Source organism: Rhamphochromis longiceps, linkage group LG14, assembly GCF_057381845.1.
Source record: "Rhamphochromis longiceps isolate RC_006_pf linkage group LG14, R_longiceps_female_GT1.1, whole genome shotgun sequence".
Lineage (NCBI taxonomy): Eukaryota > Metazoa > Chordata > Actinopteri > Cichliformes > Cichlidae > Rhamphochromis > Rhamphochromis longiceps.
In genome coordinates, this window is record NC_140570.1 from 1,143,789 (window position 1) to 1,215,877 (window position 72,089).

General features: G+C 43.3%; 2 protein-coding genes and 2 long non-coding RNA genes across 6 annotated transcripts in view; 2 read left to right on the plus strand and 2 right to left on the minus strand.

Moving 5' to 3' along the window:
- The first annotated feature begins 6,879 nt into the window (after positions 1-6,879).
- On the plus strand, positions 6,880-10,151 carry LOC146653359 (uncharacterized). Its single transcript, XR_014907338.1, has 3 exons — positions 6,880-7,238; positions 7,324-7,404; positions 7,893-10,151. It is a non-coding gene; the product is annotated as an uncharacterized LOC146653359 (long non-coding RNA).
- Positions 10,152-16,109: 5,958 nt separating this feature from the next.
- On the minus strand, positions 16,110-33,425 carry LOC146653360 (uncharacterized). Of its 2 annotated transcripts, none has more exons than XM_085380910.1 (11): positions 33,070-33,425; positions 30,900-31,018; positions 30,266-30,290; positions 29,933-29,979; positions 29,656-29,803; positions 29,259-29,562; positions 26,737-26,842; positions 22,057-22,203; positions 21,564-21,624; positions 20,832-21,013; positions 16,110-18,236 (listed from the first exon to the last, which is right to left on the minus strand). In XM_085380910.1, exons 1-11 carry the CDS (start codon positions 33,203-33,205, stop codon positions 18,213-18,215), a joined length of 1,299 nt encoding a protein of 432 aa, XP_085237036.1. In that variant the 5' UTR covers positions 33,206-33,425; the 3' UTR covers positions 16,110-18,212. The 2 variants fall into 2 exon arrangements, with proteins under 2 accessions (XP_085237036.1, XP_085237037.1); XM_085380911.1 differs by having other exon boundaries at positions 16,111-18,236; positions 20,832-20,995.
- A 25,564-nt stretch (positions 33,426-58,989) lies between these two features.
- Positions 58,990-61,556, minus strand: LOC146653361 (uncharacterized). Its single transcript, XM_085380437.1, has 3 exons — positions 61,491-61,556; positions 60,645-60,800; positions 58,990-60,223 (listed from the first exon to the last, which is right to left on the minus strand). The coding sequence occupies exons 2-3, from the start codon at positions 60,768-60,770 to the stop codon at positions 59,990-59,992; spliced, it is 360 nt and encodes a 119-aa protein (XP_085236563.1). The 5' UTR covers positions 60,771-60,800; positions 61,491-61,556; the 3' UTR covers positions 58,990-59,989.
- A 2,106-nt stretch (positions 61,557-63,662) lies between these two features.
- Positions 63,663-72,089, plus strand: part of LOC146653362 (uncharacterized) — a 282,044-nt gene continuing 273,617 nt past the window's right edge. The window contains exons 1-3 of one of the 2 annotated variants that reach the window (XR_014907218.1): positions 63,663-64,523; positions 64,744-64,913; positions 65,287-65,433. This is a non-coding gene — a long non-coding RNA (uncharacterized LOC146653362). The remainder of the gene's footprint in view (positions 64,524-64,743; positions 64,914-65,286; positions 65,434-72,089) is intronic. The other variant, XR_014907219.1, reaches the window with a different exon arrangement.

Consider the following 72,089-nt stretch of genomic DNA (forward strand, 5'->3'; position numbering starts at 1 on the left):
ATCAGGCTTCATCCTTAAAGGGCCATGCCTGTAACAATATGTAGACAAGTATATTTCTCCTTTTATCAAGAAGCAAAGACGAAAAGGGAAAAAAGAAACAGAGCAGGTTCAGTGGTTGAATCATCTGTCCCCACCAATGCCAAAACCAAATCTACGCCCTTGGGTTTGGCAGTATATATATATATAACGAAGTCTGTCAGGGCAACCAAGGCAAGAAGTCCACTGAAATGAAAAAATAGCCATCAATAAACATACCAGAGTCAAAGTGATCTCGCTCCCCAGTCATCTCAAACAACTTCCTGTCATAAAGCGTTTCACCTGTTTGCATCCGTCTTTTAAATTACTGCCATCTTGTGGCTGCAGTTGGCTATTGTCTCTGGAAGCAGGGTTAACTCTGTGTGACTACAAGCCATTGGTACCAGTTAATTTCATGTGATTGTCAATGTTCCACTATTAATAGCTTGATGTTGCAAAGCTGTGAGGCCAGAGGCTTTTTCTGGTTGTCTGCATCTCCGTATTGTGGATAAACCTCTAGTGTTTTGATTGATGAGAGATGAGCACAATGGAGAAGCTGCTGGTGATACTGCTTTCACTGATCTGAGGTCAGTTATCATCTACCACACTGTGTAGAAACAGCTATCAGCTTAACAATGATAAACTGCAGAGGATTCATTTACTTGCTTATAGGTAAGATGGGTTTAACAAAAGATGTTGTTAATACACTGTCTTCGTTTTTCATTGATGTTTTATTCAACATATGAATCGAATCGTGGCGATCGTGGCTCAAGAGTTGGGAGTTCGCCTTATAATCGGAAGGTTGCCGGTTCGAGCCCCGGCTTGGACAGACTCGGTCGTTTTGTCCTTGGGCAAGACACTTCACCCGTTGCCTACTGGTGGTGGTCAGAGGGCCCGGTGGCGCCAGTGTCCGGCAGCCTCGCCTCTGTCAGTGCGCCCCAGGGTGGCTGTGGCTACAATGTAGCTGCCATCACCAGTGTGTGAATGGGTGGATGACTGGATGTGTAAAAGCGCTTTGGGGTCCTTAGGGACTAGAAAAGCGCTATATAAATACAGGCCATTTACCATTTTATAACATATGGTGATATTGTAGATATTTTATGCATAATAATTCCTTTAACCTTTAACACTTTCCATGAAATCTGCCAATTAAACACTTTTACGTGTAGTGAGTGTTTTCACAGTGTGTGTGCGTGTTTATTGGAATTTTTAATAAAATTCCTCCATCACTCATTATTGTGAGGTAAGGGTAAAGCCTTTTATAATAACCGTAAAAGTAATAATAGTTCACAGTTCTACAGCGAGGAAGGTGAAGACATCAGCATCGCCTCTGCTTGCCTTTCTCTAAGTCACCATATGCCACAACGTTACTGTAAAATTGTACCATCAATTTAATGTTATAATTTGTTCCCATGACTCTAATGAAGGGTAATGAAAATGAAAATGAGTGAAAGATTTATAGGCTCTGTTTTGAGTTTTGTTCAAAAAAGAGTGACTTCATATAAGGAAACATATATATCACATGTGCAGCACACCTTAGACTAGTTTTTTAATTAAGCAGCAAGAAAGAACAAAGTCAGGCTGCATCAAGACACGAGGAGTAGACCCCAATTCACTATCTCCCTCTCTGCTCCTCCCTCTCTCTCTCTTCCTCCCTCTCTGCTCCTCCCTCTCTCTCTGTTCCTCCCTCTCTGTTCCTCTCTCTTTGTTCCTCTCTCTCTCTTCCTCTCTCTCCCTCTCTGCTCCTCTCTCTCCCTCTCTCGTCCTCTCTCTCTGTTCCTCCCTCTCTGTTCCTCTCTCTCTTCTCTCTCTCTCTCCCTCTCTGTTCCTCTCTCTCCCTCTCTGCTCCTCTCTCCCTCTCTGTTCCTCTCTCTCTCCCTCTCTGCTCCTCTCTCTCTCTTCCTCTCTCTCTCTCTTCCTCTCTCTCTGTTCCTCTCTCTCTCTCTTCCTCTCTCTCTGTTCCTCTCTCTCTCTGTTCCTCTCTCTCTCCCTCTCTGCTCCTCTCTCTCTCTTCCTCTCTCTCTCTGTTCCTCTCTCTCTCCCTCTCTGTTCCTCTCTCTCTCCCTCTCTGTTCCTCTCTCTCCCTCTCTGCTCCTCTCTCTCTCTTCCTCTCTCTCTCTCTTCCTCTCTCTCTGTTCCTCTCTCTCTCTCTCTGCTCCTCTCTCTCTCTTCCTCTCTCTCTCTCTTCCTCTCTCTCTGTTCCTCTCTCTCTCCCTCTCTGTTCCTCTCTCTCTCTTCCTCCCTCTCTGTTCCTCTCTCTCTCTTCCTCTCTCTCTCTCTGCTCCTCTCTCTCTCCGCTCCTCTCTCTCCCTCTCTGCTCCTCTCTCTCTCCTCTCTCTGTTCCTCTCTCTCTCCCTCTCTGTTCCTCCCTCTCTCTCCCTCTCTGCTCCTCTCTCTTCCTCTCTCCCTGTTCCTCTCTCTCCCCCTCTTAATTGTAAACGGCACCAAATTGTATTCAAACTGAGCCACACTTATGGAGCTCCACAGTTCTGTTCCTGGTGTTTTGGTTGACATCTCCTGATGTTCCCATGTCACAGAAACAGCCTCTGTGTTTTGCCTTATATGCATCCACAGCTGTGCCACCAGTTTACTCACATGGACTCTACTAACCAATCAGAAGCTTCTTCAGCTCAGAATGGAATCGTCTGCAGTTTTCTTATTAATTAACAATAAACTTAGTGTACATGTACTCCTAAATTTGATCAAAGTGATAAAAATAGAAGCTCTGTCTCTCTTTATTCTGACATTTAACTAATTCAAAAGATATTTCAATATTTATTTATCCAAAACAAAACAAGTTTACTCTAAATTGATGTTGTACAGTAAAACAATGTTCTTGTGTTTTCCATAAAGTGTAAATATCTGGTTTAAACTGTGAATATCCTGCTGTGTATTGAAGTTCCTCTTGTTTTGCATAGAAATATACTGAACAACATACAAAGCATAATATATAAAATACTACCAGAGTTTTTTCTTTGAAAGAAGCTCCTTATGTCCATTCTTGTATATCAGTGCGTTACTGAAACCGATTTATTTAGTCATGGAGGGTAACAACTGAAAATATGAAATAAACACACGTGTAAGCTAAGACTCTCTAAAGAAACAGCATTGTTGTTGTTCAGCTTTTCATTTCGCCATTTGTTGATTAACTCAAAGAGCAAGTAAGGTAATATATCAATCTTTCGTGATACACCGTCATATTTACATTATTTGTACGGTACGAATGATTTGCTTTGCTACCTGGTCGAACTTCAGTTCTCCTCTGTCTGCCTGGCTCCGTTTCTCTAACAGCGCACTCACAGGCAGCAGCTGCCCCGCCCCCTCGCTCAGTTGCTTAGTGCCTGAGCTCGGATCATACCAATATCAGGGGGGATTCACGCACAGTCGTAAATTCCCACAGTGTGCACTATGTGCTTCGAATATTGTGTGTAGTTTTTGTTTTATACAGTTGTCAGCCAGGTATCTAACTATGAAAAAATTACACTCCAAAAGACCCCGGGCTTCTGACAAAACAACCCGGGCTTAAGCCCAGTAAGCCATACCCCCCCCCCCCTCCGCCACTGGATTGAACTATGATGAACGTGCTCCCGTTCGAGTCCACTTTAGTGGCAAGATCGTTCCAAGCATGTACGAGCAGTGTCTGTCACTACCCGATCCGTACCGGAAACCCGATCGGTACCCCGAATGCGCGAAAGGTTTCTACTTCCGGTCAGAGTATCTGTTAAGATGTTAAGAATAACAAGTATATCTTAAAATGTTTGCAATAATGAAGCATTTCAGTACAATGTAGACAAAAACGAAAAATAAAAAGAAAGTTACGGATCAGGACTCTCCGATCCTTACTGCGCATGTGTAAAGTCTGACCGTACAAATCGTGTCTACCCTGTCACTACCCGATCCGTACCGGAAACCCGATTGGTACCCCGCATGCGCAAATCTTACGTCACTTCCTCTCTTTGCGACATTCAATATATTTGAATGATACGGTTAGCGCCCAGTTAGCTCCTAGCATTTCTCAACAGCTCTGCCTTCTTTTCGACTGCCCGGGACATTTAAACAATGGATAATCCGTATACAAAGAAATTCATGCTTTTCTCCTCAACAGAGAGTGTCCCCCGATTGAGCAACAGCGCCGTAAAATAAGAAGAATGGCGCCTAATTACAGAGTTAATAATGCAGACTTTGTAATATCTCACGTGTAGATTCATCAGCCAGATGAAGTGTTTACTGACAATTGACAGTGATAGCGCACATCATTATCACTATTCCAACAATCCTCTCCTCACAGACGAGCATAAACACACTCGACTATCGCTAAATCAGATTTAACACACGTTTGTAATGACGCTAATTCAGTTTATAATAGGGTTTATTCGCTCGGTCAGCAGGTGGCGGTATCCTCGTACACTGGGGAGTACACTGCCATTAAACGAACAGAAGAAGAAGAAAACATCTGCACATGCGCAGTACGGATCGGGTAGACCCGATTTGTACGGTCAGACTTTACACATGCGCAGTAAGGATCGGGGAGTCCTGATCCGTAACTATCTTTTTATTTTTCATTTTTGTCTACATTGTACTGAAATGCTTCATTATTGCAAACATTTTAAGATATACTTGTTATTCTTAACATCTTAACAGATACTCTGGGCTGTAACTATCGTAAAACACTACGACCGGAAGTAGAAACCTTTCGTGCATGCGGGGTACCGATCGGGTTTCCGGTACGGATCGGGTAGTGACATACCCGATCCGTACCGCGCATGTGCAGATGTTTTCTTCTTCTTCTGTTCGTTTAATGGCAGTTTACTCCCCAGTGTACGAGGATACCGCCACCTGCTGACCGAGCGAATAAACCCTATTATAAACTGAATTAGCGTCATTACAAACGTGTGTTAAATTTGATTTAGCGATAGTCGAGTGTGTTTATGCTCGTCTGTGAGGAGAGGATTGTTGGAATAGTGATGATGATGTGCGCTATCACTGTCAATTGTCAGTAAACACTTCATCTGGCTGATGAATCTACACGTGAGATATTACAAAGTCTGCATTATTAACTCTGTAATTAGGCGCCATTCTTCTTATTTTACGGCGCTGTTGCTCAATCGGGAGACACTCTCTGTTGAGGAGAAAAGCATGAATTTCTTTGTATACGGATTATCCATTGTTTAAATGTCCCGGGCAGTCGAAAAGAAGGCAGAGCTGTTGAGAAATGCTAGGAGCTAACTGGGCGCTAACCGTATCATTCAAATATATTGAATGTCGCAATGTTGGCAAAGAGAGGAAGTGACGTAAGATTTGCGCATGCGGGGTACCGATCGGGTTTCCGGTACGGATCGGGTAGTGACAAGCAGGAAAAGATTTAAGTTGTGGCTGAACTGTCCCAGGCATCTTTGTTGCCCAATAGTGATGGGATTTCCGGCTCTTTTTAGAGATCCGGCTCTTTCGGTTCGGCTCACTAAAAAGAGCCTCCAACCTGGCTCTTCGGGTTGTTTTGTTGCTTTAATTAATTTATTATTAACAATAATACAAAATTATGCACAAAAGGAATTACTAATGTAAAAAAAAGTGGTTTTATTTATATATGTTTATATATAAATATATGCGGTGGCCCCTAGAGACAAAACACGTACAAACTCCAAAACACATTTCTAGCATGAACTGAACTTCCAAAGCAGAGCTACTAGATCACTTAAATTTGTTATGAGTGGCTGTGTGCAGACAGGAATAGGACCCAAGGTGCAGACTCCGGAGACAGTCGTGAACTCAAAACAGCTTTAATGTAAAACTCAAAATATAACATAACTGATAAAAATCAAACTACTTAAACCGGAGGACTGACAGAACACACAGCTAGGTAAACGGTAGATCACAACACAGACACAGAGAAACACAGGGCTCAAATACACAGAGGAAGCAATCAGGGAATGGGTAATGTAGAATATTTAGCTGATTTAGAGTTTAGAAATGTGTTAAAATATAATGTAGAACTGTTGTAGAGACACTGACACTGCCCTCACTATAATAAAGGTTGATTGTAGGAGTAGATTGTAGACCTCCCCCACTGAGTGGAAATTCCCCAGAGGATGTTTGGGGTGGGGGTCTCAACATTTGTAACTGGATAACTGTGGTCTGGAAGGGAGAGGGGTTTTATGACCTCTAGGGAGTCACCTACACCCACAGTGTTTTAACTGTCACGCACACACATCCACACGCATATTCACTCATGTGCACTCACACATACACACAGGTATGCATACACAGGCACACACGAGCACTCACATAGACACAGACACAGAGTTTGCAGCACACCGTAGGGGGTTTTATGATGGGATCACCTCTATAAAGCTGGCTGTAACTAACAAAGGGGTGAAGATTTGGAGAGGGACACCGGCCTCGTCTTCCCTTCTAGAAGTGCATGCTTAGATGAAGATGAATAAAGATGAATAAAGGTTTTGTGAAATGACTACTGAGTTCCAGTGCCGTCTCTGGAAGTTTCGACTAATAAAAGAACCGGGGTAAAACTGATTTCTCAACAGTAACAGGAGGGAAACACAGCTGGGGCAAATCAGGCCTAACGAGACAAGGGGAAGCAAAACCAGACACATTAACATCAGACATGGACTTTCAAAGTAAAACAGGAAACCCATAACACAGACTGAACAAAAGACACAGACTCACATGCAGGCACTACAAAAGAGGGAACAGAGACGTGGGACCAGGGCAGACACCGACACTGACTGGACACGGGGATATAGCAACTAAGGATACACAGAGACGCCAACTAGACAAGGGGATACAGCTGACAGGGGAGACAGAGCAACTAGAGAAGACAGAGACATAAACCATAAGACAGATGTAGCCCAGATGAAAAATATCATACTTATTCTCTTTATATTAACTGTCCACATCAACAAGCGTCGTATTTCCTATGACCATTGAATGCACCTCTCAGTTCACCCCACGTGAGGGCACCTAGCTCAGCAACCAATCAGAGCCTACCCAGGCCGCATTGACCCTGTCAGCCAGGAAGTGAGGTGGAGGTGCATGGTGTCCCGGGTTTTTCTTATCTCAGCAAGAGGAGTGGAGGCATCTGCTACTCAAACCGAGAAATCCACGGACAAAAGAGAGGAAAACTCAGGATTGAGAGGAAGGAAAGCCAGCCTACTTACCTGCTGGAAGTCCGGAGTCGAGTGGCTGGATGAAGGAGAGAGGCAACGTCGGTAAGACGAGTGTTGTTCTGATGGAAAAAAAACTTGTAGAGACTTACCGTCGCGATCATGCTAATGCTAGCTCGGTGTCTCACAGGCTAACCACTCACTTTTCATCCGGAGAGCTGCTGCAATTCCAACGCCAGTGTGTGTTGGGCTTTTGTGAAACAGAGCAACGGTGAGCAACATGTTCTTAGCTGCTCTAAAGCTAAATTTTGTCAGTTCACTGTGAGGTTAAAGTAATCTAGAGGGTAATTTTTAGTGCATTTCTCTCTCACGAATAGGCCTATAGCATGGAGAAATTAAGCACACTGCTTTAATGCCTCTGAACTGAACTCATATGTATATTTTGTTGCTTATTTGCACATAGTTCTGAATTTGTTATGGTGTATTGTATTTTGAGTGTCAATGGTTACTTACCATAAGTATTGTTTAATTAATGTTTACATGAATAGAGAAATATTTGAGCAACTTAGATGTTTAGTTCTCATATTTGATATGCTTGAAAATTGAATGTTGTACAACAGAACTGTGAGATTTGATAAGATTTAAGATGTTGATGCAATGAATATGAGGTGATGCAATATTTTGATTTTGTATTTTAACCTTAAACAATGCATCTGAAACAGACTGATTAGAATGTACATTTTATGACCTGGATTATAGGTCAGGTTTTTTGGAGAGGACGGAAAAGTCCAAGGACCAGGACGATATTCTGGTTGTGATAGATGGCGAGCCAACCACTTTGAGGACGATCTACCCCAAAGAAGATACACACCACACACTCATACATTCCAGTTACATTCACAAGGACCTTTGAAGTTGGCTATCGCCAGCTTAACTCTAAATTCTTAAAGGGCCCCAACGAGTACTTTTATTTTGTTGAGTGTGCACACTATTTATTTTATTTTATACTTTATCTGTACAAATTGGACAAATATCAGTTATACTTTGTAACAATACAAGAGTGGCTACTCAAAAGTTAACATTGTGTCCAGGTCATTATTGCTGCTCAATACTTTGGCTCCATACGAATTTGGTGTCTTCTGATTCTGGCCAGGGTCTTATTACGAGCCCAAGTAATTATTGCGCTGTAATTCACCTTTATACCTTAAAGTTGGTTACATAGAACTCAAAGAAACCAAAGACTGGAAATAATAAATAATAAACTCAACAACCCTGGGTCAACGACCCAGGCATCCTAACAAAATTACACAATTGAAAGCATGTGTGTATTGTTTGTGTATTTATACACAGGCACTCATATATATTCAAATAATTTTAAAAAATATGTTCATTTACCTGTTACTACCACACACCAAATCCGGTCGTTGGTACTTGCTGGCTTGTGTAGCCACGAGGTAACAAAAGCTCAACACTGCCCCCTAGCATCCTGGAGCACTTCTGTTGTCTTTTGTACGTTTTGAGTTTTTATGTGATTTGAAGTTTGTATGTGCTTTGTCTGTAGGGGCCACCGTAAATATACTTTTATTTATTCACTCCACATAAAATAAATCATATAATACAAAAACCAACTAGTCACATTTCAACTTTTAATTATTAAAATTTTTAGCTTTTTCCTTTTACAAATTTAACGTGAAACAACACAAAACACAGCAAATCACAACACAATTAAATATAAATTAAAATATAAAACAAAAAAAAGATGCATATTCTCTGTCATATGAACCTGCATGAATAAACTTTCTGAATCCTTTATCATCTGCAACTGAAAATAGTTGTAGATGATTACTATACCTTTCTAATGTGACGTTGTTGTCCCTGCTCTCTCTCTCTCTCCCTCCCGCTCTGTTCCTGTGCTACTGAGTGTAACTACCGCCCCTCCCCCCTCTGCCCAGCGTAAAGCACAAGGCTCGTGTGGACTGAAGCGGGAAAAAGGGTCAGAGAAAGGAAAAAAAAAACTCACGTGACGGCTCGCGATAAGGAGCCGGCTCGTGTCGTACACGTCAAAGACCCGGCTCTAAGAGCCATTTTGTTCGCGAACGACCCATCACTATTGCCCAACTACTACAAATGGGCAACGGAAAGCTACGTGACCGTGACCGCTCATTGTAGCGGAGTGCAATATAATGAGCGGTGTGTATTATTGTAGGGTCTGCCTTACATTATAAAGCGCCTTGAGGCGACTGTTGTTGTGATTTGGCGCTGTGTAAATAAAATTGAATTGAATTGAGTGGTAGATACAAAGACTGTACTGCCCTATATTGTACCATAATTTTCTTTTTAATAATTGAGTCTTGAATTGAATGTTTTTAACAGGCAAAAAATACTTTAATAAGTAAATGTTCAATTTTTTTCGTTTTTCTTTTTTTGCTGAAAATTGGTCCGAACCGTGAGATTTTTGATCCGTTGCGCCACTAATTGCCACCAACTGCAAAATATTTTCATGATCGTAAAATGCCTCAATTAAAACATTTGGTATGTTTTGTGTTACAATGCAGATTAATTAGATTTGTATTCTTTTTGGACCCGCTGCGTTGGGTCCATCTTCTTAGTGCTGCTTCCCCAGCAAATGATAGCGTAGAAGAGCTTCACACATGACTGTTGAAACATCAGCAGGAGTTTATTGCAGATTTATTCCTATAGAGTGTGTCTGTGTTCTTGGGGTTTAACACTCATGCTCGAGGAGACCTATAACAGCAACCAGCCAAACTGTCTAACAATGTCTGAAAAGACTTAAAAGGTAATATGTGCAGCAACAGTGGCAGCAGCAGGGATTAAAGTAATAGATGATAATTAATTAATTAATTCTAGATTAATAGAATAATAGATTATTCATGGCTGGGGAAAAAAGGACCAATGGTGTGACAGGATCTCATGAGGAGCCAAGAGGTATCATAATATCAGACGAAGCACATTTGTCATGATTAATGAATAAAGTTGCATACCGAAACGTGCTGCATTCCTCTCATTTCAAACTTTGTAAACTTTGTCTTGTAGCTTTTTGGTTGCTCCTCCTATGCGTCTTGTTTTATTTTAAATCCCCCCTCCCTTAGGCATCCCCTGGAACCCATCGTTTCATGCCACAGTGATACCAGCTGTGCGTGATTCTCTCAGGCTAAGTCTGCCAGAATGTTGAAACACGGGAGGTGTGCATATAGAGCTCAGAATGTCTGCGTGTAATGCTATACGTCTGCTAATGCAGTCGCACTCATTCAGAACCATGCCATTAAAAAAGTCTGCCCTTGTAAGATGTAAGCCAAGTTCTTCACACGAAGGACATTCAAAGCATTTTGAATCCACCTGAGCACACTGATGATACATCTAAAAATCTGAGTCCATGTCCTTTTTAATTTGATAATTACGCCTTAACCAGCCACTTTATTAGTTACACTTAGTTACACTACTACAGAAATGCCAGCATGTTGTAAGATTTCCTCGAGGATGTTCGCAGTACTGAAACACTCACTGTGTTTGGCATTAACAGCTATGCCACGTTCCAAGTCACTGAAATCCTCTTGGTTGAGTCAGTACTATGTTATGGAATATTAAAGCTGAAAAATGGTATCTGTCATCATTAGTTTATCAGCAAAGTGAGAGTTTGTTTCTGTTGAGTACTGAGCCACACTTTGTTGGTTTGAATCAATGTTTCCTGATATATTGGTAATAAGTTCTGAGAGCTACCGCAGACGGACGGCTGTAGCAGCTGTGACGACACCACTGACTCTGAACAGTCACTCACTGAAAATGAAGCACAAACGTCTGTGATGGTGAGGTTTGTGCTTCATTTTCGATAAAGTTTCAGCTCTGATATTACCTTAGGTGGTGGGTAATGAAGTACAACTCAACAAACATCAGCAAACACACAAACTGTGTGCTGTTTGTCTCACAGTGTGTTGCAGCTAAAGTGCAGCTGCTGGATTTCACAGGGAGAGAAAAGAAAGAGCGCTAGCTTCACTCAGAGATGGAGAAAGATGAGAACGACGGGCAGACTAACTGCTGTCACTCACAGGTCAGTGCAGGATAAACAGGTTAGTTTGCTGCACTGTGATTGGTTTAAAGTAAAGAACAGTGACTGCTGCACAGTGGCTGTGTTTCGTGGTCACAGTTAGCTCACAGTGTAGCACAGATTCATTCACTGAATTCCACCTTCACACCAACTTCATCCAGTCTAACGTAAAGGCGGCATAAACAGTGTAGAGTCAGTGCAGGAAACATCTGGTTGAATCCAGGTGTGTTAGCAGCTCCGCTGATCACAGCCTGTACACTAAGAAAATCTACTGGAAATGAATGTGAGTTTGATTCTTTTCCCCACACTGAACCATTACAACCAGTTTAGTTTAGTTTAGTTTCCCCCACTTTAACCTCTGACGGTGCACATTTCCCTGTTTACAGTCCCCAACTATAATGTAGGCATAAGAAAATAGAGCTGCTTTCTATTCACTTCTTTTTTTCAGATTCAAGATGAGAATATTTAGAGTTTAATAAAGTTTGTATTAACATCTACTGATATTATTTTAATATTATGCTAATATAGCACAAGGTTCAGTTAGCTTTGCACAGAAACAGAAACATCCTCCAAAGAGCTTTTCAGAGCCTGTACGTTTTTACTTTTACTGGAGTAAAGAAGTTGATTCTGTACTTCAACTTTTACAGTAATATTTTTTAATAGTAGTATTTGTACTTCTGCTTGAGTACAGAATGTCTGTACTTTTACCAACTCTGGATATTAGTCAGATCAGCACACACACACTGGTCCAGTCCAGTTTAACGACTCGAGGTTGGAGCAGAGGTGCTACTTGCCACCATCGGCTCCTCGGAGCCCCAGGCCAGTACGGAGGCCCCCGAGAGCTGGCAAGCTTTAAACTGGAGCAATGATTTGTGCAAAGTTTGCCATAACAATCAAAGACGCCTGACCTCTTTAATGGGGCCCCACCCGACTCCACCCGAATCCCCCCACTCATATTGCAACTGATATTTATGATTCTGTTCAAACTAACCCAGTGACGGATGCCAGTCAATAAAAATGAAGAGCAGTTATCCTTCTGGAAGTGAAAAAAACAAAAAAATGGTGAAGAAAAAAAGCAAGACACTGAAGTCTAATACTAAATAACTTCATATTACCAGTCTGTAACATCACAGTCATCAGCATCATATTATTTCTCTGATGTGATGTTTGACATTAGTGCAGCCAGCAGACTGGAAGAATGTAGAAACATGCAAAGAAACTTGGACGTGTGCTGCGATGTGACTTTTATTATATATTTTCCACGACTGCAAGTCCAGCAGGTATGGCTGGTTTCCAGTAACATACATCATCTGACGGTGAGTGCAAGGATCCATGGAGAATTTATATTTCAATGCACCAATTATGCATGTGCCCAGGAAGTGGACTTCAGGCAGAAGTATAACAGCAAGGACCTGGTTCCCAGCCCGTATCAGTCTCTACATGTATGCATTACAAAGATGTAAATTATTGTGGTGTGTGTGTAGTGTGTGTATATTTCACTACATTTTATAAGATAAGATAAGATAAGATAAGATAACCTTTATTAGTCCCACACGTGGGAAATTTGTTTTGTCACAGCAGGAAGTGGACAGTGCAAAAGTTATGAGGCAAAAATTAGAATACAATAAGAATAAATACAGTACACAGCTGTACAGAATAGAATAAAATAATATACTATATACAGTAGAATAAAATAGAATAAAAATATACAATAAGATAAAAATAGAATACGAATGCTATATACAACTGAGTAAAAATACAACAATGCCAGAAAAGATTATTGCACTTAGTGTTATTGCACATGTGTGGATGTGTGTGTTTGTTCAGTTAAAGTCTTTGTTGTGGAGTCTGACAGCAGTGGGGAGGAAAGACCTGCGAAATCTCTCCGTCCCACACCGTGGGTGCCGCAGTCTCCCACTGAAGGAGCTGCTCAGTGCTGTCACAGTCTGCTGCATGGGGTGGGAGACGTTGTCCAACAGGGATGACAGCTTAGCCGCCGTTCTCCTGTCACTCACCACCTCCACTGGGTCCAGAGGGCATCCTAGAACAGAGCTGGCCCTTCGGATCACCCTGTTCAGTCTCTTCCTGTCCCCAGCAGAGATGCTGCCGCCCCAGCAGACCACACCATAAAAGATAGCAGAAGCCACCACAGAGTCATAGAAGGTCTTCAGGAGTGGGCCCTCCACTCCAAACGACCTGAGTCTCCGCAGCAGGTACAGCCTGCTCTGCCCTTTCCTGTAGAGGGCGTCTGAGTTATGAGTCCAGTCCAGTCTATTGTTCAGATGAACACCAAGGTACCTGTAGCTGTCCACAGCCTCAATGTCCATACCTTGGATGTTCAGTGGTTGCAGTGGAGAATGCTTGTGCCTGCGGAAGTCTACCACCAGTTCCTTGGTTTTACTGGCGTTGATCTGGAGGTAGTTCAGCTGGCACCAGTCCACAAAGTCTTGGGTCAGACCTCTGTACTCCTTGTCGTCCCCATCAGTGATGAGGCCGACTATTGCAGAGTCATCAGAGAACTTCTGCAGGAAGCACTGGGTGGAATTGTGGGAGAAGTCTGCAGTGTAGATGGTGAAGAGGAACGGAGCCAGAACCGTTCCCTGTGGGGCCCCCGTACTGCAGACGACCCTGTCCGACACACAGCCCTGAGTCCTCACATACTGTGGTCGGTCGGTGAGGTAGTCCAGGATCCAGGTAGTGAGGTGATGGTCCACTCCAGAGTTCACCAGCTTGTCCTTTAGAACCGAGGGAAGAATGGTGTTGAAGGCACTGGAGAAATCAAAGAACATGATTCTCACAGTGCTTCCAGCGGTCTCCAGGTGAGCGAGGGAACGATGTAGGAGGTGAATGACGGCATCATCCGCTCCAATGCCAGGCTGGTAGGCAAACTGAAGTGGGTCCAGTGATGAGCTTATTAGGCGCCGAAGCTGAGCCAGGACCAACCGCTCCAGGGTCTTCATCAGGTGGGATGTCAGAGCCACCGGCCTGTAGCTGTTGAGGTCCTTGGGGCGTGAAGTCTTTGGCACTGGTACAACACAGGAGGTTTTCCAGAGCTGTGGGACTCTTCCCAACCTCAGGCTCAGGTTGAAGAGGTGCTCCATCACCCCACACAGTTGGTCCGCAACCTGGGTGGTTGAGAGAGACAGGCTGGAGCCTTGTGTTGAGTGTGTATTGGATGCTGTTGTTGGGGGTGGGGGGGAGTGAGCAGGGTGAATAGAGGAGGTGTGAAGTGTCTGAGGTGGAGCAGCAGCAGTGGGGGTGGGTGAGTCTGCAGCCGATGTTGCAGACTGCCTCATGGCTGAGTCAAATCTGTTGAAGAAATGATTCAGTTCATTTGCCCATCTCACATCCCTCCCAGGCAGAGAGTTCTGCTGTTTGTGGCCTGAGATGGTTCTGAGGCCTCTCCAGACTTCACCAACGTTGTTTTGTTGAAGCTGGTTCTCCATCTTCTGCCTGTAGCTCTCCTTCCCATTCCTTATCAGTCCCCTCAACTCTCTCTGCACCCTTTTCAACTCCTCTTTGTCTTTGGATTTGAAGGCCCTCCTCTTCTGCTTGAGGACAGCTTTAATTTCTGGGGTAATCCAAGGTTTGTTGTTGGAGAAACACCGTACAGTCCTGGTAGGTACAGTGTTATCCACACAGAAATTAATATAGTCAGTAATGCATGAAGTAAGGCTGTCGATGTCCTCTCCATGGTCGTCACAGATCACCTCCCACACAGTCGACTCAAAACAGTCCTTAAGAGCCTCCTCGCTCTCCTCTGACCATCTCTGCACTGTGCGGGTGGCTGGTGGCACCCTGCGCACTAAGGGCTCATACACAGGGACAAGGTGCACCAGGTTGTGGTCAGATTTGCCCAGTGGAGGGAGAGGTGATGAACTGTATGCCTCTTCAGCATTGGCATACAGTAAGTCCAGTGTTTACCTGGACCTGTGGTGTAGACCACAGATAGACTGTCTTTGCAGTTTAATTGGCGTGTTTGGAGCACTGAAACCTCCAACTTGCTTACTGCTATGTGAGTGATGTCTCATTGTACTGCCCAGCTGCTTGTTATTGTCTAACCCATAACTATTTTTATATAAGGCCTTCTATGGAAATCTGAGCTTCGGGTCGAAACACTGAGTCGCTGTAAATTCTGTGCCACCATAAAGGAGACTTTGAAGAGCCACGGGCAAGTACTGAGTGACCAGGGATTAATGCAGGGGTCCATCCAGGTGATGTGACTGGAATAAACTGTATCGCATGTATTACAGCACCTCACAACCCCATTTGCAACAAAAGACAAAGTCATGAGCACCATCTAGTGGTGCAAAAGGGCATTTCCCCTCAGCTTAGATCCCTCTCCCCGTCACATCTTTGAACTGAGATGAAGGTTATCAGGTTATTTCTCATTTTTGACCTCAGCAGTGACCGAGGTGGAAAAATGCCAAATGTTAGACTGCTCCTGGTTGGCTGGCTCTGCCTTAAACTGAAAGGGAACAATTGACAGTTCTCATTATAGAGTAGTCAGTAACTTTGTTTGTTGCTGGAGACACAGGAGGACACATAAGACGAGGGTCTGCTGGTGTGTGTGTGAGGAGGCTTCTTGTTAGATCAAAGTTGTCAGGTTTAACATCAAGACGCTGATGGTAAAACAGTCAGCTCTAGGCTGAACTAACTAGACTTTACTCACACTAGCTACATCCATTTTTATCTACGGTCTGCTTCAAAATCATTTCATCAGTGACTCATACGAGAACTCGAGCAGTGGGAACAGAATCTGGATGTTTGCGTAATCAGAAGTTGGGCAAGGGGAGATGACTACAGAGAGTTTGTGTGTGAACCTGTCCTCTGAGGATCGTTTGATTCCAGTAAACGGTTTCAGCAGATGTGATCTCGTAAACATGATTTATTGTCAGAGCCTGACACTGAGAAATGCTCACGGCTTCTGCTTTCTAGCCTCTGGCTAAGCAGCGTCAAACAAGCACGACAAACGTTTGAAACCCTTCCGGATGCATGAATGAACCTGACAGCGTGAAGTTTACTCAACCCAAACTTTATTGACCTTTTTAAAAAGCAAAAGCATGTTCACACAAGTGTAAAACGTGCAGGAACAGCTCTACCTGATGATTCACCAACTCATTATGACTCGTGTGAAAACAACCCAAAGGTCAAATTGTTGGCACCACTCCATATAAGACAACAAACGAACAAACACATGTTAACCACAGGTGTACACTGGAGCTCACGTCCACAAACAAAAGACAGAATGCTTACATAACACAAACACACATAGAGCCCCTAGTTGAGCCCATTTAATCCCCATGTCTTATATAATATCCCATAATAACAGCAGTACAAATCCCATACAATAAAGGAAAGTGTTTTTTAAAACTAGGATGTCATTTGTTTTTAATACATAAGCCGAGTGGTTTAAAATTAGCACCTGAAATACACTGTTTCTCATTCATGATGCAGGTGGACTCCCTGCCTGCTCAGGACTGTGTTGTATATACATATACAGATATGTTCATATATTTGGTCTGGTCAGTTTCTTTGTATGGCTCAAACTCACATGTACAGAGTCAAAGAGTCAAAACATATTAAACAAAATTGGGGAAAAAAGTCAGTATTAAAACAGACCTGAACAAACAAGGAACATGAAAAATAAAACCCCAAACAAATAAGTAAATATTAATTTTATGTCACATTTATGTTGTCGGCACTATTGGAAAACTAAAAGGATAACTAACGTGCTAACAACGAGCTGTCTTACATACATGCTGACATTCTTCTCCAAATACATCAAACAAAAAGCAATAAGTGACTGGAACACCAAACGTAGCTGGCAGATGGACTTTGACTTTGTTAACGTTTTCACCACAGCTTAAAGTAAGTGCTGGCATTAAGAGTCATTATTTTCAGCTTTGTGGTGAGTTATGCAGGAATATCAATAGGAATTTAAAAATAATGGGACACTTCTGGTAAATATCCATCAGCCAATATACTGGTGCATTCCCAATATTTATCATTTTCCAGCACAGGCACACTGGTTTGCAGAGCGGCCCACGTTCCTCCATCAGTCTTTACTCCTCTATAACCAGTGTACCATCTGCTGCAGTGACCGAGCTAACTACACATGCACATATGGAAACACATCAGACATTTAAAGACTCATACAGGAGCTTTCATGTCATTTATGAACATGACTACACTTTATTTGATCATTTTGTTTTTCTTTTCACTGCCGTGGTTTCATTTTTCAAACATCGAAACAAGAATGAAGTAATACTCGTACATTTCTGTGTTTAACCAGATTACTAATCAGTGACAACTGTTCACAGACACAGAGATGATATTTGACAGAAAAGAAAGTTATACATGCACAAGAGATCGAGGGACTCCTCGTCCCCCGGCACTACTTAATGTCCTCCGGTATCAGAGCCTCTTAACCTCTTAACGTCCACCACGTCGCCGGCACCCGTCGAGACTTAGAGCTGGGTTTTGTTTTTAGCCACATGCTAAACAGCCATATTTTCAGAAACTAGAAGATGTTACATTTTGAATGAAGTGTTTCACACGTGCACAGCAGTGTTTGTGTGGCTGGATGTTAACCAAACCCAAACCTAAGGCTTGACTGGTGGATTCAAGAGGTTAAAGATCCAACATGGCTTGTTCTAGGTAACAATGTCACAGCTCTCCTCAAAGAGCTCTGAGACATTAACAGCTTAAAGAGATTGGATCAGCTGGACACCCTAACTGAGGACAAGTTGTTACTCCAATGTAACAAACAATGGAAGTTTCATAGAAACCAGCTAATGAGAACCTAACATTTCTGTGCAGGTTACAGTAAACACCTGATTGCAAGTCAGGCATTTTTGCCAAACACAGAATGTCAGATGTTTCTGTAACAGGCCTGAACACATGCTTGGAGAGAAAAACACACACCAGTAATTACAGCCTCTCTAAGACAAAGACAAGCCTGAATGTACTCGAAACGTTACCGTCGGGGTCTCTGAAACGCCCTGCCAGGCAGATCAGCCGGTTCTGGGCTGCCCCCTCTGAGGAAGAAGGACAGTCGGGTTAATCGTTTCAAATTCACTCAAATTCAAATTTGTAAAAACAAAAAAATCTGAACAGAAAATTGTAGTTCAGCAGGAGATGTAGACCCAGAGCATTCTGAACCATGTTGTTCAGTTTTAAAGCACTGAAGACGAACTGTGTACTGTAGCTTGGAATCCTCATTAACTGGACCTGTCACTTTTGTACTTTTAGTCTATATGAAACACGGACAGCACTGAAGTCAAGAAGTTCCCTTCAGCTGCCTCTCCAATCTGTACTTAATGTCTTGTTTTGTCAGCAGTGCCACACTTCCATGGATTCTTTTGTTTACAGCTTTTATGTGTGTAATCGATTCAGTGCTCGGGAATATACAGGGAGTGCAGAATTATTAGGCAAATGAGTATTTTGTCCACATCATCCTCTTCATGCATGTTGTCTTACTCCAAGCTGTATAGGCTCGAAAGCCTACTACCAATTAAGCATATTAGGTGATGTGCATCTCTGTAATGAGAAGGGGTGTGGTCTAATGACATCAACACCCTATATCAGGTGTGCATAATTATTAGGCAACGTCCTTTCCTTTGGCAAAATGGGTCAAAAGAAGGACTTGACAGGCTCAGAAAAGTCAAAAATAGTGAGATATCTTGCAGAGGGATGCAGCAGTCTCAAAATTGCAAAGCTTCTGAAGCGTGATCATCAAACAATCAAGCGTTTCATTCAAAATAGTCAACAGGGTCGCAAGAAGCGTGTGGAAAAACCAAGGCGCAAAATAACTGCCCATGAACTGAGAAAAGTCAAGCGTGCAGCTGCCAAGATGCCACTTGCCACCAGTTTGGCCATATTTCAGAGCTGCAACATCACTGCAGTGCCCAAAAGCACAAGGTGTGCAATACTCAGAGACATGGCCAAGGTAAGAAAGGCTGAAAGACGACCACCACTGAACAAGACACACAAGCTGAAACGTCAAGACTGGGCCAAGAAATATCTCAGGACTGGTTTTTCTAAGGTTTTATGGACTGATGAAATGAGAGTGAGTCTTGATGGGCCAGATGGATGGGCCCGTGGCTGGATTGGTAAAGGGCAGAGAGCTCCAGTCCCACTCAGACGCCAGCAAGGTGGAGGTGGAGTACTGGTTTGGGCTGGTATCATCAAAGATGAGCTTGTGGGGCCTTTTCGGGTTGAGGATGGAGTCAAGCTCAACTCCCAGTCCTACTGCCAGTTTCTGGAAGACACCTTCTTCAAGCAGTGGAACAGGAAGAAGTCTGCATCCTTCAAGACAAACATGATTTTCATGCAGGACAATGCTCCATCACACGCGTCCAAGTACTCCACAGCGTGGCTGCAAGAAAGGGTATAAAAGAAGAAAAACTAATGACATGGCCTCCTTGTTCACCTGATCTGAACCCCATTGAGAACCTGTGGTCCATCATCAAATGTGAGATTTACAAGGAGGGAAAACAGTACACCTCTCTGAACAGTGTCTGGGAGGCTGTGGTTGCTGCTGCACGCAATGTTGATGGTGAACAGATCAAAACACTGACAGAATCCATGGATGGCAGGCTTTTGAGTGTCCTTGGAAAGAAAGGTGGCTATATTGGTCGCTGATTTGTTTTTGTTTTGTTTTTGAATGTCAGAAATGTATATTTGTGAATGTGGAGATGTTATATTGGTGTCACTGGTAAAAATAAATAATTGAAATGGGTATATATTTGTTTTTTGTTAAGTTGCCTAATAATTATGCACAGTAATAGTCACCTGCACACACAGATATCCCCCTAAAATAGCTAAAACTAAAAACAAACTAAAAACTACTTCCAAAAACATTCAGCTTTGAGTTTTTTGGGTTCATTGAGAACATGGTTGTTGTTCAATAATAAAATTATTCCTCAAAAATACAACTTGCCTAATAATTCTGCACTCCCTGTATTTGTTAAAACATGTCCTACTAACACCGCTGAACGAAGCGCCGAATGTGCATGAATTCTTTTGGTGACGTGGCAAACACACGAACGCTCTGCTACTTGATTCTAACCTGTTGCCAAGTCTCTTTTACACTGCTGCAAATGCACCAATAAAATCACTAACATCAGTTTCACGTTGGCACTTTTCATGTCTCTCATTATGTTTTGCTCCACATGGTGGCTGGTCAGCAGTCCCACACTGCCGTGAAGGATGGACTGAAGTCTAACATTGTTGTTGCAGGAACATAAATACTGATGTTTCTTACACTCCTTCAGTCAGCTGTTGAGTCTGCTTGTTTTCATTCTGCCAAACTTGGAAGCATGAGTGGATAATTGCCTATTTACAGTTGATGATAAAATCATTAGTCTCTCCTGTCAAGTGTGAGACTTACGAACTGATTAGCATCAGTGGGGCCAATGATTCGGTGTGAAGTCCACGCAGAAGCTCAGATTCATCCTGGGTCGTTATTTCTTTATACTCTTACAATTTAGTGCTGCCTTACAAAACAGCTTGTCTTGAAATACGTGAGGACTATTTAAGTGTGTAAATGTCACCTGGCTCGAGAGGTCAGAAGAAACAATGTATGAATAGTGCTGCAGCAATGTGTGTTTCATGGTTACTGCGAGACTCACCATGACATGAAGGTAGCTGCACATCTGCAGCACACACTCCAGAGTCTCCATCATTTGCTCTCGGCGGAGTGTGCGGAGCTTGCTGTGACCGAGGGATTCGTTGCTTTCCACCTCACAGATGGTGGCCTTCAGAGCAATGGAAGCACACTGTACCACACTCATCCCTGCAGAAACACAGAGGGCTGCAGGATAATGGTGCTTCTAAGCATAACTGCAATCAGTTGCAGACAAAAACAGGAAGTGCAGCTTTCAGGTTTTTAGTCACTGTGACTGAAGTTTTGTTGTCTTCTGTTCTCGCGTGCTTTGCTCTTTACACTCATTTGTGTTAAAGATGAAAAAAGGAAACCTTGTTCTATTCTAGTTGATGACAGTTGGCTAGTCAGTCATGGCTAACCATGCTGTAATGACTAAAGCCATTAAATAAACAAGAGGTCACTGTTTGTGGATTTTAAGCACTGCCAGATGTCTTTCTTTGGCTTTGTTCTACAGCACATGAGAGGAAGCCACAAAGAAAGTGCTGCTGTTTAAAGACGGACATGTTGCTGGCACACTAACATAGAAGATCGTGCAATGACAAAGGCGTCTTTGGCATCAAAGCTCTTACTTTTCTCTCTCTTAGTTCTGTGTTGTCTTCTTATATAACCATGTTCTGCATTTATCGTCTCATTATGTTTTTGAAACAGTGATGCACGAATAAAATGATCTGAAAGCTTTAAAGATTTGAGGACTTACCAGAGTTATCAGTAGCTTCGACGTCCACATATATGCCATCCATCATTGCACGCATTAGAACCTGTTAGAAAACATTTGAATACATCTGGATTGAATACAGTAGATAAGAAGCAAAGGTTGATCAGCCCAAACTTGACGCCATGCATCAAAGTACAGCCAGAGCTTACATTACAGCACCACTCTGGAATTCAGTGAGCCCTTTAGCCTGAGCCCTCTGTCATACATGTTTGTACTGTGAGGACAGACTTTAGAAAAATAAAAATACGGCAACTTTTTAAATATCTTTAACAATTTGCACAGTGAACTACACAACCTTAATTTTTCATCACAGCTGTTTTCTAAGCCTCGTCTCTGACAGTAACTTGTAATGCTTCTTGACTTGCTTGTAAACTGTGCAGAAAGATGGGACACAAAAGCAAAAGCCCAACAGCAGACGTACTGTCACACAGTCAGGTTCTTTCTCTATACAAGCAGAAATGATAACGGCTCTGACCTCCAGGACTCTGATGTAGCCGCTCTCAGCGCTGAGGTGGAGGCATGATTTTCCTGCGTTGTTCGTCTCATTGACGTTGGCTCCCAGATAGATCAGATCGGCCACCATCAGGTGGTGGTTGTGTTTTGATGCATAGAGAAGAGGAGTCTGAACAGAGAGCAAAGGAAAGCATGAAGCTATGAACTGAACATGTTGGTGCAGAACGCACTCAAGTCTTTGAATAGTTACCATGAATGTGGCTGCAAAACAATATCTAGGAACAAGACGTTGTGCAAACTGATGGAAGACTTAGTGGTTACCTGTTAATTACATACTGATGGGTAACACCTGATATGGACCTTAACATGTGCAATAACACACAGATAGAACAGTGAAGCTGAATACGTGCAGCTCTGTACGCAGGAGGTGAGAGGAGCGTCACAGGGAGTCATGGTGGTGGTGGTGGTGGTGGTGGGGGGGGGGGGGGGGGTGTCAATCATTCTCCACTTAAACCAACGGCAAAAATAAAAAGTATACGAAAGCTTTTTGAAATACAGCGATGAGTCACATATGTGCCTGAAGAATCCACACGTTCTCACTTCCAGAGTGTAACATTTTACGCTAGGTATCGCCGATATGTTACGCTTCTGCGCACCCAACACTTCCCTAGATTACCAGATCGGAAAAATGAGGAAACATGAGAACCATTTGGAATGAATCTACACATGTACGTTCGTTTTAGTTCAATCGTTTGGGAAAACAGTATGTAACGTGAAAGTGCTGGTTACGTTTAGGGATAAGGTTATGGTTAGTGCTGGAAGACGTGGCTGGAGCGTGCGTTACTGCGGGAGCGTCATTCTCCTGGATTTCACCCGGCGCGTAGCATAAGAACATGGGCGGTCAGAGTGCACTATACAGGTCATCGGATGTTCAAGATGGGCTTTACGTCTACCAACAACTGCTCACACTGCCAAACCAATTCACCGGACAATTATATCCACGCTCTTTGGTTCTGTCCACCAGTTCAGAAGTTTTGGCGCGAGATATGTGAAGACTTATCGAAGTGTCTGAAATGTAACATTCCAACTTCCCCCTTAGTGTGTTTGTTGGGCAGCTTAGATAATGTCACTTCAGAAAAGAATATAGCCCATATGGTTTTCACTGCCCTATGCATAGCCAAGAAAACAGTCCTCATGAACTGGAAAAATAAAAATAATCTTAATTCTAACCAATATAGAAATGATCTATTAGATTACATTAGTCTTGATACAGCCTCTGCCACCACATCAGATCAATTGCTCTGGGCTCCTTTGATCAGCTCCATCACCTAGTGGGGGTGGGGGGTCATAGTTTGGTCCCGCCTTCACTGTTGTGATTGGTGTGGGGGTAGGGACAGGCTTAGGGCGTCGGGGGGTTCCCCGGAGGCATCTTCCTTGGGGGGCTCAACCCGGGGTAGCGGTCATGTCCGGTTAGGGGCTCTGTTGGCTCTCCGGTGACTGTTTCCTCGCGGCTGCGTGTAGCGGGGCTAGGGGAGGGTCTGTGCTGACGGACGTGGGTTACTGACCTGGTAGCCTGTCTGCCCCTGGGTGGGTCCGGGATGGGCGTGAGGTTCTGGGGGCGCTCCGTCTCTGGGCTGGGACCCGGACCGGGCCTCGGGGGCTTGGGTCCTGGTTGGTGTGTTGCCGGGGTTGTGGGCGGGTGGGTGCATGGGGGCCCAGCCCTGGAGCAGGGTGCCGCCGGTGCGTCGAGCCACCTGGGGGGCTCTTCAACTGGTGGGGGAGATTGTCACACCTTGCAGGAGCTTTCCTCTCCTCAGGAGCTGCCTCTGCAGGAGGGGGAGATACAGGAGAGGTGGAGGAAGATCTCAGCCTGGGTGTTTATTGTCTTATGTAGTCTGGAAGAAGAGTGGATGGTGGGGTGGGTGCAGTTTTCTCTGTGGTGGGGTTGGGTGGACTGTCCCGGGCTCTGTGGGGCCGGGAGGCGCTGCTGCACTGGGCCCCGGTCTGGATGGGCCTGGGCCCCCTTTCCCTGGCGGGTCGCGGAGTATGGGGGTGCCTACTGGGGTCAGCAGGGGAGCTGGCCCCAGGGAGGGGTTACCTGCCCCTCCCTTCCTTCCCTCCCCATCTCCAGCTGCCTCCCCCTTCCCGCTCCACCACAACCACCCACACATGCAGGGCCTTGGAGTAGGGGTGTGTCACCAGGGTGCAGAGGAGGCTACCCCCCCCCCCCCCCCCCCTCTGTCCCCTTCTGGCTGCCTCTGCCTCAATTTTATCCCACAACTTAGACATTCACATTACTCACACTCTCATTACACATACATATAGGATCTTGGGGGTGGGCACGATACACGGACTCCAAATTACCATCAGGGTGTACACCCCACCCCTGGCGTCGTTGCCCACCTCTCAATGTTAAATACACTTAGACATTGAGGGCTAGCAGGAGGGACTATGCGCTTACCTGCTGCTCTCTGGCAGGTAGCTCCATGCCCTCCTGGGTTTTAAATGCACCTTAGAACACACATGCATCAACACTACAATGAGCAGGTGGAGGGAGGTTTGGAGTCTTCTCTCACCCCCATTCTCTGCGACCTGCTGGAGCGGGGGGGCTAGGAGGAGGAGTTGGCCGTCCGACTGCGGTCTGGAGTGTGGGGCCTCCCTGCTGCTGCGGAGTCGGGGCGGTCTGCCTCCCCCCACCGCAGGGAAAAGGTAACACCACCTGGGTCTGGGTGCAGTTCCCCCTCCAGGGGCAAAGGTACCTGGACCCGGTTTGTAGAGTACGCTTGGGGAGTGTGATCGTGTGTACAGCGTCTCTTTATGTCTGTCTCCACGTTGGTTGAGTGTGGAGTAAGTGCATATGAGAGCATGAGGGAGGGAATGGATGTTTGTATCTGTGTGTGCCTGTATGTCTGTGTCTATATGTCAGGTTGGGTATCAGACGCCACCTCTCTGGGGACATCTCAGGCCCTCCAAGGTTTGGAGGCCTATCTCCCCCTACCCCCTACCCCCTCCCTCAGACATCGGTGCGTTGGTGGTTCTTTGTGTCCGGGGATGGGCGTCCAGGTACACGCCGGCTCACTCCTTGGCGGCCGCTTATCGGGGCCTGGAGCCTGGGGCTCGCTCGGGCCACTTCGGAGGTGGGGTGCCCCCGGCCTCTCGGCCTGGGGCTCGGTCATTCAGGCACGGCTGGCTGCCGGCGGAGCTCACGGGCGCGTCACTGCAACTCCCCCTGGCTTCTGCTCCGCGGCTGCTGAGTGAGCCCTCATCTGGGACTCTCCTCAGCTCTTTCCGGGACAGTGGCGCGGCTGCCCCTCTGTTGGTCTTCCTTGGTCTCTTGTGTTCTGGGGGCCTCTGGATGTCTGGAGTTTTGATCTCCTCCATACCTGCTTCATGCCCTGGAGGACGGGGCTGTGGCCCCCCCACACCCTCTAGCAGATCATTACATGAAGGAACCTTTTAAAAAAACAAGCGCGTCCATGCTCACAGGTGTGCACACGGGTGATCACACCCACAAACTACACCCTTTTTGGCTCCTACCTCAAAGCACACTGTGTTCTGTTGATCTTATGTGCTGCACAATAATGTTTAACATTTAGTATTTACTGTCATATTCCCATATATCATTGTGATGTTGTTTATTCTATTACTCTTGTTCTCTTCTGCTTGTTTTCTTTTTTCTTTCTCAGCAGGTGATCCAGGTGATTGATATATGCATTTTTTTTATTTTTTTTTTCTCTGCCCGTTCTGTTGGTTTTTGTTTTTTGCCCTTCTCCCCCGTCCCTCTTCTCAGCTGTTTCTCTTTCCCTCTTTCTTTCTCCCCTTCTTTCCCCCAGTCAAGTCTGTCCCGTATTCAGTAAGTGAAAATAAAATAAACAATAAAAGGTGAATCAAATGGACCATTACGGCAAGGCTGGGATGGTCAATTTGGTAAAGTAAATCCGTTGGGCATCTTTCTTTGCCTTTAGACAATAATTCTGATGCAAAAGAGCCAAACAGGACAGGCAAAAAAACCCCAAAAAACAAACAAACAAAAAAAAACAAAAACATGGGCGGTCACCTGTCGCGCTCCTCAGGAATGCCGTGGGACGTGACAAATCGTCATCATATTACGCCTCAGGAGGGAGAACGGGCTGGAAGAATCTTAGTTGAACAGGTGACACAGTATTAAGTTCATATTTTAAACGTCTTTATCCCCCGTGCTTGTTATCTGCACATGGCTAACAGGGAAAACCACGAGGACACATTAGCTAATGCAGGATTTCAAAGGCCAATAGCAATATTTGGTGGATTAAAAATCTGATATTTTGATATACTGGCTGGTATTTTTTCTTTGAAACAGATGAACCATTATCATCACCTACCATGTGTTTTACATCAGCTCGGATTAGCTTGGATTAGCTACTACTTGTTTTTTGTAAGTGTTCTAAATGACAGGTTGTCAAGAGGTAAACTGCAGATTTCCCCCGTTAGACAAACTGTGCAATGTCAACACTCAATTGTCATTTTCATTTATTGGCTGTTATTAATCCCAGTACTGCTGATAAACTGGTCACGTTGTGGTGTTAGCTAACTTACTGGTTACAGGCTTAAAAGCAAAGAAAAATGATGCCTGACATGTTGCCAGGCTTGTAAAACACTGGAGGGAAATGTTGTATAAAGCAACAGATAGTTGTAATATTCATAAAAATAGAAATCTGTTTACCATGCCATCTGAGTCTTTTAGGTCCAGGCTGTTGAATGTGGCCATCCTTTTAGCAATGGCAAAGCCCAGAGCCCTCTTTCCAACACATGCTACTCTGTGAAGAATTCTGGAAGGAGAAACACAAATAAGCGATTCAAGTTTTTACTGACACAGGGCTACAGAAATGGGTAAAGGTGGGTTATGGACACTTTATTTGTTTGTGTATTAAGATCTCCATCAGCTTCTGCGGCAGCTACTCTTCCTGTGGTCTGACAAATTCTTTAACAAAAAACGTTTTCATACACGAACATCGAATACATGAAATACAATAAATGCAAATGTAACTGGAGCTGTGTCTGTGTAAACTGAAAGTTTGTCTTGTGTCCAAGGACTTCTGCACATTTGAGTGAGCTTCTTTGTGTCCTCCTTGCAGCAGACTAATTAGAGCAGTGCCCTGGTGAACGTAAGTAACAGCAGAAGACAAAAACCGAGCGTGAGTTTCCAGCATGTCAAAACGCCCTTTGAAAAAAAGGAACTTAAATGTTGAACGACAACAAATGTGACCAAACTAGTTGAAGGCTGGTTTTGCAAGTCAATCCTTCAGCACAGCTCTGAGACATCAGTTACAGGATCCCGTAAGTACATGGTTGAAAAAATGAGAGAGCGATGAAAGAAGAAGATCTCATGAATCTTTGCCAAACAGAAATTTGCTGGCAGCTTGTTGACTTTGCAGAAGACACGAAATTTGCAGTTTAGAAAGCACCATCTGGATTTTTTAAAGGTGAGATCACAAGCTGAAGTTAGACAGTGGCTCTGTCTACCTTTATGTCAACACAATGATAAAAAAACAGTACATTATGTTAGTGTAGCCAACAAGCTCAAACTTTTATTTTGAAAAGGGCCCATTACCTCAATACAAACGCATACAGATTTTTTCTAAATGACACATTTGTTGATTTTCCAGTGCATCTATCTTTTTGCTGCTAAGACAAGAGATTTATAGTTATCTGCCAAGCAGAGTGAGCAAGTATTCATCCAGAAGCTTATTAATGTCTGCCAAACGGATGTCACTGAGGGTGAACATGCTAAGGGACAAGTATTAATGGGGGTATATGCATATTTTGATCCTGTGTGGATTAGAGAAAATCCCAAATAAATTCAAACGAGTGCGCCCAGCTCTTGTTTAAATTTAACTATTAATTTAAAAATCAATAGTTCAAAAGAAATCATTAAAAGCCCAGAACGTCCATGACATTCCTGCCCATGATCACTGGATGCAAACTTTTGACCACAGCTGTACATGCACAGTTTCGACTGTCAGCTCCAGCATAAGGTTCCCTGCACCGTAAAAAAAATTCCTAAAAAACAGTAATATCCCAGCAGCTGGGGCGCCAAAATAATACCAGAAAATAACTTTCCCATGAAAATACGGTTATTTTCAGTAATGACAATACAGTTTGTTGCCCTAATTTTACATGGGATTTTGCCTTTTCACGTGCTTTTAAACATTAAATTAGGAACAATTTAATGTGATTAAACAATGAAATTACCTATAAACAAAGTCAATGAATGCAGCAATATATACTTAAAGCCTCTGTCAGTGCGCCCCAGGGTGGCTGTGGCTACAATGTAGCTTCATCACCAGTGTGTGAATGTGTGGATGACTGGGTGTGTAAAGCGCTGTACAAATACAGGCCATTTACCATTAAATGTACAGAAATATACAGTTAACAGTTGGTTTGAATAATAATGGATTGCATTCATATAGCGCTTTATGAGACCCTCAAAGCGCTTTACAATTCCACTTTACTATTCCCCTCTGACCATCACCAGTAAAAATGTAAAATCAGTCTATTTATGTGAATTTAATGATATTCAAGAAAAACAGTACAAAACTGTAAAATACGCAGTAAAATACTTTTATATTACAATTACAATTTTTTTACAGTGTAGTAAAAATCTGTCCCTTTGCAGTAAAAGCTGGAACGACTGCGTGTGCAGGACCGTGCAGCCCAGCCGTCGGTGCGAGGTGAGAGACAGTGGTCGTAAACGATTTAACCTGCCTACCACTGCAGGAGGACAAACGAGTCGTAGTATCGTCTGGTTCCTTTTTGACTCTTAATTCTTCAGTCGTTTTTATATTTGTAAAATAACTGTAGCATTAGGCTAATGACATGTGTTGGCTAGCTTAAATGCTCTAGTTTGTTAAAAAGTTAAAAAGTAATCTGCAGCCGTGCAATAACGACGGCTGACTAACCCCGATCTGGTCCACACGAATAATTTACCCTCAGGGCTCTTTTTTGAAATAGTTCTGGTCAGTAGATGCTCTGCTAGGATAGATGTATGAGACTTAATGTTCAACAACAACATTTATATTTCATACTGTACATTACTGCAGTTTCATTTCACCTCTGTGTCTCCTGAAAATTTCAGCTAGTTTTTTTGCTCGTGGGCGTCCAATCAAGGTGAACAGTAAAAGCGCCTCCTCTTTGGTGGCCATTACCTTTAACATACATACAGAGACAGTCTTCTATCAAACTTACGTCCTGCCATGTTCATCAGCGGACAGCAGTTCTGCATCGCAGACATCCCTCAGCTGGCCCTCCTCTTTCTGCAGCTGTGTCCAGAAGAAAGCGCCGCCGTTCACGTTATATTCACTGTAATTCCTGGGACCAAACCACTCCTGCCTTTGTTCACCATTTTTGCTCACAATTCCAAAGATCGAGGGCGGGCAGCTGGGAAACATGAAGCCAGGAGGGGTCTGGTGGTACTCTGCTGTGCCTGGGGAGTAGGTCATGTAGGACGGGGGGCTGGGAATGATTTCATCGTACTCGTCACCGTTAAGTCCTGCACCGAGCGGAGACAGCATGGTACATCAAGGGTGGAAGTAATTGCCAGTCACAGTCTCACTTTAAGGAGTAGCTTTAAAAAACATATTACCAGTTGGAGACAGCTGAGGAGAAACTGGTGGATCAGTGGGGGACAGGGGTGGGGGAGACAATGGGTTTCTGCTGCCAGTCCTGAGATCTTCTTCCAGTACTTCGACGATGATTGACAGCTCCTCCAGGCTTTGTGACGGCTGTTGTGTCTGAAAGCCAAAGAGTACTGCAGAGTATTTGAGCTGCTCTTCAAAATGACATGTAGCTTACAGCATACCAAAGCGTTGCACTTTGAAACCTTCTGGGTGGAGCAGAGTTCTGTCTTTTATAACACTGACCTTGACAGTTCGGCGCCTGGAGCTCGTTTTAGCTCGTTTTAAGTCTCCTGAGGAACAAAGAGTCAAGTATAAGTCAGCACACCTCTACGCAGGATGTTTGGCTTCTTCTTAAGCCAGGCCCAAAAGCCTGCGTGACACCATAACACCCCCAAACAACACTATAAATCTGCCACGACGGAAAATTCTCTTAACATCACGCATGAGATGATGCACATCCATCCAACATAGGCTAACCCCACCACTGCCAACATTTTCATGCAAAGAAGCCAACCAACCCAACACACGACCTCCTCCGTGGTGCACACTGCCGCGTTAAATAAAGATTGCACTGACCTTTGGCTGTTTTGCTGCATCTGTCCTGCATTCACACAGTTGGATGATGAAGGGATAAAAACAAAGAGTGCGTCAGTGTGAATATAAATCTAAATATAATACTATACAGAACTTATACAGAAGTCCAATTTTTACCTATTCATGCAGTATTTTTTTGACCCTACAATGAACCTAATGCAAAGCCACTTTCACTCTTTAAGCATGATTAACAGAACCTTTACTTTCAGCTCATAAACAGCCAGCACCACCATCGTGCCGTCTGAGAAGTGAGCTCACGCTGCAGACGATACATTAGATCAGTTTTCGGCTGCACATTATGAACACGGTCAGTTCTCTACCTGAGGATAAAACGGGTGTGATCGGCAGCCGGTTGTGTGCTGCTGCCTGCAGTTATCAGTTATTAAGACGCTGTTGTGATAATCTCACATTTGATGACTACAGCATGTCACATGTTACACGCACTTTCTTATTTTGCCTTGGCTTCAGTTGGTGCAGCGTTTGGGGGAACTTGTAAACCTCACTATGATTTCAGAAAACACAAGATTTCCTTTTCCAAGCAGTGAAATGTGTTTCTGTGCGGCTGTATCTTTGTCACACTTTTATTGTACGCGTGTGTTTTGAACCTCAAGCCTACCTTCAAATCTTGGCCACAGCCTTGAGTGAGGCGGATGTTTCTCAGCAGATCCTTTACTGGCATTCTGACACGGACTCCGAGGTAGACCTTGTCGTTACCATAAATGGAACGTTTGGCACCTGCAGGAAAACATGAAGGATCAGACTGCTGTGGCGCCATGACACAGAACCAGCTCTCTACAGAGCAGTGCTGATTTTCTAACCGGAAAGTAACTCAAAATGTTAGAAAACCAGCACTGCTCAGTGTTAGCCATTGTTAATCTTCTGACTAGGTTACTTTTAAAAATATAACACTGTCAAAAGTGATCATTTAACACTCAACAGTGTCATATTTAACACATAATGACTTGTAGCTGTAAGATGTGGCCGTGCTTCACCTACTGTATGACACCTATCTGAATGTCAGTGTATCATCAACACAGTATAGCGTCAGGTTTAAATGACGGGTAACTTCTGCATTACAGATGCCAAAAAAGTCAACAGAACCTACAACATATACGCCTGCATAGAGTCGAAGAACTTTTCAAAATAAGACCGAAATGAAAAGAGCTCAGTCAAAGAGAAAGAATAAACGCAGCTCAAGTAAATACAATCAAATGAAATATGTTTTTAAAGGCTAAATATAGTTGCAATAAAAGAGAAAAAAAGCTCAATAAAATGCATTGAAGCAAACAAAATAAATAAATAGCATAACACAGACTGATAAGAGTAAAGTGGCTCACAGTGTAACCTGTACAAGCTCAGCTCCCTGCACTTTGCTTTTGTCTTTTCCTCAAACATGCACACAGAACGAAGCAGGTCCCATTTAAACAACACCTTTAGATGAGTGAAGTGAATCCTCACATTCCTGTTTTTAGCAGGGTTGTCAGGACTCTAGAATTCCAAACTTTGTTCCAGTTTCCATGCCTCCTTTATCGGGCTGTGGAACAGTAAGCTTCAACGTTTAAATGGATGCAGGCTAAAGTTTCAGAGCTCTGACCTGTCACCATAGACGTCTACGGCAGGACTGAGAGCTCAGTATTAAAATAATTCACTGGAAATAAAATGTTTATTTTACCACTCTGTGCCCCCAGATTAATAATTAACCACAGTGTTATATCTGACTATTATATATTTAGATTCTTTATAGATTTCCAATCACCATTTGCTAACCTCTCTGGAGTAGGCGATCACTATCTGTGCAAAAAAAGGTTGTATGATCCATTAAACGACCCTTTAAGATTGGCCACATGCTGCCAACGTCACCCTCTTCACATGGATGCGCTGCAGAAATCTGAATTTAGTACAGCGGTCTTAAACTCGCAGCCCGGGGGCCACATGCAGCCCATGTCGGCCCTACTTGTGGCCCGTATACCGATGTGAATAAATGTAAGGCAGTTTGGCCCTTGAAGGGACTTTTTTGAAACCAATATGAGCAGAGAGCACAAACATGCTGAGGCTGTGTTCGCTCAGTGAGAGAGTCACAAACTCATGTGTGCAGTTTGATTTTGTTAAATATGAACACAATGACAGGGACCAGTGTGTTTGTTTGTTTGTTCAATGAAAGACTTCAGTTAGTTAAGAGTCTATTTATACAATATTTGAAATAAAAACAAACAAACAAAACATTTTCTGAAATATTTGTGGCTGTTTTCTTGTTTGTTTGGTTGTTTTTGTGCCACTTGAACACTAAAGTGGCCCACAGCTCGTTTGATAACCAGCTTCATGTGACTGTTTAGGCTGATTTTAGGGTCAATCCAAAAACGTAAAGAAGTCCTGGCTTCATGGTGCAGGACCAAGCTCGAAGTCTGATGTCTGTTATCGCATCATAGTTTCTCTTGTCTGGAGCGCTCTCTCTAAACAACACACGCCCAGGCGCTGACAGTAGATCAGCAAACAGTCGATCTGACGACCATGCTACATTTAAAGTCGTGTTTCTTTAGCTCAGTGTACCATTGGCTGGTTGGATATCTGTGGTAACTAGTAGTCGAACAGGTGTACCCAAAAACGTGTCCGGTGAGTTTGTAAAGTTACTACAAGCTGTTAGGAGTTCCTTAGATAAAACACACAAACAACAAAGAGAAAAGCCGAGCATCGTTCCTGTAAAAGTACAAGAGCTGCGATAAAGTCCTTTAATAATAAATGTTCTGCCTCAGAGATTTTCCTCAGAGATAAAACATCTTCTCGCCTACCTTTCTTAGTGCCTCCCACATCACGCACTGCTGCACCTGGGACAGGTGAGCCCGCCGCGGTGTCCCCCAGCAGAGCAGAGGAGTCGGCTTCTCCCCGTCTGCCCCTGCGCTCATTTATTTTGTACCGTCCTCTCATATCGTAAACAGACAAAGCTGAGTTAGCGACACACGGCTCCCACCACTGAAGCACTGACACCTGACAGCTGCTGTAGCTGGGCGGAACCTGAGCCTCGACCGGCTGCACGGCTGAGGACTCACCTGTTTGTTTGCCCACTGGCAGCTCGACGGGAACTGCACCAAAGACGATCCCGCCTGCTGCTCGATGCCCACGCCCAGCAGTGTGAATGTCACGCAGTGTTTGCATTACAGTTTTAGAGCAGGCCTCTATACCGACACTGCGCCCTGAGAGAAATGGCTACAGGACCCACGATGTTAATGTAACTGTAAATCTCTTGCTCTGATTTCGCATAGAAAGAATATGAACTCACCCTCAAGTACAGCGTTTACTCTCACCGGTTAAATAACTTGCAATACTTGAATATGAGAAAAGAAGACTAGAAAACTATGCTTTTACATAATTATCATATTATTGCAATGTACTTATAGAAATGTGTATTAAGTGATGGGGAGATTCTCACAGTGAAGCACTGAAATAAATGATATGGTGATTTGCCATTTCAGCTCGTAAGTGATCAGAAGCTTCAGTTATACACAGAGACTGACTATGTTAGTTCAGGGCTGAAGTTAACAAACCAAATGCAAAGCATCCAGTAAGACCTGCTTGAACATGACTGCTGATGAAGACTCTGCCCGAGGCAGACATTCCCATTGAAAAAGATCTTTTCAATGGGAATGTCTGGTGTCTGTGCTGAAAGCAGATTTGAAAAGCAAAATAGAATAAAGCAGACACAGTACAGGGACAGGTGAGGCTACTGACATCCGTACCCCCCCAAACCAAAACAGCAACAAAGACACGATTCATAAGTTGTATAATGTGTGTTTCAGCTGACACAGGAAACCATCTGGCGTCTCCAGAATGTCTTTTATAGGGGTGGCCTTATGGTTGATTATTTTGCTGACTGGAAGTCCCAAACAGCTTTAAGGATTCCCAGCAGAGCTAAGCAGAAGCAGCTCCCCCAGCATGGAGACAAATAAGTAAAAGTTAAAATAAGTTGAAAACATGTATGTGTTGCTGTGTGAAATACTTGTAATACTTGTGTCACATGTGGATAGGGCACTATCTGTTGTGGCACTAAAGGCTAGCAGGCAGCATAATTAAAGAAATTTAAGTGCCTTTAACTTTAATGTACATAAAATATATCAGGAATATTAGAGCCAAGCCCTATCTGTATAATTAGCTTTTGTTTATTCTGTAGGGCAAATTTTAACCAACTGTCAGAAAACAAATAACCAGCATGTTATGTGTATGAATCAGAGGTGGGACCAAGTCATTGTTTTGCAAGTCTCAAGTAAGTCTCAAGTCTTTATCCTCAAGTCTCAAGTCAAGTCTCAAGTAATGTCAGGCAAGTCAGAGTCGAGTCTCAAGTCACTGGTGTAAAAGTCCGAGTAAAGTCACAAGTCTGAAATTTTGAATTTCAAGTCCAAACGAAAAAAGCATGTTGCAGTTATGCTAAATGTAAATATTAGACCATGTAATTTTTAAATCTGTGTTTTTCTCAACACATGACAAAATAGTGAACGTAGAAAATATACACAAATTGTGAAATTGCACCTCTTTAAAATGCAGCTCAATTAAACCTAGCTCCAAGAATAATTTTCACCGACAGTTCTGAGATAAGCTGCATGTTATTCTTGGATGCGGTTGTAGGACCGGCTTTAAAATCGCATGACAAAAATATCATACACATTTAAAAAACTGCATCACCAACGTAGCCTGGACAACATTTGCTAGTTAGATGAAGTCAGCTATCTCATCGTAGCATATTTATATGCATATTTATAATCATACGGTTCTTGGAGTGAGTGCACACACTCATGAAGTTTAGTAACTTCCGGTCACTGCAACAAGTCCAGGTACAGTTTACCGACGGATGGGTGCAGGACCTTGAAATGCACCGTGTAGAACGAAAGACCATCGTACGTATCATAAGTTTACCAGTCTCACAAATCGTCTTCATAAATACACATTCGTTAACCGTTTATTAATAGGACCTTTGAGCTCAACGGTAATTAATTAGCAGGGGAAATAATTTCTGGTAGCATCACAGAAATGTAGCAGTGACAATAATACTGTATGCTGTAATCGTACTGGGCAATTAGTGATACAAAAAACCTGTTTTATCCTGTGAATAAAAGTATATGTTTTTGTCAATGTGCCATAATAACAGAAGCGAAACGCAATATTGTGTCAGGACAATTCACTATTTATGCACAATAAATAAAGGAGCATAGCGCGACCATTTCTGTTCAGCGCCAGACTTGCTTGTAACCTATATCACCAATTATGTTATGAAAATGACGCATTAACTACAACAGCAGACTGACCTTTGTGGAAATGCTTGGAGCAGACTAACCTGTGAGCTGGAGGGTTCTGGGACGTTATATTTGGTCTTTGAATGGCTGCAATCCAGTCGCCTCTTTGTTACTTCGGAAACATGGCTCGAACAATTTCTCTTCAACGAGGTAATCCGATAACAACCGATCTCTTTACCCGTCAGCTTCCCGTGGCTGTCATGCGACCGGCTATTGCAGTTAATAATACAACAGCTTCTTGACATTTTTGTGTTTCTTTTCATCGCTGTGTGACTGATTTCAATTGAAAGCCTGCGTGCGCTAGTACCGCTTGCCACGAGTTCCCAGAATCCTTTGCGGTTCTACCCGTGAATGACGTCACATTTTCAATCTCTATATAATATGCATGTTAAATTTTATATTTGGGGTAAAATATCAAGTCTTTTCAAGTAAACCGGTTCAAGTCCAATTCAAGTCCCAGGTCATTGGTGTAAAAGTCCAAGTCAAGTCACAAGTCTTAGAACATTTTTTCAAGTCAAGTCTAAAGTCATAAAATTAATGACTCGAGTCTGACTCGAGTCCAAGTCATGTGACTCGAGTCCACACCTCTGGTATGAATCATCAGTATTTTCTGAAAGATCAGCTCAGATTTTTATATTAAATTTATGCCTGGAATTTCCATGTGATCTGTATTCAGGTTTATTATTTAGACCTCTCATTGAAATCTTGTTACCTAAACTCTCACACCAATCCCATCTGAATGGAGAAACTGGTGACACGTGTCACATTCCAGGACAGGTATAAACAATGAGAGGTGGTGGATTGGCCAGATGATGGCCGGTGTGTAAAAATAACTCAGTTGTTTGGTGGTGGCATCGCAGAGCTTCCACAGATTCAGTAACATTAACAAGTGGTGGAGGCCAGCAGGTGGATGAGGGAGAGGGGAGGCAGGAGGAGGCCGCCAGTCTGAGTGTCAGGTGAACTTGAGGTAAGAAGTTATGACCTGCAGTCCATCTGGGTCAGATATAAACCAAGTTTAGATGGAGATTATTTTTGTTGTGTTGACTTTTTACAGTCAGTTACAATAACTCGTACTGCATGCTAGCTAGCATGACGGAGTTTCTATACAGCTGGGCGGGTGCTATGATGTTACTGACAGTGAACTTTATTTTATTCATAAGGTGATAGGTTTGTAGCTTGAACCTATTCGCTGGAACGTTGAAGGCAATATAATTACACAGCAAGCGAGACACGAGTAGGCAAAGTTCTTCATGTTTCTCGTGCACGGGAGAGAACCAGACAAACGCCGTTCCTTCGCTTGACCCCAGTTGCTCTCGTCCGTTCTCCCGTAACACTGTTGTTTTATTGAGGTTACATGAATATGCATCGGTTCATTAACATATGACGTCTACATACAAACAAAGAGTACCTTGCCTTTGTGTGTGTGTGTGTGTGTGTGTGTGTGTGTGTGTGTGTGTGTGAGGTCAAGATGTGACCCTGTGAAGACCCTCCCCAAAGCTGGTGCCAGGAGTCCAGCGGGTCCATCTGAACAAAAGGCTCTTATACTTAAAGAGATATATACGTGTGTTTGCTATGCCATACAGTGGGGCAAAAAAGTATTTAGTCAGCCACCGATTGTGCAAGTTCCCCCACTTAAAATGATGACAGAGGTCAGTAATTTGCACCAGAGGTACACTTCAACTGTGAGAGACAGAATGTGAAAAAAAAATCCATGAATCCACATGGTAGGATTTGTAAAGAATTTATTTGTAAATTAGGGTGGAAAATAAGTATTTGGTCACCTCAAACAAGGAAAATCTCTGGCTCTCACAGACCTGTAACGTCTTCTGTAAGAAGCTTTTCTGTCCCCCACTCGTTACCTGTATGAATGGCACCTGTTTGAACTCATCATCTGTATAAAAGACACCTGTCCACAGCCTCAAACAGTCAGACTCCAAACTCCGCCATGGCCAAGACCAAAGAGCTTTCGAAGGACACCAGGAAAAGTATTGTAGACCTGCACCAGACTGGGAAGAGTGAATCTACAATAGGCAAGCAGCTTGGTGTGAAAAAATCAACTGTGGGAGCAATCATCAGAAAATGGAAGACATACAAGACCACTGATAATCTCCCTCCATCTGGGGCTCCACGCAAGATCTCATCCTGTGGGGTCAAAATGATCATGAGAACGGTGAGCAAAGATCCCAGAACCACACGGGGGGACCTGGTGAATGACCTGCAGAGAGCTGGGACCAAAGTAACAAAGGTCACCATCAGTAACACACTACAACGGCAGGGAATCAAATCCCGCAGTGCCAGACGTGTTCCGCTGCTGAAGCCAGTGCATGTCCAGGCCCGTCTGAAGTTTGCCAGAGAGCACATGGATGATACAGCAGAGGATTGGGAGAATGTCATGTGGTCAGATGAAACCAAAGTAGAACTTTTTGGTATAAACTCAACTCGTCGTGTTTGGAGGAAGAAGAATACTGAGTTGCATCCCAAGAACACCATACCTACTGTGAAGCATGGGGGTGGAAACATCATGCTATGGGGCTGTTTTTCTGCCAAGGGGACAGGACGACTGATCCGTGTTAAGGACAGAATGAATGGGGCCATGTATCGTGAGATTTTGAGCCAAAACCTCCTTCCATCAGTGAGAACTTTGAAGATGAAACGAGGCTGGGTCTTCCAACATGACAATGATCCAAAACACACCGCCCGGGCAACAAAGGAGTGGCTCCGTAAGAAGCATTTGAAAGTCCTGGAGTGGCCTAGCCAGTCTCCAGACCTCAACCCCATAGAAAATCTGTGGCGGGAGTTGAAAGTCCGTGTTGCTCGGCGACAGCCCCAAAACATCACTGCTCTCGAGAAGATCTGCATGGAGGATTGGGCCAAAATACCAGCTACTGTGTGTGCAAACCTGGTAAAGACCTATAGTAAACGTTTGACCTCTGTTATTGCCAACAAAGGTTATGTTACAAAGTATTGAGTTGTATTTTTGTTATTGACCAAATACTTATTTTCCACCCTGATTTACGAATAAATTCTTTACAAATCCTACCATGTGAATTCATGGATTTTTTTTTCACATTCTGTCTCTCACAGTTGAAGTGTACCTCTGGTGCAAATTACTGACCTCTGTCATCATTTTAAGTGGGGGAACTTGCACAATCGGTGGCTGACCAAATACTTTTTTGCCCCACTGTATATCAGCAAGAGAAGATACGACCTCTCCTAGGAGGTGTGTGATCTATGCCAGAGCACTCTGTAGAAGAGTGAACGCACTCCCCTCTTCATGCTACACAGAGTTTTTACAGACCTCCTAGGGTGAGACATTCTTTCAATCTACAAATGATTATATACTTCTAAGCATATATGAGTAAATATTTCTAAGCATAAATGACAATCAACAATACAAAACCTAACATCCCCCCCTTTTTGACCTTTATGCTAGAAAAGCTCCCAGTTATGAATACGTCATGTCTGACAGTTTCAATGCAAACATTGTTATACACAGCATATGTCAAATCACCCTAAATTACTGTATAAATACACAGTTTGACAAATGTATTAGCAGTTATCCCATTCCTCATTGATCTCATCCAATGGCAACCTGCATCCTACGAGCAAACAAATAAATTGTTAATTTAATAGTTGAAATAAGAAAGTAACATTTTCAAAAACATCTCAGCTTGGTGGTGCTTCCTCCGGGTGTGCAAATCACATGTCTCTCTGCAGAGTGGTTTGAGTTCTGCAGGGCGTCATAAATGTCTCTTCCAGTTGTTTCCATCATTGTCCATAGGACCAGAGTCCAAATGTATGTAGAATAGACATTCAAACATACCAGTTGGTTTTGTTGTTTGTCAACATGGGTCTCAGCTATCTCCAAAGCTGCAGACCTCTTCAGCACTCAAGTTTTATGGCCTCTATCAACCCCCATCACCTCACTTCAGCTTTGTCCTGTGTTCCACTGTCTCTTCTTGCCATTTTACTCCAAAGGTGGCAAATGTCAAACTCCAACAGTCTCCTCAGTTCTCCTCAAAAGTTTTCTTCACATGCACAGTGAAGTTGTAGCTTGTTGTAAACACAGTGCCATTCACCCGATCAGTCAGGATGATGGGTTTGCTCTTCTTCTCTGATGCTGTTTGTCCACACTGCTGCTGCTTTGCTGGGACTCTTTGCTCAGGACTTGCTGCTGTCTCTTTATCATGTTATTGCTTTGGAGCTGCATTCCTTGTCTTCAGGGAGGGGTGAGAGCTTGCTTGCTTGTGAGGTTGAGAGACACATGGTGCTGTAAATACGTCAGCCAGAAACTTGGCCTGCATGTTTCCAATGATGTTGAAATATAACTTTCTTCCGACTGCTGCATGTGGAAAATTGATTCAGGTCTGCTTTTCACCTGAAAGTGACAAACTAAGACATTTTCATTATTATCATCGCTGCTTAATCAACACACATCTCTCTCTCTGTTTTTGTGAACAATCCTTTCTTAAAAGCAAAAAATAAAATCGTGGTTGTTTTTGGCTGATCAACACAAAACCTTTTCCCTATGATTTATTTTTCATCTACAATATAAATTCTTCCTCTTTTTCATTTGCATAAATAAATCACATGGCCGATGATACCATGGTGATCCATAAATATAATCACCAGTTTATTAAATTATTTTTAACCCAACAGAACAAATAAACAAAAACATGATGCTGATGCTACACACACACACGAGTCAAGGTGCAGGAAAACTGCTCACGGGAACGCTGCACACTCTCTGTTTCCCCTCTCTTTGAGTAGTTCCCAGACAGCTCTTGATCTGATAATGTGTAGCTTGCTCATCAGCTCAGAAAAGTGGTTGCATGCTTTGCCCACAGTGGCAAAGTCTTACACTTTCATATTCAATTCAGCTTCTCCATCATGTAGTTTTCAGCTGTTTCATACAAGGTTCAGCATATTAGTTGTTTTCACAGGTGTGCTCTATATCTCAACAATAGCTCATAATAAGACGACAGTCTTTCACACAGATCAAGTGCCTCTATGCACTTCATTAGTTTAAATATTTATCTATATCACTTCACCTCATATGTCATTGTACTAAATCTGAGCAACCCTAAGCTTAATGCAGATTGCTTTTAACAATTATCCACCTCAATTAAATCTATGGTCTGGCACACAGGCTGTTGTCGATCAGGGCAAGTTAAAGAATAAACATTTTGTGTCAGCAAGGGGTGGAGGGAAAGCCACCCACCAGAGCATAGCTGCTGATGTGGGCTGGCCTTCTCCACATGCTCTTCAAGGCTGGTGTGTTTTCTGAAAACTTCTGACATTTGAATCTCTTCCATTTATAAGCCTGCGATTAACCGCACGGCTCAGGTCCGCGTGAAACCCGCGCGACCGTGCTCGCGTGAACCCGCGCAGCTAAGGAGCCGTCGCTCTCCTTTTTTTTTTTTTTTTAAATACTTTGCGCTGCCAGGAGCAAAGTCCAGCATAAACGTCTGTCTCCCTCCGACTCACTCTTGGTTGCTTAGAAACCCATGATAACAACAACAGTCGGTGTCACAGACCACGTGTTCTGCTCCGCACACAGTCACACAACAACAACAACAACGACGACAACGACAACAACAACAACACAAAATAGGCCTTTTGTCCAGCACATTCTGGACCCCGCGGAACTTCTCAACGCCCCACAAAGCGGCGGAGAACTCACCTCTCGCTCCACAAAGCAGCGAGGAACTCAGTTATCGCTCCACAAAGCAGCGAAAAACTCACTTATTGCTCCACAAAGTAGCGAACTTCTCAACGCCTCACAAAGTGGCGGAGACTGCACAACCACACGGTTATAGAGTCGGGCTCTTTAAACTTACTTGGTGTTGCTTAGCGTGTAATATGAGCCTCGGATCCCGCCGATCGTCATTCATCGAGGAGAAAAGACAGACAGTTAATCCACAGGAACTTCCTGGCTGACGTCAGTCTTTCAGCGTGTCCCTCCTCCCCTCGGTGAATGCCGATTCCAGGGCTCCGGCTCTCGAAGGACCAATTAATGATAGGTTTGTAGCTTGAACCTATTCGCTGGAATGTTGAAGGCAATAAAATTACACAGCAAGCAAGACACGAAGTAGGCAAAGTTCTTCATGTTTCTCGTGCACGGGAGAGAACCAGACAAACGCCGTTCCTTCGCTTGACCCCAGTTGCTCTCGTCCGTTCTCCCGTAACACTGCTCTTTTATTGAGGTTACATGAATATGCATAGGTTCATTAACATATGACGTCTACATACACACAAAGAGTACCTTGCCTTTGTGTGTGTGTGTGTGTGTGTGTGTGTGTGAGGTCAAGATGTGACCCTGTGAAGACTCCCCAAAGCTGGTGCCAGGAGTCCAGCGGGTCCATCTGAACAAAAGGCTCTTATACTTAAAGATATATATGCGTGTGTTTGCTATGCCATATATCAGCAAGAGAAGATACGATCTCTCCTAGGAGGTGTGTGATCTATGCCAGAGCACTCTGTAGAAGAGTGAACGCACTCCCCTCTTCATGCTACACAGAGTTGTTACAGACCTCCTAGGATGAGACATTCTTTCAATCTACAAATGATTATATACTTCTAAGCATATATGAGTAAATATTTCTAAGCATAAATGACAATCAACAATACAAAACCTAACATAAGGTTAGTTAGTAGAGTTGCCAACTGCTCCTTAAAAAACAATCGTCCCGCATTCAGAGAAAATATTACGCGTTTCATGTTGAGCTGAGAAGGGACGCAGTTTGTCTAGGATGGAAAAAGACACAAAGCTGGAGTTATTCTGTCGTTACGCTGCAGCTGCCTCTTCTCTCATCCTCTCCCCCTCCCTCTCCTGTTGCTACTTCAATCATGAAACTGATCAATGATCAGCTGATCGGCTTTTCTCTCTTGTTTATTTATCGCCCTGTTACGTTTCGGTGTTGTCAGTGTTTTGTTTTTGCGTGACTGTCATGTGTTTCCTGTTTTACTTTGAAGGTCTGTTGTTATCTCAGTGTGTTCAGTTTACGTTTCCTTGTCTCGTCAGGTCTAATTTGCCCCAGCTGTGTTTCCCTCCTGTGGTCCATTCCCTGATTGCTCCTTCTATGTATTTAAGCCCTGGGCCCTGTGCTTCGTACGTCGCTTACTACATCCAAGATCAAATGAAACATCCAAGACCAAATCATCGCGCTAACTCTGAGCTCGCTATTCCGGTTCCCCGAACACACCTGTTGTTGACGATTAGTACAGCTGGATGAAGTAATGTGAGATCACTGGGTGGCCCAACAGGGGCTACGCATCGATAGTAGAAACATTGATCGGCAACCCTTTGATTGGTCGGCGAAAATGTCGAAGGAGCGCGCTCGGTATTTTTCGGCAGCAGAGCAAGAACTCTTGAGTGAGGGATTTCAGGAGTTTCAGAGTTTAATTAAAACGCAAGGGAACACTGCAAAGGCTGCAAAAGCAAGGAGAGAGGGCTGGCAGGAAGTTGCTGACAAATTAAACTCGTAAGTAATTCAATAATAACAATAATAATGGAGTGGATTTATATAGCGCTTTTCAAGGCACCCAAAGCGCTTTACAATGCCACTATTCATTCACTCTCACATTCACACACTGGTGGAGGCAGCTACGGTTGTAGCCACAGCTGCCCTGGGGCAGACTGACAGAAGCCAGGCTGCCATATTGCGCCATCGGCCCCTCTGGCCAACACCAGTAGGCGGTAGGGTAGAATTATCATATCACACCATATTATCCAATATTATATTACATTATAATATGTTATATTATATCCCCTTTCACATTAGAGCCACAACAGGACCCACTAGAACATGGGAACAAGTAAAAGTGAAATATAAGAATATTCTACAGAATGGTAATATTTATCACTTATATTGCTTGTCGTCTCTTGGAAAGAGACCCTGGAATACTCTGTTTGTTTGTTCATAACAGCAACCAAGAAAAGGGCAGAGCAACAAAAGACAGGTGGTGGTCCTGCACCCCCTCGTCAACAAGTTGGTTAAGTAAATAATACCCTCACGGGAAAATCGATATCTCTCTATGAGCACACTGTCGCGCTGAGCTAAAGGATCCTGTCTGTCCCGCAATATACGCTGGATTCTGAGGACTCTCCTTATCAATCTTGCACCTTCCGCAATGGGTGGCTCGCGTAAACGGACAGGATATGACTGCGACAGACTTCCCAAATCCACCTTCGCTTTTATAGCCGTGGTCTCTCATCTTGATTACATGAAGTAATTTACAATTACTACTCTGAAATATGAATTACATCTGTAATAATCACATACATGTAATAGAATGTTAATAGTACATTTCCCTTTTTTAGGAAATGACCTGTATGTATCTGTGTGAAATCAATAAAAGGATCAAGTGCTGCATTATCTTTAGTTACATTGATGTTATTTATTTATGGTGAAACAGTGGTGGAATATCGCTGTTGCTTTCGTATGAATGACGCGGACATACCTGCGTGGCCGCGATCTAATCCTGTTTACATAAAGTAAACCTGCTCCCCAGCAGGTTTACGCTTACGGCTCTGTTGCTATGACAGCAAGTCCCGGATGGGCTTCGGGGAACCGAACGATCCAGGATCACGCGAAATCGTCAACAATCTCATCCAGCTAACTCACTTAGCGCGGTACGAAGAACAGGCCCCTGTGTGTCAGTTGGTCATGGTTGCGATCTCCCCCGTGTTGTAAGTAGTTTGGTGTTTTGTTGTAAATAAATAAGTCTGTTGTAAATAGCTGTGAATGGGTTTGTTAATATGTTCGTTTGTGACACCTTCGTTTTGGGATTTTGGTGGAGAGCTGTAGTTTTTTTCTCGTGTGTTTTTTTTTTCTTATTTTTATTTTCATACGTTGCACGCCGGTTGCCTAGGCTGGGGTGTAACAGCCCACTTTGCGCCAGAAATCAAATCAAATCAAAATTTATTTATATAGCACATAGTAAAACAACAGTGTTGACCATAGTGCTTCACAGTCAGTAAAAGCATGAGACAGTTAAAACAAACAATAAAAGAGGACAACAAACAATAGGTAACAACGCAACAAGCTAAAACAGCCAACTAGACAGAATCAAAAGCCAAAGTAAAAAAATAACTTTTAAGACGTGATTAAAAAGATTGGATAGACTCGGCAGTGCGAATATGAACGGGGAGGTTATTCCAGAGTCTGGGTGCCACGGATGCAAAGGCCCGGTCGCCTCTCGACTTCATTCGAGTCCTAGGTTGTGCTAGGAGCCTGTGGTTGGACGATCTAAGTGCTCTGTTGGGATTGTATGAATGGAGTAAATCAGAAAGATAACTGGGCGCTAAATTATTCAAAATATTAAAAGTGAACAAAAGAATTTTAATTTTAATCTATACAATATTTAACAGGGAGCCAATGTAATTTGGCTAAGATTGGAGTTATGTGTTCATGAATTCTCGTACCTGTTAAAAGACGCGCAGCTGCATTTTGAATTAACTGGAGCCGGCAAAGAGAGGACTGTTGGAGGCCTGAGTAGAGGGAGTTACAGTCGTCCAATCTGGATGTAATAAATGCGTGGATAAGCTTTTCAAGGTCCTTTAAAGGAAGGAACGGCTTTGCTTTGGAAATCTGACGCAACTGGTAAAAGCTGTTTTTTACCACAGTGGACACCTGTTTCTCGAGTTTAAAAGAGCCATCCAGGAACACTCCGAGGTTTCTTACAGTGGACGAAAGATGGCTAGCGAGAGGGCCTAGGGCATCAGCTAACTGGTCTAGCGGAGTGTGACTACCAAAGACTATGATTTCAGTCTTATTCTCGTTCAATGTAAGAAAATTATGTGATAACCAAATTCTAACTTCATGCAAACAGTTGAACAGAGGTTGCAAAGAAGCAGACACATCGGATTTCAAAGGTAAATAAATCTGGATATCATTGGCATAACAGTGAAAGGAGATGTTGTATTTTCTAAAAATTAATCCCAACGGCAACATGTACAAAGAGAAAAGAGCAGGACCGAGCACGGACCCTTGAGGCACACCACAATAAATAGGGGCAGAAGCCGAGGAGTGTTGCCCCATAGCAACAGAGAACGGCCTCTCTGAGAGATAGGATTTAAACCAAGATAAAACCGTACCTTTGAGACCAACAACATGTTCCAATCTTGATAGAAGAATGTTGTGGTTAACCGTGTCAAAAGCAGCAGACAGGTCAAGTAAAACTAAGACCACAGAATATCCAGAGTCAACAGTTAAAAGAAGATCATTAAAAACTCTAAGTAAGGCTGTCTCTGTGCTGTGGCGAGGTTTCAAACCAGACTGAAACTTTTCATTAATACCATTTGCATCTAAAAAGGCCTGAAGTTGTTTTAGAACTACCTTTTCCAATATTTTGGAAATAAAAGGGAGTTTGGAGATCGGCCTGTAGTTAGTGAGACCAATTAGGTCAAGATTTTTCTTTTTCATAATAGGTTGCACAACAGCATGCTTAAAGACAGACGGTACACAACCTGATGACAATGATGCATTCAGCAGAGATAAGCTACAAGGACCAATAACATGTAAAGCTTCCTTAAAGAAACGAGAAGGAAGAATATCATGCGGGGAACCAGAGATTTTGAGATGATCAATTATATCTTTTAAAGCAGAATAAGACACTGGCTCAAACTGTTGAAAGACAGTCAAGCATTCAGAAGCTGGAACTGGGTCTAAAATTGATGATGGATGAGATGGATGAGAAGCCCTTAGAGCTGAGATTTGTTCAGAGAAATACTTTAAGAATTTATCACAAAGAGCAGGGGAGGCATCCCTATAAGTGGTAGTGCGAGGGTTTATCACAGAATTAAAAGTATTAAAAAGTGCTCGGGGGTTGTGGCTATTAGTCATAATAATGCTAGACAAAAAGGCAGATTTGGCAGCTTTAACAGACTTTTGATACTTAGACAATTATGGAGGATGTCCAGAGAGACGTGGAGTTTGTCTTTCCTCCATTTTATTTCAGCACGACGACATTCACGCCTAAGGGCGCGAGTAGTATCATTTAGCCAGGGTTGGGAGGATTTGCCACGTTTAATCCTCAGAGGTGCCACAGAGTTAAGGATGTCAGCGCATGTAGTATAAAAGAGGTTAGCAAGCTCATCCGCTGATAAAACCCCATTACAGTTAGCATCAGAGAGGGGAGAGTCAAGGAAAGCATCAATGAAGTGGGCGATTGACTGGGAGTTAATCGTGCGCGATTGCCGCACAGGGCCATCACTGTTCAAGTCCACAGCGCTCGCTACAGTATTAAAAAAACCGGGAAGTGATCTGAAATCCCAGAGTCCTCTATGTCCGTGATGCAAATATCCAGACCATAAGACCAAATCAAGTATATGACCTTTAGTGTGAGTTGGTTCACTTACCCACTGGGTGAGATTGAGGGTGCTAATAAGAGCGAGGAAATCCTTAGCTAGCGAACTGTCCTCACAGCAAACATGAATGTTGAAGTCACCAACAATTAATATACGGTCATAACGTAGCACTAGGCTCCCCAGTAGATCAGCAAATTCTGGAAGAAAATCCTTGATAAGTTTCGGGGGACGATACACCACAGCGCAGAGGATGGAGGGGACGCAGTTCACTTCCAATAACTGCACCTCGAAACTGCGGTACAGAACAGGTGGCAGCTGCCGACATCGAAGTTTGTTTTTAAAAACTGAAGCTAGCCCTCCACCTCTTCCAGTGGTCCGGGGTGAGCTAATAAAAGCGTGGTCAGGTGGGAGCAGCTCCGAGAAGGGAAAAAGTTCGCCGGGGCGAAGCCAAGCTTCCGTCAGGAATAAGAAATCCAGTCCCGACGATAGAATAAGGTCATTTAAAATAAAAGTCTTATTCGTCAGTGACCTTGTATTTAATAAGGCCATACGGAGAGTGGTCACACTGTTACTGGTAGGAGAACGCTGCAGCAGGCGAAGGTTGCCGAGATTCGCGCCTCCTCTGGAGGACCGCACCCAGCACCGACCGGGTGGAAGATCAGCTGGGAGGTTCAGGTAACCATAAGGTCCAACAGGGCGAATCCAGCGATGACAGAACAGTCTGAAGTTAGCATGGTCCCGGAGGGCAGAAATAGATGACAGAATGTTTGTAGAATAGCGATCATTTGTTGCAACATAGGACTTTAAAAGGGCCTTGATACGAACACGGATGCCGCCACGTTTACCCCGTCTCCGTGAACGTTTCCTTTGAGAGAAGGCAGATGGCAGAGAAGTAAAAACTGGAGATTTAATATATCACTACTTAAAGATGAAGACTTTATTAAATACTTTAAAAAGGAATGGACTTCATATTTAGACTTTAATGACACTCCCGGAATATCTGCTTCTGTTCTATGGGAAGCAGGGAAAGCTGTGATGAGAGGTAAAATAATTTCTTTCTCATCACACAAAAAGAAAGAAGAAAACAAAAATATTCAGGAATTAGAAAAAAACATCAAATCACTAGAAGAAGCCTACGCGTCCCACCAAGATCAGGAAACATTGAACAAAATATGCAAAACAAAACTAGAATTAAATGAAACTATTAATAAAAAAACACAATTCCTTATACAGAGACTTCGCTTGCAGAATTTTGAACACAGTAACAAATCAGGTCGATTTCTAGCTAACCAGCTAAAAATAAATAAAGAAAAAACAACTATATGTGCTGCTAAAGATTTATCGGGGAACACAATATATGATCCTGGAAGAATAAACAACATTTTTAGGGATTTCTATGAAACTTTATACTCACCACAAATAAACCCATCTAAAAATGAAATTGATCTGTTTCTTGACAACGTAACTCTTCCAAAATTACTAGACAGTCAAGCAATGGAACTGGATTCGCCACTGACGCCAAGTGAACTCCAGGAAGCCCTGATAAGTATGCCCAATAATAAGGCTCCAGGTCCAGACGGCTTCCCTGCAGAATTCTACAAAGAATTCTGGACAATTTTGGCACCAGTATTCCACAGCATGTTGCAGGAAATCGAGGAAAAGGGCAGACTACCACCAAATATGAATTCTGCCAACATTAGTCTCCTGCTAAAACCAGGCAAAGACCCTTTATTTCCCTCAAGCTATCGTCCAATTTCTCTTTTAAATGTAGACCTTAAAATAATCTGCAAAGCTCTCTCAAAGAGATTAGAGAAAATGACCCCCCTCTTAATTCATCCTGACCAAACTGGTTTCATAAAAGGTCGGCACTCCTCAACAAACACTCGTAGATTACTTAATTTAATAGACTACTCATACGATAAAAACATCGAAGCCATAATATTATCTCTAGATGCAGAAAAAGCATTTGACAGAGTTAATTGGAAATTTTTATTCGCAACTTTACACAAATTTGGTTTTGGAAACTCTTTCATAAACTGGATAAGAATATTATACAATTCCCCAACGGCTCGTATCAGAACAAATGACCAGACATCCTCCAGCTTCTGTCTCCTGAGGGGCACCAGACAGGGATGCCCACTCTCCCCCTCACTTTTTGCAATTTTTATCGAACCTCTAGCAGCAGCATTTAGACAGGCTACAACAATTAAGGGCATAAAATGTAAGAACATAGAACATAAAATCAGTCTCTATGCGGATGATGTGTTGCTTTTTCTGCAAAACACACAAACCAACCTCTCTGAGGTAATTACTTTAATAAACTGGTTTTCAAGAGTTTCAGATTATTCAATTAACTGGCCAAAATCTACAGTTCTCCCCATTAACTGCTCCTTCCATAATTCTTCCTCTGCCCCACTGCAATCCGGAAATATTAAATATTTAGGTATTAATATCTCTCCTAAGCTTTCAGACTTAACTAAACTAAACCACATCCCACTTCTAAAGAAAGTAGAAGGCGATCTGACTAGATGGAAATCTTTACCCATATCACTCATGGGAAGGGTCGCCACTATAAAAATGATGATCTTGCCAAAAATAAATTACTTATTTTTGATGATCCCTAACAAACCATCACAAGATTGGTTCAGATCTCTGGATTCATATATTTCCAAATTCCTTTGGAAAGATAAACCCCCGCGTATTAGCTTAAAAACGCTACAAAGAACCAAGGATAGAGGAGGATTAGATCTGCCTAATTTTCACCAATACTTCTTAGCCAACAGGCTTCAGTTCATCTCAGAATGGTCAAAACATACCTTCTTAGTTGAGCCCTGGCTAGATGTTGAACAGGCACTATGCAAGGATCTAGAGATTTCAGACCTACCATTTATTAGCTCAAACATCAAAAGACATGAATGCTTTAAAAGTATCAACATCAGCTTTTCTCTAACAGCATGGTGGGAGTTTCTAAAAATAACGGAGTCTTCATTAATCCCATGCAAACGTACACCTATCTGGAATAACCCTGACATATTACAAAACAATAATATGATTAATTTCCCAGAATGGAGTTGTAAAGGAATTAAATACTTAGAACATATATTAGAGGGAACAGAATTTATTCCATTTGACAGACTAGTTGAACAATATGGGATCAACAAGACAAGGTTTTTAGAATATCAACAAATTAAATCCATAGTAAAAAAGAAATTTAACCTCAGTCAAGTTGAATTACAAACACCACTAAGTGCGGCACATTTTCTTACTCTTAAATCCCCCAAATTATTATCTAAAATATACAGAACACTTTCTAAATTAGATGAATCAATATCCCTTCCTACTGCAAAGTGGGAAGCAGATTTATCAGTCAACCTAGACCAAAACTTCTGGTCTCAGATTTGCTTAAAAACTTTTAAATTAATTAAAAATCCCAGTCTGCAATTAATACAATACAAAATACTTCATAGAGTGCACTATACAGGTCATCGGATGTTCAAGATGGGCTTTACATCTTCCAACAACTGCTCACACTGTCAAGGCAATACACCAGACAATTACATCCACGCTCTTTGGTTCTGTCCACCAGTGCAAAAGTTTTGGCGCGAGATATGTGAAGACTTATCAAAATGTCTGAAATGTAACATTCCAACCTCCCCCTTAGTGTGTTTGTTGGGCAGCTTAGATAATGTCACTTCAGAAAAGAATATAGCCCATATGATCTTCACTGCCCTATGCATAGCCAAGAAAACAGTCCTCATGAACTGGAAAAATAAAAATAATCTTAATTCTAACCAATATAGAAATTATCTATTAGATTACATTAGTCTTGACACAGCCTCTGCCACCACATTAGATCAATTGCTCTGGGCCCCTTTTATCAGCTCCATCACCTAGTGGGGGTGGGGGGGTCATAGTTTGGTCCCGCCTTCACTGTTGTGATTGGTGAGGGGGTAGGGACAGGCTTAGGGCGTCGGGGGGTTCCCCGGAGGCATCTTCCTTGGGGGGCTCAACCCGGGGTAGCGGTCACGTCCGGTTGAGGGCTCTGTTGGCTCTCAGGTGACTGTTTCCTCGCGGCTGCGTGCAGCGGGGCTAGGGGAGGGTCTGTGCTGACGGACGTGGGTTACTGACCTGGCAACCTGGCTGCCCCTGGGTGGGTCCGGGATAGGCGTGAGGTTTTGGGGGCGCTCCGTCTCTGGGCTGGGGCCCGGGCCGGGCCTCGGGGGCTCGGGTCCTGGTTGGTGTGTTGCCGGGGTTGTGGGCGGGTGGGTGCATGGGGGCCCGGCCCTGGAGCAGGGTGCCGCCGGTGCATCGAGCCGCCTGGGGGGCTCTTCAACTGGTGGGGGGGATGGTCACATCTTGCAGGAGCTTTCTTCTCTCAGGAACTCTCTGCAGGAGGGGGAGATACAGGAGAGGTGGAGGAAGATCTCAGCCTGGGCGTTTACCGTCTTATGTAGTCTGGAAGATGTGTGGTTGGTGGGGTGGGTGCAGTTTTCTCTGTGGTGGGGTTGGGTGGACTGTCCAGGGCTCTGTGGAGCCGGGGGGCGCTACTGCACTGGGCCCCGGTCTGATGGGCCTGGGCCCCCCTTCCCTGGCGGGTCGCGGAGGGTGGGAGTGCCTATTGGGGTCAGCGGGGGAGCTGGCCCCAGGGAGGGGTTACCTGCCCCTCCCTTCCTTCCCTCCCCATCTCCAGCTGCCTCCCTCTTCCCGCTCCTCCACAACCACCCACACATGCAGGGCCTTGGAGTGGGGGTATGTCACCAGGGTGCAGAGGAGGCTACCCCCCCCCGTCCCCCCCCGTCCCCTTCTGGCTGCCTCTGCCTCAATTTTATCCCACAACTTAGACATTCACATTATTCACACTCTCATCACACATACATATAGGATCTTGGGGGTGGGCACAATCACGGAGTCCAAATCACCATCAGGGTGTATACCTCACCCCTGACGTCGTTGCCCACCTCTCAATTTTAAATACACTTAGTCATTGAGGGTTAGCAGGAGGGACTATGCGCTTACCTGCTGCTCCTTGGCAGGTAGCTCCATGCCCTCCTGGGTTTTAATTGCACCTTAGAACACATATGCATCAACACTACAATGAGCGGGTGGAGGGAGGTTTGGAGTCTTCTCCCACCCCCATTCTCTGCGGCCTGCTGGAGCGGGAGGGCTAGTAGGAGGAGTTGGCCGTCCGACTGCGGTCTGGGGTGTGGGGCCTCCCTGCTGCTGCGGAGTCGGGGTGGTCTGCCTCTCCCCACCGCAGGGAAAAGGGTAACACCACCTGGGTCTGGGTGCAATTCCCCCCTCCAGGGGCAAGGGTACCTAGACCCGGTTTGTAGAGTACGCTTGGGGAGTGTGATTGTGTGTACAGCGTCTCTTTATGTCTGTCTCCACGTTGGTTGAGTGTGGAGTGAGTGCATATGAGAGCATGAGGGTGGGAATGGATGTTTGTGTCTGTGTGTGCCTGTATGTCTGTGTCTATATGTCAGGTTGGGTATCAGACGCCACCTCTCTGGGGACACCTCAGGCCCTCCAAGGTTTGGAGGCCTATCTCCACCCACCACCACTTCCCCTGCCGGTGGCGGACTCCCTCAGGTGTCGGTGTGTTGGTGGTTCTTTGTGTCTGGGGGTGGGCGTCCGGGTGCACACCGGCTCACTCCTTGGCGGCCGCTTGTCGGGGCCTGGGGCCTGGGGCTCGCTCGGGCCCCTTTGGAGGTGGGGTGCCCCCGGCCTCTCGGCCTAGGGCTCGGTCACTCAGGCGCAGCTGGGGGCCGGCGGAGCTCACGGGCGCGTCACTGCAACTCCCCCTGACTTCTGCTCCGCGGCTGCTGGGCGAGCCCTCATCTGGGACTCTCCTCAGCTCTTACTGGGACAGTGGCGCGGCTGCCCCTCTGTTGGTCTTCCATGGTCTCTTGTGTTCTGGGGGCCTCTGGATGTCTGGAGTTTTGATCTCCTCCATACCCGCTTCACACCCTGGAGGACGGGGCTGTGGCCCCCCCACACTCCCTAGCAGATCATTACATGGAGAAACCTTTGGAATGCAAGCATGCTGATCCACACAGGTATGCACACATGGGTATTCACAGACGCGGACTAAAGCTTTCTTGGCTGCTGCCTCAAAGCACACTGTGCGCTGTCTATCTTGCGTGCTGCACAATATCGTTTATTACTTAGTAAATACTGATATCTATGACTAGCTAGTTTATTGTGATGGTGCTTTGTTTTCTCTATTATTATGTTGCTCTTTGTTGTTTGCTGTCTCCTCTGTTTGTTTTTGTTTGTTTGTTGTTTTTTTTTTTTTTTCTCCATACAGGTGACCCAGGAGTTTTTTTTTTTTTCTCTCTCTTCCCCCCCCTTCTCACCGTCTCTTCTCCCCTTTGGTTTTCTTTCTTTCTCTCCCCCTCTCTCTCTCATTCATTCCCCCTGTCCTATTTATTAAAAAAAAAAAAAAAAAAAAAAAAAAAAATGACAAAGGATGAACTGAAGCTCTGCCATCACGTAATGTCGCATACTGCTGTTTCTGATGTCATTTAGAAAAAAAAAGAAAAAAAGAGAGAAGGCAGATGGTAAGTGGCGGAGGTAATCAGGAAAGTCCTTCGAAAGCGGAGGAGGATTGTCAGATCTCCATTTAAAATCTTGTGTCTGGTAGTCCAAAGGCCGGAGATTCAAAAGAGTTTGGCGATCATAGGCAAGTAACGTGGAGACATCAGGGCAGCACATAGAGAGAAGGACAATAAACAACAAACAAAAGCGGAGGAGACGGCTTGCCGTGAACACTGGCGCCATCTTGGTTAACACAACAGAAAGAGGAAACCAGCGGATGTCGCGCTAAACAACAGCAGCACGTTTGATCAGCTGTTGTTAGAATTTATTTAATATCACTTTCTAGTATCAGCTGATGTTTGCTGGAGCCACAGCTGTAAAGCTGCTGGTCATGATGTCGGTTTGGATATGTGGTGAGAGGGAAACATGAAGATGAGACCAGGAGATGTCCTTACTGAATCATCAGAGCTGAACTGGTGATGGATTGCAGAGGCCTTATTGACAGTATTTGGCTCTGAATGTCTGTGTGAGCAGGTTTTCTCTCACATGAGTCCTCAGGTAGCCTCTGAATGCTGGACACTTGGAGACCTGTGTCTCTGAGTGGGGCACCAGAGATCACATTAACATGTGTGTCTCTGTATTAACAAACATGCCATATTGGCCCAGTTTATTTTTCTTATCATTGTTGTGAGGAGACCATAAATAGCATTTGTATTTTCTGTTGTTCAGTTCATTTGCTGTTATGGATAAAAAGTCTTTTTTTTGTTTCAAAATAGCTGAAAACTATTCGCTGACAGCTGCCAACATCTGCGAACAAATATAATCCTATAAAGTGGTTCTATATAGCTTTCTTTAGCTCTCGGCGAAGGCGGTCGCACCTTTCTCCTCTCCTCCTCTCCCTTATCTTCCCTGCTTAGCCTCTTGTGTCCTTGTCTTGTCTTGTGTTTTTACTTTCCCTGGACACTCTCTCACAGTCTGTTTCTAAAACCTAAAAGAGGAATTATGGATTTGATCAACTGGTCTCTGAATGCTATTGACACCCTTTTCTCAACGAGAAGTCTGGGCTCGGTGAGCCTGAGTGCCCTGGAGGGACTTTCCCTGCCGGATAAACGATGGACGGGTGGCAGAAATGGAGGATCATGTGCCTGGCGGGACTGTCGATCAAGGACGCTGAAGATATCTCCCTATTCGGAACCATGATAACAGGGTTCTTGCTGATCGGAGCTGGCTTGGCCCTGGCTTATCGGAGAATTAAGGAAGCGGAACCGGCTGTTCAAACACCCCAAGGCTGCCCGCTGGGATTGAAACGATGGGACGAGGCGCGACTTCTCCGAACGGGCTCACTGAGAGCAGCATGGTTAACACCTTGAGAGAAGCTAACGGCTGCCGTGAATACTCAGAATAACACCTCTGAGCGAAAGTTGGATCACATCGTGGAACAGCTCACTGCGGTCGTGAGGTCTCTAAATCTGCTCTTTGAGCAAAAGAATGGCAACATCACAGAGCACAAGTTTGATAACATCAGGGAAAAGCTCGCAGCTCTCCAACGGGAGATTGAGAGACCAGTGTCGGAGTGTTAAAGAACAGCTCTGAAATTCTCATGAGTTGCTCGCATAAAACAAAAATCACCATTTATTCCGGCTACCACTTCGGCGCCAGCTGTGGGCTCAAGGCTGGAGCCGAACAACAACACCCTGATGACGACTGTGTTGAGTCTGTTCCTATGCAAGGCCACCTGGGTTTACTTAGCCTGGCAGGGCGAAGGACACTGTCTCAGCTGAACTCTGGACACACACACACACATATACTGATACACACTCATCCCCCCTCCCTTTCCAAACGCCTTCGATGCTTGTCCCCTCCCGGGGAAGATGGCGGTCGACTGGACCAGCGCAGACATGCTGCAGGACCGGATGCGCTGTCTACACCGGCTCTCTTACCCTTTACCCGCCCTGTTGCTTGTCTTGTGTTTCATGGTGTATTGATAGTCATGTGCTTTTTGTGCTGAGGTGTTTTTTTTCTGTTATCAAACTGTTCTCCCACTAGGAGCTCAGTCTGAGTGGAGTTTTTTCTCCTCCTCTCACCTCATGTTATGTATTGTCGTTGTTTTTTCCTATCAGCCTACCTCTCTGACATGTCTTCCCAATGTGTTGTTTGTGTTTAGTTTGGTCAGAAGGTTCCTTTGTAAATGCGCATGCGCCATTAGCGTGCTGCCTGCTGTAACCTATAATTTCCTTCGGGATTAATAAAGTATTCTGATTCTGATACATAGTGTGTAACTGTTAATATAGAGCATTATTAAATTTATTGCTAATGCAATCATATGACACACTGACTTCTGAGGAAATTTTAAATGGCACTCACCATCAGAAAGGTTGGCGACCCCTGTTCCAGGACATGCAAAGCGTATTTTTTGCACTTCTTGTAGTTATTATCAGGCTTATTTCAAATGGCAAGAAAAAGTAGTGATGTTGAACAAAGCAGATTTTTTTCCATGTCATCATCCTGCATGACTTACTTTTATTCCTGGCTGAGAACATTTCTACTAAATTAGATGTTATTTTAATACTGATCACATATAGGATGCATGTAAATTGAGTTTTTAATTAAATCCTTGCTTCTCTCACCCCAACCAGTCGCAGCAGATGGCCCCGCCCCTCCCTGAGCCTGGTTCTGCTGGAGGTTTCTTCCTGTTAAATGGTAAATGGCCTGTATTTATATAGCGCTTTACTTAGTCCCTAAGGACCCCAAAGCGCTTTACACTACATTCACACACAGGTGATGGCAGCTACATTGTAGCCACAGCTGCCCTGGGGCGCACTGACAGGCGAGTTTAAAGGGAGTTTTTCCTTCCCACTGTCACCAAAGTGCTTGCTCATAGAACAGAGGTTCCCAAAGTGTGGGGCCCACCCCCTATGGGGGGTCGCGGTATGAAAAAAAAAAGAACTCTTGGACACTGCTAGCATAATGGACAGGTTTATGATGGGGCTCCTACACAAACGCAAAGCAGGAGATGAAGCATCGCTGAATATGTTTCCAAACCAATTTCCTTCCAAGCCAAAGACTAGAAAATATGGTGAAGCACATCTTCCCTTTGGCTTCACCTGCGCAAGTGCTAAGGTAGGTCTCCGTGCGACAGAATTACGGTCTGCTCAAATCGAACGCGATAGACGCGATCAGAGCATCAGATTTACATGTAAAGTTAATGTAGAAGCGCGATGACACGCAATTGCGGGTCCTGCAAAAATTCAGAAGCAGATTTGCGTCGCAAAAACGCGTGAAAACCACGCTCCTCAGTTTTTGTGTTGCATTTTGTGCATACGCGCGTTTCGCGTCTACGGCTCGAGTTGGAAAAATCTGAACTCCAGCGTCAAATCGCGCCGCGACAACCAATCAGGAGCCTGGTGACGTGGCTCTGACCTAGGTCAAAGGGGCAGATCCAGCCAAAGCCCTTCATACTTCAATGGAGGGAAGGCTCATCAACGCGTAGCAAACAACTCGGAGCTGTACGACACCAGCTGCTTTCAGTACCCAGACAGGAATAAAAAGGACCGAGCTTGGAGGAAGATATGTGAAGAGATCGGGCAACCTGGTAAGTTCATTCATTTCTCTTTTGAAAGTTTTCACTGACCCGGGGAAGCCGCACAAAAGCTAGCAAGCCACCGCTATTTTCCCACTGACGTACAAATACCGTTCTGCTTTTATGCATGTTGTCATTTAGGAATATATTTTGTTTATTAATAAACAGCACACAGTGGTCCCGCTGTTCATCCGTCACTGCTTCGCTTTTTCGCTGATTTTTTTATTGCACAGTACAGCATTGCATTCTGCAGCCTGATTGACAAATCTCCTGCGCTTGCCAAATTTGTCACGTTTGGTTTTGATAACCATCACGTCCAATAGAAAAAACAGCACAAAAACACCCATAACTATGAGCCTCATTCGGAAATAGACACCTGCACCGCAAGGGAAAAAGGCGCACGAAAGTGGCGGGCAGATGAAGACAAACCGCGGCATATTAATACTTTTACGTTTTGCAATCTACAAAGGTTTGCACTTTGAGAATCAATTGTGAGAACTGTGACCAATGTTCATGTGTGTGGAGAAAACAGTGTATAAAGTGCGTGGCCAGGGGCTAGTTATTCTGAGAACCCCTGCTGCAATAAATGAGGGACCACTGTCTACTCTACGATTATTATATTCAACCTGTTAACATTTAATACTGTATTGATAGAGCCAACTGATTCTGCAGCAGAGCATCCCCTGTTGCTTCTCCTGGCTGCCCAGTCCCTGAGCTCCTGCTGCTGCACCCACAGGTATGTACAGCAAGCACTGATACCTTTTTAGTCGGTGGGATTGCCTGTGATCACCTTTACTAAATATCTACAACCAATCTGATTATATCCTGTTTTTTTTTTTTTTCTTTTCAATGTTGAAATTAAAATCTAGTAGCAGCCTTCTCATTTCTTTGTGTTTTGTGCTGTTTTACAGGCCCACAGAGGAGGACGGCTCCGAGGCAGATGAGGGACGGGTCCCAGGACGGTCCATCGGCGGTGGAGCTGGCCACCCTGGTGTCCCTGAAGAGTCCACACCAGTCTCCAGTGGAGCATTTCCTCCTCAGCCTGGTTCCTGCTCTGGAGAGCAGCTGGTCCTTTTTATTCCTGTCTCTCTGTAAATTCTTATATTTTATATATTTATGTTTAATGTATTTCTGTGTGAGAATTTTAATATTATTTCAAATAAATGTTTATAATGACTAATGTCTCAGTTCTACTACACAGCAAATGTTGGCACACGGCTTGACACATGTAGAATTTATTTCATATTATACTAATGACAAAATATACTAATACAGTGGGATGCAAAAGTTTGGGCAACCTTGTTAATAGACATTATTTTCCTGTATAAATCGTTGTTACAATAAAAAATGTCAGTTAAATATCATACAGGAGACACACAGTGATATTTGAGAAGTGAAAAGAAGTTTACTGGATTTACAGAAAGTGTGCAATAATTGTTTAAACAAAATCAAGCAGGTGCATCAATTTGGGCACCACAAAAAAGAAATGAAATAAATATTTAGTGTATATCAATGTGTGTGTCTCCTATATGATATATGGGGTGCCTTTGTCTGGACGTGCTTCCCATCCAGAGCTGCACAGCACAGAGGGAAGTTCCAGCGCTCCTGGAGTCCCTCTGTGATGGAGCGCCAGTCTCCAGGTGAAGGCACAGCCATGAAGTCTCCACTAGACAGTCCCATGTGTACTGCAGTTACAAAATACATTATTCAAATTCCAAAATACTTTGGTGATGTCAGATTTAAATCACAAAACTTAAATCTTACATGAAACATTTTGTAATTATAAGGATAACTACAAAATGTATATTAGATCATATCTAAAACAGTTGTTTTGTTTTAACTTTAACATATCATAATTTGATTGGTAACAACTTTTACCCCTACGGTGTGTCACGGACCCGACTCTGGGGACTCGTGGTCCGTGGGCAGTGGGGACTACGACTGTTGTTGTTGTTGTTGTTATTATTATTATTATTATTATTATTTGGTGTGTTGTCTGCACTGCCCCTGTGCACATCTGTATGTAGGCAGGTGTGTGTGTGTGTGTGTCGCCTTTCTTCTGTGGCCAAGTTACAGGCACCTTCAGCCCTGGGGGCGTGGCCTGACTTGAGGGCTGGTAAGCTTATTTTATTTTATAACAAATTTCTAATATATAATATATAATCTAATATATAATTGAGTGTTCAATAAATAAAACTAAATTAAGGCTGATCTTACTGTATGTACTGTACACTTTCTCTCAATCAAAGAAATAAGCAAAACATTTTTGAACAATGACCTGTATTTTTGAAAATACTACACAGTTGTAACAATGGACTTTCAATTCAGGCTTCCAAAATATACATGAGTCATATTTGTACAATGCATCTCTTGAAAAACATTCCATAACATTCCTCAAAGTTATCTGCTGTAACCTGAATTCAACATTGTGGGGCCTTGTGACATCGCTCTTATGTAAAAAATAGTTTTTTAAATGTAAGAACCATAAGGTAAGGTAATATGGCAACAGGGGTGTAATTATTAAAATGACACAAAGAAGAGACTTAAAATAACATTATAACCCACAGGCACACAACCAAGAGACCTAAACTGATTAGTATTGGCTTGCTTCTATCACTAAACATCACAATCACTAATACTACACGATGCAATCTGTTTGTAGTGGTGCACCTTGGGAAAAAAATTGCAAATTGGTGAAATTGGTGCAAGGCGCCATTTCCATTGAGAAAAATGGACATTCAAAGTTTGAATTAAAAAAACAAACAAACCATGGCTTGAAAAGTGAAAACTGCAGTAATAAAGGCCCCAAGTTGAAAAGTGCCAGAAAAATAAGTTTCACTATGTACTGCAACTTTACCAGTGCTGGCTTAAAAGAAAGGATGGTACATATTCGAAGAGGTAAACATGTTGTTCCCACATCATAACTGGAAAACTGTTCAATCATACAAAACCTGGGCCTTCTTTGAAAGGCTGTTCCTTTTGAGCTCCATAACCAGTTTCTATAATACCTCGAAGGTATACTTTTCCAGTGGGTAGGTGAGGTTCAAAGTGTACATTAGTCCAAACAGCATTGCAGCTGCTAGGGTATAGTTATCCAAATCCTGCCAGACTCTCTGGCCTTCAAGGACTATCCCGATGTCCTCAGGGCTGCCATTGGCATCTCTTGACTTTATGATGTAAATTCCCATGGTTGTTTCCTTATTAGATCGTTGGATAATGGCTTCATCTGTGGCCTAGAAAATGCAGAATTCCAAAATTTAATTAAACAGAACACTGGTCAAAGAACATTATACCAAATCTTATTTTAATCTGTGTCACTATTCCAAAAAATGTTAACATTAACACATTAGGTGAACAAAAATGGATTCATTACAGCATGTGATTTGAGTCCTCAGAATGCTTAAAAAGGTAATGAAGTGAAATCTCCATGCAAAGAAGCAGAATACTGTCAGAGCATAGAGAGGTGTTCAACTATGAACTCCACACATCGTTCTGATGCAGGTAAAAGAAAAAACAAAAACAAAAAACGCACCCATGGTAAATTGTGAAAATCCCAGGTGATTTTCAACATACTCCTGGCATAGAGTGACAAGCAGCATTTTGTTTAAATTATTATTTTCCCTAAAGTGTATACACAAATTATTTTTTTCTTACCTGGGCCGTGGGCTCCAGAATGTTCTGCAGTCTTCTTCCTATTTGTCCTCCTCGCCTTTTGAAGACCTTTATGAGTTTGTCAGATAGCACATCTATCTGCGAGAGTAATCTGGACTGCAGTGGCATGGTGGTAATGCGCTTAAACTCTGCATTTATCTAAAAAGACAAGTTGTCACATAAAAATGCTGTCAAAATCTCAAATCTCACAAGGTTACATCCACACAAAGTTGTTATTTTTTGTCATGTTACTATTTATTAGCTATGGGTCCCATGTTGCTGAGCAGTTCCATAGTTGCCCTTACTTCCATACCACCCAAAGCCTGTTTGCAACCACAGCAGTTGCCTCCTTCTGGCCATTTTGCAGTTCTGCCAAATGACCCAGAAACTACATCTATTATTGTCATATACACATCAAGGTCTTTCATTAATACTTAGTTAAATTAGTTAATTTGACCTTTCCAGAAAATTTACCTTACAGAATGTGAGATAACATATGCAAATCTTCACCCCCCCCCCCCCCCCCCCCCAACAGAGCCCACCCCATGGCAAACTAGCTTATTTAACTGTTTAACTAAAACATTTTAGGTACAACCAGTTAACTAAATGGACACGAGTTTGTTAGTCTGTATTCACTGAGAAAAAACAAGCGAATGTGACTGGGCACACACTGAAAAAAAGCTAATGCACATAATATTGTCCTGCAGCTTAAGCTAGCATTATCGTTAGTTAACTTAAGGAATGACTTGTTTTTTCCATTATGTTGCTCAACAGGAATTCATGAGAAAAACTTCCCCATATAATGGATGTTCTCTTCGTTTCCTCTCAAACATGTAGTTTTCAGTTTACCTCGACAAAGTAAAGCTCAGCACCAAACGTAAACGAAGCAACGACAAAAAATGGCGGACCGCCACAGTGAATTTTCCCTCGCAGAACACACCCTGGGGGGTGGAGTTTCAACAGAAAACACAACTATTTTCTGTTATTTTGATATGACTGGTTTTAAAAGACTGAACATCCTTCTAAAACAAGTGAAAGGCGTGAGACTTAATTATGTTTAGACCAAAAATATAACTGATTCATGTTGGATATATTTACTGTATTTTTACTAACTTAACAACGTCATCATTGCATTAGTCGCTTTATGCTATAGCATTACGCTTACATTAGCTTGAAGCTCAAGGTCGTCATTTTATTTAATTTCTTTTTCTGGGCTTACAAACAGGACACACAACATTTAGATAACCGTTACACTGAATCTTGGGTCTGTGTTGAGTCTTCCAGCTGCTGACTACAGAAGCTAGATTGACCTTTCAGCATGTTTATAGCGGCTGTGGCAATTAGGGGTGCAACGATATTCGTATCGATATTGAACCGTTCGATACAGTGCTTTCGGTTCGGTACGCATATGTATCGAACAATACAAAATTTTTAATTTATTTTATCAACTTTCCTTCTGACGATGCTGTCTGTGTTGAGCGCTCAGTGAATCTGCGTTCGACTACTCCGCCTAGGCTCGACAGTGCAGCCTAGGCGGAGTAGTCGAACGCAGATTCACTGAGCACTCAACACAGACAGCATCGTCAGAAGGAAGAACGCAGGGCATTCAGATCTGGCGTTTGGAATTATTTTGGTTTTCATGTGACGTATGACCCTGAAGGTAAGCGAGTCATGGACTAAAGTAAAACAGTATGTTTGCCATGCAATGCTCAATTACATGGGTGGGAGCTAGTGTGTTAGCGCAGTTAGCTCGTTAACATGTTGGCCATCTAGCCCCATGCACGGGGCGATCGGCGGTAGCTCGTTAACGGAGATTTGCCGTGTTGTGGCGTTAAGGTCATTTCAACGAGATTAACGCTGACAGCACTAGTGGGAACACAACGAATATGACTGCACATTTACGCCGACATCATCCTAGTGCAAAGACAAGTTGAAGCAGAAAAAAAACAAGCAAGCATGCTACTAACTTTAGCCGAGTCATTTAGACAGCTGTTAGCACATGATTCTCCTTATGTGTTTAATATGCTGCTGAGAATATAGCCCAGAAGAAGCGGATAGTATAGCTTTTATTTTGGAAAGAGCCATTTCTCTGTAATAAACTCTCTTTTCCAAAGATGAGTGATTCCTCAATCAGATACAGGGTTCGCAATATCGCTAGCCCGACGTCCCGGGGCTAGCGATCTTTTCAGTCGGGCTACCAAAATCTATCTCTTCCCTGCCCGTCGGGCTATTGTAGGAAAAATATATGTCAATGCTTTTGCATTCTTTCAGAAATGTAGCTGGGTAATTATGTCATTGGCATCGGTGAGCCACTGTCAATATGTGACACATTGAAATCGCGTTTGAATTTGCGCTTGTTTTTTTGCTTTCACTTTGCAATCGTGCGAACTGTGTATAGAGAGCGACAGCACTGATCTGTGAGTGATGATAATTTGTGCACCAATTCCTCTGACATCGTCTTATTAATTGTTAGCTTACTATGCAAACATGACAAGTGAAATCTCCCGCAGCAAGCTTAAACATGTGAGAGGTTGATCGCGCAGAGAATCGCTGAGCTTATGTGAGTGCGTGTGTAAAAGCAGCAGGATATATATTTTAGTTCTGCTGAGCCAAATAAGACAGGTCAGGGTGAAGAAGTGACAGCCAAAGAAAAGCTTACCACAAAACGGAGAAGTTATGACAAATCAGACTATAAGGCAAAAAGAAAGTGCAGCTTTATGGTTTCATGGACAAAAGAATTTCTGTGGCTGCAATATGATGAGCTAAATAACCAGGGCTGCATATAAGTGGTCCGCAGGTGCGCATTCGCTGTCAAAATAAAAAACACGCACAAGGGTTAGGGTTAAATTTAAAAACTGTACTTTTGAGTTAAAATATATATTTATAATTTTAATAAATGACAAATTAAAAAGGCATGAACATTTTTTTTGTATCGAAAAAATATCGAACCGTGACACCAAAGTATCGAACCGAACCGAACCGTGAATTTTGTGTATCGTTGCACCCCTAGTGGCTATGTGCTGGTAATGTTACCGTGTGTGAGCAGTCACATTGGCAGCAGACATGTTTCAACAAACTAGTCATATCCCGGCCCTACATTAGCTTGTTTAATGGTTAAGACACTGCAGGTACCACCACTTACTACAGACACCGATGCAAGTTTGTAATAGTCTGTTAATTTAGACTGAAAGAATATACAAACAATATTAACTCACATTATATATGTTAATTACTAATTTGCTTATCGCATAATTTCGGTTACCATTAGCTAACTGGAGCCTAACATTGGCCTTTCATGGTTTTCGATAAACAGCCCACATACCTGTAAAATAACAACACCCCAGTAAAAGTCCACATATATAAAGGGTCTACACTCTTTCTCACTGGTGTGTTAGTGTGGCAGGATGAATGTTATCCTTCGGTCCAACCCACTTTCAGCCTGGCCCATTAGGGGGCGCTGGTATAAATAGTGGCCATTTGAGTGTCTCTGCGTCGCTTGCCTGTGATCTCCTTTTTGGTCACCTGACTTCCCCTCGGTGTGGTGGAGATCATTTGCGGGTTATTCTTCTGAAGCCCCCATCGCGGCTGGTCGTAGCTATAGAAGCCTCCTCTGAGCTATTCTGCTTACGTTCTGTGACCCGGCTTATTTGGAAGTGTGGGCCTTAGTTTTGCGCCAAGCTACGCGAACTGAAGTGCTGCTGTTTTGCCTTGCTGTGCTTTTACCGTCTGTTCCCGTTGTGAGAATTCTTTCCCTGCTGCTGTCAGCTTTTACAGTGGACGTCGGCGTGGACAACGGCCATATGCATGCCGGTTATCGGAGTCAGCTGGCGTGCATATTGATTGACTGTTAACTTATCGTCGTGTGGACGGCAAGTTGGAGCAGTACGGCGATTCCGTTTGCTCCAGACTTTAGAGTTTTATTCAGATTGTATGTTGTTTTATTGCTTTTTGATTTGTAGTTTGGATTTTCTGTTACACCACTGGTGGGAGGCCCTTTTTCTAGCTGTAGATCACCAGTGTGGTCCTGCAGTTGGGTTATCCCCCGGTGCTACACATTAGTTTGTTGTAATATATTAACATTTTCTTTGTTTCTTTTATTCAGATGCGGAGTGCCGACGTGGAGGAGACTAGGGTGCCTTGGTGGTGGGATCCCTTGAGTGTACACACCTGCCTTGTCTAGTTTATTAGTGTGAGTGTGTGATAGTGTGTTGCACTTGTGTTTTGGTGTGTTTTCTTTCTTTAGTTGTGTGTGGCATCCCTGCCCCTCCACTGGTAAGCCTCAGCTCTGAATACCTTTTTAAGCATATTTGTATTTGAATATTTATGATTATGTTTTTATTCGGTGTTTTAAATAATTACCAATAAATTGTCAATTTGTTTATTATTGAACCTCGTCTCTGGATTGAGTATAGCGAACCTAAGTGCCTTTTTGGTGATTTAGTGTCATTTCCAGTATTCTCTGGGTGAAATTCCCAGGGTGGCGTTGTCGTTCTTTAAAACTGAAGAGTATTTACTTTATATCCCAACCTCGTCTCGCCACAAACTTGGCGTTGTCGGCAGGATATACTCTTTAAAACAGAGACGTGTGTTCTTCTTTTTTTTGTTTGGTGTAACGTAAATTGTTTTTTTATATTATTTTGTACAGAATAAAGGCAAAGCAGCAGCTACTTTGGTGTGGGATTTCACAGCTGTGTTACAGAGATGGAGGAAGAGTTACAGGAACTCAGGGACTTGATCGCGCAGCTGAAAGCAGACAACGAGAGGCTGCGTCAGGAGAGGGCTGTTGGGTCAGGTACTAGTGCTACACCTTCTACTTCAACTGCATCATCTGTGAACCCCCCAACGGCTGGTGTCTCTGTAGCAGAGAGACTAGTTTTTGTGCCCCGTGACAGAAAATGCCCTATGTTTAGAGGAAAATCAGGTATAGGGTTGAATGAATGGTTGGAGGAATTAGAAGGTTGTGCTAGAGCACGTCATTTGTCTTTGGCTGATAAAGCATTTTTCCTGTTTGACCACCTAGAAGGAGAAGCACGTGAGGAGATTAAATATCGCTCTAGTGCAGAGAGGACTGATCCTGCTAAGATAATTACTATATTGCAAGAACTTTATGGCTGTTCAGAATCCTATGTAGCATTGCAGGAAGCTTTCTTCTCTAGAAAACAGCAGGAAAGTGAGACACTGCAAGAGTTTTCCCTCGCTCTCTTGGGTCTTATGGAGAAAGTTAAATCGAGTGCCCCCAATGGCATGCCCAATGCTGACGTTTTATTAAGAGATCAATTTGTTGAACAGGTCTTAGATAGTACCTTGCGGCGGGAGTTAAAGCAGTTAGTAAGGAGGCAGCCCACACTGACATTGCTGGAGATTAGAGGGGAAGCTATTAGGTGGGAACGTGAAGGGTTGCCTAGTGGCGTTAGGCATAGAAGCAGTTCTGTCCCTTCTGTTTATGGCATTCAGTATGGGGTCCATAGCGGTCCCTCAGGAATAGCTCAGTCTACCCATTTGTCTGAGATGAGTGAGATGAAGGAATTGTTAAAGCGCCAGCAGGAGCAACTTAATCAGCTCACTCAGAGCATTGCTCGATTGCAGGGCCCCCATCGAATGCCTCGCTCAGGACGGGGCGACTCCATTATATGCCGTCGTTGTCAGCAACCTGGACATGTTGCTCGGGAGTGTGATGGGGAACGCGTTCCTCGTTCCCGGCCTCCTTCGCAGGCCCCTCTGCATAATCGCAGGCACTCTCCTTTAAATACGGCTTCGGAAAACTAGCACTGCAAACTGTAATTTGCATGAAAATTCCATGAGATTACATTATTTTTACGGTAACTCACCGTACTCATGGAAACAGCTGTAAAATACAGCAAATGTAACAATTGGTGATGTTACTGAGATTATACTATTACACCATCCGGATTTATGTTGTTTTCTACTGTAGATCTAAGAGTAATTACTTAAATCCTCATTCAGAGTGTGTTACTATAAAATGTGATTCACTGTGAAAGCAGTATAACATATAAACTACAATATACAGCATCATTTTTAACTTAAGGAGTAAGTTGCAGCCACACTAAAATTTAATTCCTTGAACTGAGTGGAACCTCATATATTAATAAATGTATTTGTTTATTCAAACAATGTGAAACATTAGTAATACTATTAATTAATAGTATACTTGTAAGGTTAGTATTGTGATAGAGTCGAGTATATTTTAATTATACCCTTGTAGACATTATGACATTATGCTAGTACAATTATGGTGAACAAAAAGTACATCTAAAAGTTCATTTCAAGAATACTGTTATGTACTAAAACGGGGACCAATATAGTCCCAAGAAGCATTATTAGTATACGTACTAGGTAAGGTATACTTGGGAAATATAATTGAAGTATGCTTGTTTTTTGTATGGCCAGCAACAAAAACTAATGGCTACATTTAGAGTAATGTTTAAAAATGACTTCATTTAGCAGGATGTTGCTTTTTTCTCTTCTTATTCTTTCTTATACTGGACCTTCATTTGTTTTGTATAAGGTGGTACTTTTTAAGACACCTCTGCCTAACTACAGTGAACTGACCTAATATATGACGACCTCTGGTCGTCATATGTTTGTTCATGTTTGTTCATGTTTAGCGTGTCGGGTTACGTTTTTAAAGCTTTGTAATGTGACAGGTGCGATAGCCGACGCCACACCTTCACCTGACGTACAACGTGACGTATGACGCACACGTCGGGTATTCACTTTCAAAACAACAATGGGGATAGAAAATATTGCTCGAGGTGGTTAATGCTCCTTTCGCTGGTTGCCAACCACCATTAAATAACAAGAAGAAGAAAATATTGATCTGCTTCTCTTAGTTTTGCACGTTTAAGCCGCAATTCAGACTCAAAAAAAGCTGCAAAGCAGGAGAACGACATGGCCATCAACTATTCTGTGCCACAGATACAGTTCGCTGCAGCACAGAGTGATGATGAGACCGTTAACATGTGCAACTTAGAAGTAGTCAGAGGTAACTGGATGTTCAATCGGGTTAAATGCAAGGTTGATTGGATTATATCTGAAGGTCGTATGCTATTCGTGGGAACTCTGCTAGACTCCAAATTGCTCGTCCATGCGGGAGTATCTCAAAATTAAATGAAACCACTTAACACTTTTTCCCTAAAACGGACTGACATGGGACACATTAAAGTTGGATCGGAACCTGCTAATCAGTCTGAAGGTAAGTGTTTTTTTCACTTATTCGAGAGAAGTCCGAAATGCGTTCTTAGTACTGTTTGTTTTGACTTTTAAGCTACCCTACCAGTATATTGTCATTTAAAGACAAATTGTCAATATCTATGAATGTGGAGACTCAAAAGACTAGTTAGGTAATTTGCCGATGGATTTATGAGACTTGATAGAAACTTGGACGTTTGCAACAGGTGAATCGGTGAACTACCGAGGTTGCGCCCAAATGCTTAAAGCTGTTAGCTGGTCAGTGTTTTCAGGTGTGCTTGTACTACCTGTACGGTGCGGAGTGCTGACTAAGTCATGTTAAACCCATTAAAGCGTCGAGCTCAAATATCTTTTCATGTTTGTGCACTGCTCTCTTGTCGGCACACATTTTCTGTTTATTGAAGCCTTTTGTGAATAATTTTGATTATGTAAAAACTGGGAATTGGTCCCTATTGACAATACTCTTATTTTTTGCATTGCATATGTCATTCAGGAAAGGTAATTGGTCACTGAAGTTTTTGCAACTGTGTATTTCTAAATTTTGTGGCTTCAGTGCACGTTTATTATATTTATATTTATTTTATATTTTGTTTGATGATTTAAAGTCTCACACACAACCCGTCGATAGGGGGGCGGCTGCTTCCAAATAGAGCACATTTCATTCATAATGATGTAAATCCAAGCCCATTATGTATTCATGATTTGAATCCTGGGTTGTGTGAAATCCCAGAAATAAACCTTAGACAAAGTGAATCTGTGAACTAAGGTGTAGCCAAAGCCTTCAAGACCTTGAAAAGGACAAAATCATTGACCGCCTTACATATCACCGCCTTTACCCAGGGGATACCATACCCTGCATTTACGGACTTCCTAAAATCCACAAGGAAGCTGTCCCACTCAGACCCATAGTCAGTAGCATAAACTCAGCCACTTATAACATTGCTAAACACCTTGCTACCATCCTTGCTCCTCTCGTGGGGAACACCCCACACCACATCAAGAACTCCACCGACTTCACTGACAAGGTCCAGAAACTTACCCTGGATCCAGATGAAACCATGGTGTCCTTTGATGTAGTCTCTCTCTTCACTTGCATACCCACCACGGAGGCCGTGGAGACTGTCAGAAAACGACTACAAGAAGACAGCTCCTTGGAGGACAGGACCAACTTCACACCCGATCAGATCTGCACACTGTTAGACCTCTGCCTCACCACTACATATTTCAAGTACAACGAAGGCTTTTACAGACAAAAACATGGCTGTGCCATGGGCTCCCCCGTGTCACCTATTGTAGCCAACCTTTACATGGAGGAAGTGGAAAGGAAGGCTCTTGGCTCTTTCAAAGGAAGAGTACCCAGCCACTGGTACAGATATGTGGACGACACCTGGGTCAAAATCAAGACACAAGAAGTGGAATCCTTCACTGCGCACATTAACGCTGTGGATAAAAACATCAAGTTCACCAGGGAAGACACAAAGGACGACTGTTTGCCTTTCCTGGACTGCGCCGTGCACATTGAAGAGAACGGCAAACTCAACATCGAAGTTTACCGGAAGCCCACACACACGGACCAGTACCTCCTCTTTGACTCCCATCACCCTCTGGAACACAAACTTGGAGTAATCAGGACCCTACACCACCGGGCAGAACATGTTCCCTCTAAGCCTGAAGGAAAAAGAAGGAACACACACATGTAAAGGAAGCACTCAAAACCTGCGGCTATCCTAAATGGGCGTTCGTACAGTCAGCAAAGAGGCACAGAAAAGAAGACCAGACACCAGCGAGGGAGGATAAGAAGGACAGACGCAACAACATTGTCATCCCCTATGTAGCCGGTGTATCAGAGAAACTCAGGAGAGTTTTCTCCAAGCACGACATCCCGGTGTATTTCAGACCCAGCAACACACTCAGACAGAAACTGGTTCACCCGAAAGACCAAACGCCAAAACACAAACTTAACAATGTGGTGTATGCTGTACAGTGCAGCGAGGAATGCTCAGACCTCTACATTGGAGAGACCAAACAGCCACTTCACAAGCGCATGGCACAACACAGAAGAGCCACCTCCACAGGACAAGACTCAGCAGTCCATCTGCATCTTAAGGTCAAAGGTCACTCTTTGAGGATGCCAATGTTCACATTTTGGACAGAGAGGACAGATGGTTTGAAAGAGGAGTGAAAGAAGCCATCTATGTGCACTGTGAGCGACCATCTTTGAACAGAGGCGGGGTTTACGACACCAACTCTCTGCCATCTATAATCCAGTTTTGAGATCCCTTCCCAGACGCCTTAACGCCCACTCACATCCTGGGCCATCTGACCTCAGGAATTCGCATGATAAGGTGGGGCCAGGTTTCACAATGAACACACCCGAAACTCTGGCTGATTGGGACCCACACCCAGTTTCACACCTTGTCTCAGGCGATCAGGGGGTCCTTTTGTCCCTCTGTGGGGGGAAACTCCCACTAGGTTTAAATCTGGGACTCTCCACCATTTGACCTTAGAACTGAAGAAGCTTCTTGGATGAGAGGTGAAACGTCTTCAAGTAACTTAAAGAAGTCCAGACGCTTTTCTTTGCAAGCTCCTTTGACTACGATGACCTGGATGACTGAGAACCTTCACAGAACCCTAACTTATATCTTTACTCAGCCGACAGGAAGACACTAAATATGCAAACTAAGAACCCCTTTTTAAAAAACACTATAATGATCTGGTTAGAAACACACAACTACTTGGGAGAAATGTTACAACTGTCTCGGTTTACTCTGATATTTGGAAATAACAGCTTTCTTCCTGGTAGGGCGGATGCAGGTTTTAAATTTTGGTTTGATCAAGGTATAAGAAAAGTGTCTGATAAATTTAGGAATACAGTTTTTTTCAATCGCTAACAAGCGCCTACCCATACTTCAGATACTTTTTCTAAACTCTTAACACAGACTCACACCTACAAAACACAATTGGCCAAATGGATAATTTTCTTCTCAAAAATACATTTTGTTAAATATATATTAACTCTTCATTACAAAATAGAACACATCTTTCTCTGCACACACTAACATGACAAAAACACTATAAACCTGACTCAAAATGAAATTAGTCTGTCAAAGAATAACACTTGTTTTCACCTCACAAGGTACATGCAGTCAATCAAAGTACACCTTGTTTCAAAATACTGGCTATTACAGTTTTTTTCAGTCGCTAACAAGTGTTTGTCCAAACAGTTGTCACATTTGCAAAACTCTAAACACAATTAGCACAGCATCGGTCTGTTGTGGCCATACCATTCACACATTTCATGTCGTGTTCACCCAATATGCAGTCAGTGAACACATTTCCACAATGCTTACATTTTCTTAACAGACAAGCTATACCTCCCAACAAAATTATGGACTGTTTTTGTAGTATCTACGAATGTTAACACACAACATCCCACAATAGCAAAAACAATATTCCAAACCTTAGATACAGTATAAAAGCCTCTGCTTCTGCAATGATATCAGTACAAAAACAATATCAATATCAAAAATATATCTCAGCTGATAATAAACAAACAATTAAATAATTGACACACAGCTTATTTATGTTGGGTAAATTGGGCCAACCACAGCTTCTTCCATTCTGGCTTAGACTCAGTGGGGTTTATAAGGCAAGACCTTGAGGAGTGATGTTTTTGGAAACAAAAAAAAGACAAACACTGTAATGTCTGGTCGAGGAAGAGTAAGAGCAAGGGGCCCAGGGAGAAGAGCAGGCCCAAGGAGAGGGCAAGGTAGAGGTGTAAGAATGCGTGGTGGTGGCATTCCAAGGGCTGCAAGAACAGTAGTCAGTGATGAAATTCGTGCCACTATCATTGACCATGTAATCAACCATGGTCTTTCACTAAGAGAGGCTGGTGAAAGAGTGCAGCCCAATTTGAGGTGGTCAACGGTTGCCTCCATTATACGCATCTTTCAACAAACCAACAGGTAAGTATTGCACTTTACATGGATTGTTTCTATTCTCACTTGACATGTCAATATGGTCATACAGTAATGCATATGTTGAATTTTTTGTCTTTCTAAAGAATGCAACGTCTTCCACCCTCTGGGGGAAGAGGAAACCTCCTCAGTAATGATCAGGAGCTTGCCATTGTAGAAATGGTTACTGCAAATAATGCAATAAAACTGCGTGAAATTCAAACTAGAATTGTGGCGGACCATGAGATATTTGACAATATCGATAGAATCAGCCTCACAACCA

Excerpts from the sequence above, each read along its gene's own strand:
- LOC146653361 (XM_085380437.1), bottom strand. The coding sequence starts at position 60,770 with ATGCCACTGCAGTCCAGATTACTCTCGCAGATAGATGTGCTATCTGAC. Across the intron at positions 60,224-60,644 it reads TTCTGGAGCCCACGGCCCAG|GCCACAGATGAAGCCATTAT; the intron begins GTAAGAAAAAAA and ends TGCATTTTCTAG.
- LOC146653360 (XM_085380910.1), bottom strand. The coding sequence starts at position 33,205 with ATGAGAGGACGGTACAAAATAAATGAGCGCAGGGGCAGACGGGGAGAA. Across the intron at positions 29,563-29,655 it reads TCCTCAGCTGTCTCCAACTG|GACTTAACGGTGACGAGTAC; the intron begins GTAATATGTTTT and ends CGCTCGGTGCAG. Across the intron at positions 26,843-29,258 it reads GCTGATGAACATGGCAGGAC|AATTCTTCACAGAGTAGCAT; the intron begins GTAAGTTTGATA and ends TTCTCCTTCCAG.